This window comes from Lactuca sativa, chromosome 8, assembly GCF_002870075.4.
Source record: "Lactuca sativa cultivar Salinas chromosome 8, Lsat_Salinas_v11, whole genome shotgun sequence".
Classification (NCBI taxonomy): domain Eukaryota; kingdom Viridiplantae; phylum Streptophyta; class Magnoliopsida; order Asterales; family Asteraceae; genus Lactuca; species Lactuca sativa.
In genome coordinates, this window is record NC_056630.2 from 106,391,082 (window position 1) to 106,463,170 (window position 72,089).

A 72,089-nucleotide genomic window follows, 5' to 3' on the forward strand; every position below is an offset into this window, starting at 1 on the left:
ACATAGTAACAAATAAGAATTTTGCATGAAAAATCTTTGCTCTGCCGAAAGATGATGTACCCAAACCGCGATGTCGAAATTCCTGAAGTGATCGTCAATAAATAATATCCACTTGCTCAAGACGCATGGTTCATCAACTAAAGACAAAGAGTGACAAGTCATAAAAATCCCATAGAGCGAAGGTTGCGAAACAACTTTGTTGATCAGATGCAACTGTGGTGCAAGCCTTAAAAAGAAATAATATGATGTCCGACTATGGTATGGAGGATAATTGGTCCTAAGAAAATGATCCAAAGAATGTTGTTCGACGGGCCTTGATTAAAGGGCAATCCTCAAGGAAAAAATAATAAATTTCTTCCAATATAATCAGCAAGAAGTAATCCATCATGATGATCAAAGCTTGAATAAATCTTCAACAATAATCTCCTTCATGAAGGCAATAAATCGAGTCCTGTAAAAATTATTCTTCACAAAGTGCTTCTGATCATGGGTTGTTGTGGCAAAATTGGTGTTAATAAAAATAATTGGTTTTAAAATAAAATAATCGAGTAAATTGGTATTAAAAATAATAATAATAAAAGGCTAAGGTATTTGTTAGGTTCAGCAAAAAATGGCTAAATAAAAAATGGTGATAAATAAAATAGGATTAAATTGGTGTTAAATAAAAAAATAGGCTGAAGCGAGAATAAAAAAATGGCTGAAAAAATAGGCTTCAGTGTGAGAGGGGTGATAGAGAGGTTTAGAAGGTGAGGGGAGGATTTTCGAGGAAGGCTAAGAAAAGGAGGGAAGGGAGGCGACGAGTTGATGGCTACTGGGGACTAGGGGTCTTCGGTGGGAAGGTCTACAGTGAACGATAAAGTTGCGAAGAGGGAGTTGATCATTGAAGACGGCTTAGGTCGGGTCGATTGCGAAGAGTGGGTATGAGTTCTGCGATGACGGCTTAGGTTGGGTCGATTGCGAAGAGTGGGTAGTCTGTGGTATGCGAGGAGTGGAAGCGAAGAACAGGAGGGGGTCTCCGGTATGCTATAGATCTGCGATGTCAGGTCTCCTGTTTGCGAGGGACCGTAGAGGATGCACATAAGAGGACCTTCAGCGGAAATCCAATGTAGCCTTAGCTATTTGGTATGGACTTTAGCACCTCGGGTAAGGCAAGTGTTTGGTTTAGCTTTAGGTTTTCGGTGTTAGGCACCAAGGATGAGAGAGTTGATGACGAAAAATGTCGTTTTCATGAAATTTTGATACTGAAGAGGCTATACCTTCGTGATAATCAATGGAAATGTTTTCTAAAGCATATGGGGACAAAATGGAGTGTTGGGAAAGATAAAAAGTGGTAGAAAGTTTGAGTGAGAAAGGAAAAAAGTAAGGGATGAGGTATAGGTTTAAAGGTAAGAATGTTGCTTGTCACATGGATATTGTCAAGAAAGTATGGGAATGCATTAAATGGTGGAGTAAAGGACGCATGATTTTTTCAAACAACTTTATAACGTCCAAGACACTCTAATTATCATCATCAAATGAATAAAAAAAGAGTTTCATACCTTCTGTGATAAACTCAAAAATAATATGTTGATAAAGTCTTCAAAAAGAAATCTTCTCCAATCTTTTGCAAGATACAAATCTCCAAGCTACAAGAACTCGAAAATTTCTTTTGATATCTTCAAAAAGAACCATATTTTTCAACAAAACCTAAAATATTGTGTCTTCATTCCATAGCATAAAAGTGCTTGGAGTAAAATCTTCAAGTGTTTTAGACAACAAATATCAATCTTCCTTTTTCTTTTTGTTCAAAAGCAAGATAAAAACTTCTTAAACTCGGATTTTCAGCAGAAAATTGTAACAAACAACAACAACATTTATTCTTGAAAGCTTGAAAAAGCTTGAATCAACACTAAAAAAATCAGAAAACTCATCCTAGAAATTTCTAGTTGCAAACCCAAAAACTTCTTTATGAAAATCGAAAAATCAGAAGATAAAGTAGTCGATCGAGAGTCGTTCCCCTGAAATAGACGCTTAAACCTTCAAGGTACAACCCTGATACCAATTGTGGAAACACATTTTCACGATCGAATTGTGCAGAATAATATGATCTTCATATTTAATGATAAAAAAATATGAAGAGCACAAATAAGATGAGTAATCCGATATTTTACAATAAAGAGAGACAATATTACATTGAAGAACACATGGGTTGGGAAAGATAACTCTCCCATTCTCTCTAACCAGAACAAAAGAGACTATATTTTGGTGCACCCTATTAAAAATGACAATCCCTCTCTATTTATAGAGAGAGATACCTTACACACAATAAAAGGGAATAAAATAACCTAACTATCACTCATAATTTATGGAGCATTTCCATGCTGCAACAATTTCCTGTTTTTTAGGTTTTTGATAATTTTGGGATTTCTTAAATTTTAGTGTGATATCTTGAAATTGATGGGTTAATTAGCTAATATATGGACCGGTTATAGTATTTATAGAGTCGATTATTGTTAAGATCCATTAATTTTTCTAGAAATTTGGTGTTTTTCGAGTTTTTGGGAAAAACTTCGGGTTTTGGTTTAAATTTGTACTTCTATTGCGTTTTAAGGCAAATTTGTATTGTAATAAGCTTGTAGGAGTACCGATTATTGAACCCCCATGCTTCCTAGACCAAAATCTGGATGAAATCGGACCCAAATCAAATTTGTTCTTCGTCTTGTTCTTGAGGCATATGAAGATGCCTGAGGCGCATCTTCATATGCATTCCGAGCGTGAAGAAATGTGAGCGAGGGGAAATTTTTCTAGATTTTCCATTTTAAATCTTTTATTTTAATTCCCTTAACATTCTTAGTTGATTTTTCAAGTTTTATGATGAACAAACGACATTGGGCCAGACCTTTTCCTCACGATTGGCTGATACATCCATTCTTGTCTTTCCCTGTTACCCTTCCTGATTGAGAGTCTTCTATCAGGAGGAATTCAGAGTTGTTTACTAAGAAGATCACAATTACACAGTCTCTCAACTGGCGTGTTGTGGGCGAGTTGGGTTTGACAACGCTACTGGGGCCATTTCTTACATGATCTCTTCGTAACCAGACAGGTGTCGTGGCTTTCGTTAGTCATTCCTGGCATCACGTTTTGGATTTTGGGAGATTATATTCAAGGCGATCGTCCTAGAGTTCTTTTCCACTATCCGATTCAACCGAGATGTCAGGGTTTGGTCAGACGACTCAACCTTGTCTTTCAGAATGGGGTGGGGTTGCCCGATCTTGTAGTTTATTAGAGCTGGGGCAGCGATTGGAGATATAATCTATTGTGGATATTGATCATCCTTTCTTGGAGGCATACTTAGACAGTTGTATTCTGTTGGAGCCCAGAGAATACAATCATCTAAGTGTATGGTCCCTTTCCGTCGGAGAGTATGTGTCGAGGTCGGCGAAGGAGAGCAACTTCAAGTCTCCTTTACACCGATTCATGCACCGCCTTATTGTCTTCATTATTCATCATCACGAGGAACACGATAAGGTCCTTCAGGCGACCTTTTCCCGATGTGGTGCTTTCTTCATACTGATCTTCACCTCCACATCCCTTATATTATTGTTTCCTTCCTTTCCTCCAGTAATGCTCTGGGCTCTTAGCCACGTAGCAAGATATGTGGTATCCATTTTATTGGTTGCTTGGCTCGGTCCTATGGTGTTGATACTCATGGGATAACTCATTACCCCTTCGAGAGTTGGGCGGGGCGGATTTGACGCGGCTATGAACGATTATTTGTGGCCCAGATCGGGATTTAAGGATTCCTCCTAACGATGTTGTTGTACCCATCCGTCAGGTGGATCCGGAGCATGGAGGGGAGAGAGATTTTGAGCATTTTTATCGTTAGCAGCGAGTTTGACGTGCTCCCCACGGTGCTCAGCGAGTTCTGCAACCTCAGCTGGATATAACCCATCTCTTTAGGCATATAGACAAGCTAACAAGAGAGGTCCATGATGTCCTCCACTTCCAGAAGTGGATGTTGGCAGCCATGAGTGATTGGTTTGCTTTTCAAGGATTTTCCTATCCCCCTTATTAGCATCTGGGAAATGGGGCAGGTACGTCTAGGACGTGTCATGATAACAGTGATGATGGTGGTGATGATGATGATGACGATGGTGGCGACGAGGATGGCGATGGTGGCGACGAGGATGACAAGGAGTATATTGGCTAGTTATGTTTATTTGTTGTAGATTTCTTTTATTTTTTATGTTTTAGCGGTGATGTATAGGCGTATACATTCCATTTTTGGTAAACAACTCCACGATGTATCTATGTAGATTTTAGGTATTGTATGTATATTTTACATTATTATCGGTTCATTGTTGTATTTTTTTTACGCCTTTTTGCATTGATCAAGCTTTTACTTTGCTAATTACCATATTTAGGTTTACTAGTGCATTAGACCCATCCAAAATAAAACATAGCTGATTAGTTCTATGTTTAGTCTTGGCTTGGCCAACGTACTATTAAGCTTATTTAGGTCACTTAACCTAAAATCTTGATTTCCCATGTATTTAAGTTTTGGTATTGTACTTCAATACTATCAAGTAAGGATCAGTCAGATGAAAAGTACCAGAGAGCAGGATCATTTTAACATATAGTTGTTCTGAAATCCAACAACCCAAGCAATACTCCAAACTAGTTACTTCTCTCGTAAGTAGTCTATCGGAAGTGTATTTTAATAATACTTTTAGTTGTAGATCTAAGGACAGATCTTTATAGAGTATATGTCCCTAGGTCAAAGTCGTATTTCCTAATGAATTACTAATTCGCTATAACCCTAAGCTCTGATACCAATCTGTCACACCTTCGGCCTGGTGGCGAAAACACCGAGGGGTGTGACTTTCAGAATTGTTGGCTTTCAGGAAGAGGCCTTCGTGTCGAGTTTCCATTCCCTCCGATAGTCTAATAGTCATCTGTACTTTATGGTTAGTCTTTTATCTTTGTGGGTTGACCTAGGAATACATGTGATTTTGAGAGGATTAACATAATTTTGGTGATTTCACATGTTTAGTAAGTGTGAAAATACTTTGTTGATATTCTTAAGTTAGCACTTTTTGCGATCACCTCTTATGCAAGTGTGTTAGTGTTAGTACTAGTGTTTTGGTAATAGGATTCAGATAGTTTGGTGACTAAATCTAAATCCTGATTTGGATGGAAGATGTATATTTTAATTGTAATCTTACCTCAAGGTTAGCGTTTTGGTACTATTTCCCTAGTATATCTTTTATCGTGTTGTAGGCACTCCTTCTCAAGGCGTTCTTCAAGAATAGTGGATGTTGTATTTGAACTCATTTCCTCGAGTTTATGTGAACTATCACTATGTTTAGTTATGATAGTTTAGTTTTTGTTTGACCTAAACTCGCTTCCCAGAGTTTGTGTGTGCTATCAATACTTAATTATATTAGTAGTTTAAGATAGCTAGTTTTAGTTTGAAAAATTTATGATGAGTTCCTATAATCGAGCTACGATTGTTGATCCCGGAAATACTGCAACACTTCATCGGACGTCACTGTGTTTAGAAAGTTATGTCTTCTTCGACTTGTCGTCCGGTTATAGCTAGCAACCACAGGTCGGAGTGTCAAACCCATATAGATCTATACATATCTCTCTCCCTCACTTAAGAATTAATGATTATATGTCGGGTGCTAGCTGAAAATCTATCAGTGTGTTGATGAATTGTGTCTCATCTAACTCTTGTTGTGGGGGCATCCTCTGGTTTGTCGTGTTGTTATTCGCGTTGTATTTATAGGGTATACTTATTATATATTATTTATCTGATATATATATATATATATATATATATATATATATATATATATATACACATTGTGTGTGTGTGTTTTTCATAGCAAAGTAACACTAGGTACTAAGCCTATCCAAAGACTGGCTATAGTAACGAGTTTCAGCGTTTCCTAGCAACTGGCCAGCATGACAAATAGGTATGATCTAATCTATCATAGTGGTTTAGCATAACAACTAGGAATTATATTAGCTAAAGAGTTTGGGCAGAGTAACTACCGGGCCTAATATCATCATAATGCTATCTACATAATTATCTAACTATAATTAGTGATAACTACGTAAAGTTGTATTTTATACATGTATCCCCCCCCCCCCCCCCCGAAAAGAGTGACAATGGGGTCGTGAACTCACCTGAGAGTCATGAAAACGTTGTTGTATTGTAGGAATCCACAAGCTAGTACTTCGAGATGTTGGATTGGTGTCTAACCCATAACTATATTTGGTATGTACTTGACCCAGTTGTAGCATGGTCCTTTTGGGTTGCCTTCACCAGAGCAACTTGACTGGATGAATAATGGAGAAAGAGGTTATTATGGTTTATTAATATATTATTTGAATAATATATTAAAGGAGAAATCATATTAATTAATTAACATTGGTCAAGAATTAATTTAGAATTAAATTTGTGGTCAAAGTAGGTTAATTGAATTAAAGGGACTGAACTTGTAATTATTGGATAATTGCAAAGTGGACTGAGGAAACCCTAAGGATAGGGAGTGGACGAAATCCTTATAGATAGCCCATACTATTTCGTCCAAGGACGGATTCTAGAAGTTTCTTGTGGGCTGCTTAGAGCCTAAGCAACCGGATGAGGACTTTGACTGAAACCCTAATTCCTCACATATATAAAGGGTCCCTAGGCTTCATATTTCAACCACCACAACCATAAGAAAAGTTTCAAGAGCCAAAATTACCTTCCCCCCTCTCTCCAAGATTCTCCAACTTGCTTTGTTGTCTGTGATATATTAGAGTCACAACATTTGAGGTGTTAAGGTTCTCAAAAGCTCAAGATCTTCTAGCAACAATCAAAGGTAACACTCTTACTAGTTTATTTATGTTGATTTCAAGTTTTGTTGTATGTTAGATTAGGGTTTGCAAGCCTTGGATAATTATTGCATGTATAACTAGAAAACTAGATCCAAGCATTAAGGTTTGCGTGTACACCATAGGATTGATGTATTGCTCATAACCCAACAGTGGTATCAGAGCCTAGGATGTTCTTCTATTGTATTTGATGCCTTGTTAATTGTTCATAGCTAAAATAAGTGAATTTTTTTGGGTTTCTGGCTCGACTCACGACATGACACAATGCATGTCACGACGTGAGTTCAGTAATATGCTGAATCTCAAATTTTCTGTCCTAATTTGGTTTAGATAATTACCATAAATTGTTTTTCAAATTTAAAAAACCATATTTTCTGTTATGGTAATTTATATCTTAATCAAATTAATAGATAATTGTCAATTTAAGATAATTACTTTCTTTATAAGATAAAGATTAATTATTTGTATTTTGATTTGAATTATCTTGTCAATATAAAGAATTAGGTCAAATTATGTGATAATTATTAATTATATGATACTTAATTAGTTTTCAAATTTGATCTAAAATATATTTTGAAAATTTTTCAAAACTTGCCCTCAAGTTTTAAGATTTAAATTTTAATTAAAAGTTTTAATTTTGAAATATTTAAATTCCATACCCTAGAATTTTACTAGTTTAAAATTCAACCCTTATACTAGTATAATATTATAAGATTAATAATATATATATATATATATATATATATATATATATATATATATATATATATATATATATAAGGTTGCTGCCTATAAAATGATAGTTTAATGGGTGTCCATTCTCACCCACCGCATCCTTGATTGGTGGAGGGTCGTTAGCCGAATGGGTAGGATAGGGCATCTAATTCCTCATTAAAAGTATATTGATTAATGAAGTAACTAAATGTTTTTATAAAATTCCTAATCTTAGTTACTTTAGGAAAAATGTGAAATGATGCCTTTCCATGAAATTACACTTTGCACCCAGCCAAATCGTTAGTGGAGCATGCGTAGATAACTGGCACAATAATTTGGGACTAGAAATGGTGGCAAAGGGTGGCTCGATTTTATCGTAGATCAATGGAGCGTGTGTCGTTAACCGGCACATTGATTAGGTGATAAATGACATCGAGAGTACCAATTACATTTGCATGGTTATTCACACCTTGTTTGTGATCCTCGGTATCCCAGTCACAAACTTGAAGGGCATATCGAGATTTAAACATACCATTGAAAAGTTCAATGAATCTCAAAAGATCTAGGAATTTCAAACATTTAAAACCTAACTGTCTTTTTCGTTTTTCATTAGGGAAATTGGTAAATCGTCATTTACATACCTTCAAATTATTTGCAATTAGATTACGACATCCCTCTTCTGAATTGTAAATAATTGTGTTGGGTCCTAGCTCTAATTTCTTATTTGGGTGTTTAATTTGGGATTCTTATCTAATCTAAACTTTGTTCCTTTTCTATTTCAGATGTCTACTTCGAACAACAACAACACTTCTGGCTCAACCCCTTCCAACTCATTCTGACTCATGGACTTGTGTGGGAGGGTGATATTCAATGGGTCCAACTTCAACGATTAGATCTGCAACATTCGCATGGTCACCCGTTACGAGGACAAATAGTATGTTCTCTACAAGGAACTGAAAAAGGTAAATGTGAACACTGCCACTCCTGAAGAAATCGCTGCTTACGAAACTCATGAGCGAGATGCTACAAAGTTTCATTGCATCATGCTCACAACGATGATTGCGGAACTCCAAAAGTCCTATGAAGACTAGTATCCATACGAGATGCACCAAGATTTGATGGAAAGGCACCGTCAAAATGCCCGACATGAACAATATGAGATCATCATTGCGATGATCACTACCAAAATGAAGGATGGAGAGTCCATCACGGCCCACTTGCAGAAAATGCAGAGATATGTGGACCACTTGCTGAAGTTAAATGTTAACTTCGATTAGGAGCTGTCCATAGATATTATTCTACACTCCTTACCTCCTTGCTATGACCAATTTCGTATGACCTACCACATGAACAAGGAGGAGGTCACTCTAAGCAAGCTTCAAGGCCTGCTAAGGACTACTGAGAGTAGTCTGAAAGGAAAATCTAGTGCATCCACACCTACTATTGTTGCGCCTGTTTTGGCTATTGGGCAAGGAAAAGGAAAGAAGAGGAACGCTCCTTCTAAGAGCTAAAAGGGAAAGCCTCATGATGGTACCTCTTTTAGTGGAACCAAATCTGGTCCTGTTGCTCCCTCTTCCAACCCGAAGGATGCAGAGTGCTTGCAGGACATCAAGGATGGGAAAATAAAGCCCACCTTCACAGGTATTTATACTTTTCCATCTAATAACTCATCACATGATATGTCTTGGGTCCTTGATACAGGATATGGTTTTCACATTTGTTCTGATTTACAGGGTCTAAGAATAAGTAGGGATGTGGAGCATGTGAAGATAAACTTGATCATGGGGAATAGGAAAGCATCGCCTGACACCAAGATTGGAGTTTAATTTTTAGTGCTTAGTAGTGGGTTAGGTCTAGATTTGAATAATTGTTGCTATTTGTTAGAAATGACACGAAACATTATTTCTTTTCATGGTTTGTATAGACAAGGTTTTAGATTTTCGTTTAATAATGAAAATGGTTCTATTAATGCTTTCTTTAATGGTACTTTCTATTTTGAAGCATTGCATTGTAATGGAATATATGAAATTGTGATAGTTGTAGACAACTTAGGAAATGATGTGTTGCATATCGATTCTTCCAATGGTTTGGATAAAGCATGCTTGTGGAATTGTTGTCTTGGACATGTCAACAAGAAGCGCATATCCCAACTCCAAAAGGATGGAGTGTTGGAGTCATTCGACCTTAGGGACGATGACACGTGTGAGTCTTGTTTACTTGGAAAGATGACCAAGTCACCCTTCACTGGCACTTGTGAAAGGAGTGAGGGTTTATTGGATCTCATACATACCGATGTTTGTGGGCCCTTTAGATCCACCATAAGGGATGTGAATCGCTTCTATGTGACTTTTACCAATGATTATAGTAGATATGGGTATATCTACTTAATCAAGCACAATTCAGAAACCTTTGAAAAGTTCAAAGAGTTTAAGCAAGAAGTGGAGAATCAGCTGGGTAGGAAAATTCAGATGCTCTGATCCGATCGAGGAGGTGAGTACCTTAGTATGGAATTCCACGACTACCTCAAGGAATACGGATTTTTTTCGCAATTGACGCCACCTAGGACACCGCAATTGAATGGTGTAGCTGAGCGGCACAATCGAACCTTGTTGGACATGGTTCGTTCCATGATGAGTTGGGCTTCATTACCTATCTCATTTTGGGGGTATGCCCTAGAGACTACCGCCCATATCCTTAATCTAGTCCCAACTAAGAAGGTTGCCAAAACACCTCATGAGATGTGGATAGGGAAAGCTCCCTCGTTAACACATATAAAGGTTTTGGGTTGCGAGGATTTCGTAAGACAAAAGACTCACAAAAATCTCGAACCTCTTAGTGAGCATTGTTTTTTCGTCGGCTATCCATATAAGTCCTTTGGATATCTATTCTATAGACCGAGTGACAATGTTGTCTTCGTTGCGAGGAGAGGGGTTTTCTGAGAGTGAGAACTCATATGCCAAGAGGATAGTGGGAGGAAACTCCTGTTGAACCGATTGATGATTCCTTACCTCTTAGACGTTCTAGTAGAGTTAGTGTTCCATCCATATTATATGGATTCCATATAACTGATGAAGGTGATACATTTATTAGTGATAGTATGCTAATAAATTTGGACGAACCTAACACCTACAAGGAAGCCATGGCAGGCCCGGAGTCTGCAAAATGGAAAGAGGCTATGGATAGCGAGATTCAACCCATGTATGATAATCAAGTCTGGAACTTGGTTGACAATGTGCCCAGTCGTAAGACGGTCGGGTACAAGTGGATCTTCAATGTGAAGACAGACATGGATGGGAAAGTACACACGTATAAGGTGTGATTGGTTATGAAGGCCTTTACTCAAACTCCTGGAGTTGGCTATGATGAGACCTTCTCACCAGTTGTGAAGACTAAATCTATAAGGGTTATGCTAGCCATAGTGGTGTTTCATGATTATGAAATATGGTAGATGGATGTCAAAACCGCTTTCCTTAATGGGAAGTTGGCTGAGGATGTTCACAGGACTCAGCCAGAAGGTTTTGTCGATGCGAAACACCCTAATAGAGTGTGTAAGCTTGAGAAATCCATTTATGGATTCAAACAAGCATCTCGCAGATGGAATCTTTGTTTCGATGAGAAAGTCAAAGAGTTTGGTTTTTCGAGAACGATGATGAATCATGTGTATATGTCAAAGCCAGTGGGAGTATAGTTAGCTTTCTCGTTTTGTATGTGGATGACATATTACTCATCGGAAACAATGTTTCAACCCTATAGGAGGTTAAGTCCTGGCTTGGGAACTGCTTCACTATGAAGGAACTCAGAGAAGCAGCTTATATTCTATTGGATTAGTGTCTAAGCCCATAACTGTATTTGGTATGTAGTTGACCTGGTTGTAGCATGGTCCTTTTGGGTTGCCTTCACCAGAGCAACTTGACTAGATGAATAATGGAGAAAGAGGTTATTATGGTTTATTAATATATTGTTTAAATAATATATTAAAAGAGAAATCATATTAATTAATTAACATTGGTTAAGAATTAATTTAGAATTAATTTTGTGGTCAAAAGAGGTTAATTGAATTAAAGGGACTGAATTTGTAATTATTCGATAATTGCAAAGTGGGCTGAGGAAACCCTAAGGATAGGGAGTGGACGAAATCCTTATGGATAGCCCATAATATTTCGTCCATGGAGGGATTATGGAAGTTTCTTGTGGGCTATTTAGAGCCTAAGTAACCGGATGAGTAATTTGACTGAAAACCTAATTCCTCACCTATATAAAGGGTCCCTAGGCTTCATATTTCAACCACCACAAACCTAAGAAGAGTTCCAAGATCCGAAATTACCTTCCCCTCTCTCTCTCTCTCTAAGATTCTCCAAGTTGGTTTGGTGTTTGTGATCTATTAGAGGCACAACATTTGAGGTGCTAAGGTTCTCAAAAGCTCAAGATCTTCTAGCAACAATCAAAGGTAACATTCTTACTAGTTTATTTATGTTGATTTTAAGTTTTTTTGTATGCTAGATTAGGGTTTGAAAGCCTTGGATAATTATTGCATGTACAACTAGAAAAACTAGATCTAATCATTATGGTTTGCATGTACACCATAGGATTGATGTATTGCTCATAACCCAACACGAGATACATTTGGGATAGTGGCACATGAATCGATATATATATATATATATATATATATATATATATATATATATATATATATAGAGAGAGAGAGAGAGAGAGAATGAGTGAGAGGGGTGAGGAAAATGGTCTGCCGAAGCTTGCTATTTATAGCAAGTTTTAGGGTGCGTGTCGCACATTGCATGTCGTGCAATTCCGTGTGAATCGTACAATGATGCCATGTGTCGTCTCCTCAATGTGCGACGTCATCGTGTATCTCGATGAAATCGTGTGTCAGTGCACGCATCGTACTATGTGCGTGCACATGTAACGATACAATTAAACTTGAAAATTTTGTAACTCTCACATACGAACTCTATTTTTGACGTCTGTTATATATTCGTGTAGATCTCTTCATTCTCTACAACTTTCCTTTTGGTCGTTTTGACTAGATTTGACTTTCGTTTTTTGACATGTTTTTATTGTTGTTAAAAATCATGTCTTTCTCATATGACTTCCATTTTAAGCGTTTTTTGCTCCATAATTTCTACTTCAAGTAGTACTATGTTTGTCTAGTTGGCAAGTTTTCCCAAAAGTTGACCATTCTCCTTGTAGTTTTCGCCGTTGTAACTTTTTAAGTACGACATAAATTTATTTACTATAAATGTCATATCTCACTTATACTGTATCAGATTCTTGCAAAATTTACATTTCTGGAATTACGATAGCGTGTAAAATCTAAATATGTTAACCTGCTCAAAAAGTGATGCGTTTTTTGCGCACTTATTTTTGAGCCTATGGTTTGACGTTACTAAGAGTGATGTTTGTAAGTTTTGGTGTTTACAAGATTGTGTCATCATGTGTTGACTATCGATGGAGGTTGGGGCATATTTCATGGGTTTTCACACTTCAGGACAGTCAGATAATGGTGGTGAGTCTTTAAGACCATCAAAACGTTGTGTAACGCCCGCAGATCCGGGCTAGTCAATTTAGAGGCAATAGGGGTCGAAAACGACTTTTCGACAAAAAGATTATTTAGATTAAATAATCTTAACCAAGTTTTAGAATATGTCACAAGGTTTCCGTACATATAAAGAACGCCAAAATCCGAGTCATAACGAAAAAGTTATGACCCGTCGAAGTTTCGCGTCGGAACCGGCACGGCACCGGGAAGCGTAAATAGTAAATTTATGATAGAGCGAGATTTAGCCTTAGCGCTATAAACGAAAGTCATAGAATATGTTAAACTAAGAACATCGATAAAAAGAACGCCCAAATCTGACTTCGTATGAAGAAGTTATGATTTTTTGAAGTTTCAGATTAGCGGTGTACGGCCCGAAATTCGAATTTTAGATCGATTGATTTTTAGCCGACACAACCTAAACGAGAATCGAAGATCTCGTTATTAGTAGCGTAACGGTAAAAAGACAGACGAAAATGTAGTGTACGTCTCCACCTACGCGTTTAATGGACCAATCCTGTCCCGGCATGTTAAAAATATAACTTTAAAAATAAAGTCAAAATTAGCCGACGGAGTCTAAACGAAAGTTGTAGTGTACGTCTCCACCTACACGTGGATATAAAGAACGTCAAAAACGGAGTTCTTATGAACGAGTTACAAATTATAATAGCATATTTACGTATTAAAATAAAGTATAAATCATGTATACGTACACATATATATACATATGTATATATCATTAGAAAGGTATCGACGATGCGGTCATTATAAGACTAATGTTGAGTTCTTTCAACATTAGTTTAGTACAAATATCATTAAATCCATTTAAAATAGTATTATAGAGGGGTATTTAGTTGTTTATATAACTAAAAGGTCATTAAGTAATTATGGAGGGTAGTTTTTGAAAATTCAATTAGTATAAATAAGAGCCTTGGGCTCTCATATTTCTTGCACCATTCTCTTGATTCAAGAGTCTTTCTCTCCTTATCCCCCGAGCATTTCGGTCCCTCGTGATTCGACTTCTCTTTCTGTAGTTTAGTATAGTAAGGTGAGCGCTGAAGCGCTGCACGAATCTTTCTTAGAAAGATTCAGCGACGAAGTTCTGCCCCTGCAGAGCCCGACTCCTAGCTAAAACCCCCCCTTGTAAGTAAGTTATGCTTACCTTATTTTAATATAGCTTATATTTAAAATTAGTATTGTTATTATGAACTTATAATAAATATTTGAGCTATTATTATAACTTATATAAGTGTCGTTATAATATTTTTTTTAACTACTCGCGGCACGGGGAATCTGGTTTAAAGGGTCGCATAGGGTTGTTGGATTTCAGAAGTGCTATATGCCAAAATGGTCCTGCCCTCCGGTGTTTTATGTCTGGCCCCTGTCTGTACATAGTGGTTGGAAAATATTGTTTAACGCTTATATAATAATAATAATAACACTAAGACTAATAGTTGGTCACGGTAAATATTAGACTAAAATTTAGCGATAATAATACTAGGTTTCGTCGAAGAAAAATAGAATCGTTAGAAGCAAGCGCTGCCCGATTTTGGAATCATCACTTTAACAAGTGAGTGCATAGTTACTTTCAACTTACACATAGATATGAAGTATTTTATATAAATTACGTGCTATGTGTGCATATTATCTGAATACTTGCTATCTATGCTGGATGAACGTTTTATACATGTTTTCAATGATTTAAACTGTATATGTATTTTATATCTATAAAATGTGTTGGGTAAAACATCGGTAAATGTAATAGTTGTTGTGTGACAAAATAAAACGATGAGAGGCCTCGTTATAGATGTTATTGATGATCCAGTCATCTAGCAGAGTATAGATGACGACCACAGACTATTCTAGACAGTCTAGTGCAACACTAGCAGGCTCGCAACCTGTAGGTGTTTATTCAAACTGTGTGTTTATTTGAACTGTGTGCTCACCAGATGTACTCCATCCCCCACATGGTTGCCTTAAGGACATTTATTGCTGAGGAATCCCCTTAGAAGTAGTGTCCGTTCCGATGATAATCTTTAGGATAGGTCCCTTATGATAGATGCTTAAGGACGTAATGTGAGGATAACGGGAACGGGTAATCGGGTTTGTTTAATTTAATGAAGTTAATAAACTTATTTATTGTGGGTTGAAAACCCTATGTGCTCACCAGGCTCCCAAGCCTGACCCACTCAGTTTCATGTATTACAGGTAGTGGCGCTTGAGCATAGTTATGATGTTTGGACGAGGGATTACGGATATAGGCCTGTAGATATGAAATAATGTAGTAAGGCTTATATTGTACTGTTTATGCTTTTGATCTGTACGAACATGACATCCCAAGTCTTTTAATGAAATACATTTCTATGGAAATGCTTTTGATAAATCTTTATCATATTTTGTTTTGGGACAAATTCCGCAACACTTTTATTTAAAATGTTACTCTGATTTTTAAACAAAGCATAAACAAACCGGTCTTTTCTGGCCGTGATTTTGGGGATGTCACACATTGATCGTGAGTATTCAAGACCGAGGGGGGATAATGAAAAGAGCGATCTAGCATCGTAATCCTAGTAGTTAGATAGTGTCATGACATATCGTGAGCGGGCATAAGAACGAATTGCACAAACAATAGTTGTACCTTGATATAGGAAAAGTTGTTAGAGCCTTGCGAGAATGTTAATGGTGACTTGGTGTTCATTATAATTTAGTAGGTTGGAAGATAAGCAAGCTTTATAATGAGTCTGTCACCAATATTAGAGTATTGGTTCCAGAGTTTTGAAACAGTAAACCTACGATTATTGTACCTTTGGTTAAAATTCATGTTGTTGAAACACCTAAACTAGGTAGAAGGATAATTTGTAATCTAGGTTCATGTTCATCTTAAGGGTATACCATAGAAAGATGTCCTAAGACACCAAGATGGAACGGTATCCCATAATCCTTTTTAGAGGCATGATTCAAAAAGTAGATTCCGTTAGGATGTCGTAGATAAATTTCCCTAATTAAGCACCTTATATTGAGTCTGCGGTGTTCCTGGTCAACGGAACAAATCAACATTTCATGTATGAAGGTGATCGTTCGTCATAGAGTATAGTTCTGAAAGTCCAGACCGACGAGTTCCCAATTTTGGAAGACTTTGATGCGGCAACATCGACTAGACCATAAGTAGATCTCGATAACTCTAATAAGATAACGTCTAAGGGTGCTAGGAGTAGGATTTTGAGTACTTAATCACTGTAAGTAGAAGAGAGTTGTAACACCCCATTTTTGCCTTACACTATAAATAAACAGTTACGTAAATAGACCTTTTTTCATAGAAGACTATTTAGGATAAATAGTCGTGATGAAAGTCGTAGTAATCGTAAAAGCGAGAGCGTACATATAAAGAACACCTAAATCTGACTTTATATAAGGAAGTTAAGATTTTTAGAAATTTCAGCACAACAATGTGCGACACAGAAATCGAAATAGAAATTGGTTGATTGTTAGCCGAAACAATCTAAATGAGAGTTGAAGATCTCCTATATATAGTTCTATCGATATAAAGACAGTTAAGAACGGATGGCATACGAAAGAGTTATGATTTTTGTATGAGTTTTAACATAAAATTTGTAGGTGCTTAAGTGTAAATATGTCTATACTAGTAGAGTCTAAAGTGTAGTATCTATGTGTGTAATTGTTGTGATATTATATTTAGTTAGGGGATGATGGTGGAAAGACAAAGAGGTTGGGAGCTTATAGGCACACGTGTTGACAAAATGGCATGTAGGTCGTAAGTACACATAGACTCGTGTTGACGAAATGAGAAGTATGCCATAAAGACATGTAGACTTGTGTTGAAGACGGAATGGTTGGTTCGTAAGTTTGAAATACACATATTATTGGTAGATTGTGATCCATTGTTTAAATGCATGTATATGTATTGTGGTATATGATATTTTTGGGAACTCGCTAAGTTTCGTGCTTATCTAGTTGATTATAAATGTTTTTAGGTTCTTCATTGATTCGTGAGAAGGTCAAGGTCAACTGTATATAAGTGTATTCGCAACATGTTTCCGCATAATGTAATTATACTCTGATATATTTGAATAAATAAAAATTAAATTTTTGAGTTGAAAATCGGGATGTAACATAAAAGCCTAAGAATTTCAGTTTTACATTCATGATTTGTTAAAATGAAAATCTATTCGTTTGTTTAGCCAACACACATTAAAATCCAAATCTGTACATCGGGAAATAAAATAGAGTTAGATAGATCACACTTATCAAATTTTATATTTCAAAACCATTGAAAATTAATCAAATTAAATTCAAATTAAAAAATCATTAAAAATCCTGAATTTTAGTTATAATCTACCAAATTACATTATCATTATATAAATTCATATTCCTATGCAGGGGTTGGACGTATATAGTGAGGAGTCGAATTGGTCAGATTCTGTAAAGTGTCGAAATCAGCTGACTTCGACACTCTATCTATTTTACAAGGCATTGTTAATTGGATACGTGGATGCTAGTCCTTGTAATTTTTTTTGTAAGTCCGATGTATCATATAAATAGGGTAGGTGCATTGAGTAGAAAAATATTCGAACACTTGCAAAATTCACTTGTACTCTTTTCTCTAGTGTACTCATTCAGACTAATTCAGACTAATTGAGCTAAACATACATTATTTACATCTTTTGCTCATTTACTTCTTTGAATATCTTAATCGTTTGTGTTCATAATCATTTCTAACACACTGCAATTGGAATCAAAGCGAGATTCTCTCAATCGATTGCAGTTTTCTCGTGTTATTCATTTTTTAGTCGTTTGTTCCGATTCAAATTTTTTTTGCAATTTGAATCAAAAAACTTATGTTGATCGATTGTTTTTAATAGATTATGCACTCTGCGTGTTAGATCGATTGATTTTATATCAATATTTGTTTTATTTTCTTCTTGAATCTCATTTTAATACCAAAATCCTCTTTCTTCAAAAATACATACAACAATGGCAAACTTTAATCAGAACACAATGACAAACTTTTCTCACTTGCTCGGATTATCAACTAAGATTCTGATGCTGATTCCTGAGTAATATGAGCAATGGGCTGATAGGATGGGATACTATATGAATGGGATCGATGAGGATTTGATGTGATCCATCAACAAAGGTCCATTTCTTCCAAAGATACTTGTTACTCTTAGAACTGCTGCTACGAATAATGATATGATCACTCAAGGGAACAAGATGAATGTGAATGATAAGAAATATTTACGTGAATTACGTGGTGCTCTTCCACCAGTAGTTTACATTTATGTCTGTGAATGTTCTAAAGCCAAGCAAATTTAGGATACCCTGAAGGAGAAGTATCAAGGTAATGAGAAAACGAAGAAACGTTTTGTGAAACACTACTTGCTTGAGTTAGGAGAGTTCAAACATAAGGACAATGAGTCAATCGAATTGTATTATGATCGATTGAATGAACTAATTTTCAAGTTTTCTCGATATGTGTAATACCCTGTTCGGGATCATTCTATGATTCAGGGTCGTGAGTTGGAAGTCGATTGTGTAAAACCTTTGGAACTTAAGGAGGCAATATTTAAAACTTTTAGAAGGAGGTGGTGATGGTTATGAGATCTAAACCTTTGAATTGTGTTTTGGAGTCAAAGGGTAAAACGGGAAAAGTCATAGGTTGGGTTCTTGCATGAAATATGGATTTTTATTCGAGAAGTTTTAGTCCAAGATACTTAGATAATACTATACAGCTCTTCAATACCTTTCTGTAGATATAAAGATCGTCGAAAATGGAGTTGGAACGAAGAAGTTATGACCGTTTGAAGTTAGGGCGGTTTTGGGGTTGAGTTGCATACGTTGGGCGTACTAGGGCATCCCTAGTACGTTGGGCGTACTTTGAGTACATTGGGCATACATGATCAATGTCCAAACCCTATTTTCGTGGTTTGAGCTCTATTTAAGCTCCTTAACTTCCCCAAATCCATTCCATTCTCATCCCCCACCACTCCAACACCCTCTCTTGTAACCCTAACCCTAGATTGAGCCTTGTGAGAAAAAAGAAGGTGTTTTTAAGTGATTTGGAGTGTTCTTGGTGCACCTTGGAGAAGAAGGAACTCATTGAAGAAGTGTTGGTTGCATTGGAGCTTGTAGATCCAAACTTTGTTCACCTTGATCTTTCTTTTAGAGGTATAAAGTTTGAATCTTGATGATGAAATTATTAGATATAGCTAGTTTTGGGTGTTATGATCTTTTAGTCACTTTAAGTGCATAAAGTTTAGATCTTGAAAGTTTGTGACCTTGTTATGGATAACATTAAAAACTTTATCCATCTAAACATCATTTGGTTTCAGATATGAAGGTTGGAGACTTGTACTTAATGGATTAAGTTGAAAAAGATGCACTTTCATGTCCCTTTGAGACTTAAAGACTAGATCTTGTTTGGTGGGACCATTCTACTGGATAAATTTGGAAACTTTATCCATTATGGAACCATTATGAACCATAAAAGTGTTATCTTGGCCCTTCTATCCCTTCCATACAAGATTTATGATGTCTTATTGGGTTAAGAACTTAGGGCTTTGGACATTAAGCACTTTATAGCCATGCAAAGTCATAAAGTTGGAAACTTTATGACTTAGGACATCATTTTGGGCTTGGATCTGAGTTTTGGACGTAAGGGCTTAATGGAATAAGCTCTTAATGGAGTTATGGGACTTGGCTGTGTATGTTGGGTGTACCTGGTGGTACGCTGCATGTACACGGTCAGCGCCCCACTTTTGGTCAACATCAGAGTATGTTGGGCGTACTCTCTTGGTACGCATGACGTACTCTACTGGGAAGGAATATTGACTTTTGGACCTTGACCGTTGACTTTGATCAAGTTTGTCCTAAGGTCATTTTGGGTAATTTAATTTATAGTTTGAGATTTGGGTTCCTGTTAATTGTATAGGTGACCGGTAGAGATAGTTTTTAGAACAATGATCGACGTAACTACTCTTTTAGACTGTGAGGTGAGTTTTTCTCATTGTATCAATGGGTCGAAGGAACCAATGTAGGCTCATTACTTTGTTATGTAGAATGCTAGTTATCCTTGTGATACTTGCATGAAAGACCAGGGTCTGGCCCCTGGTAATTATATGAATGACCATGAGGGTAGTCCATGACACTTGTATGTAAGACCAAGATTTGGCCCTCGACATTGCAAGGAAATACCATGGGGGTTCGCCCATGGAACTTGTATGTAAGACCGAGATTTGGCCCTCGACATTGCAAGGAAAGACCTTGGGGGTAGCCTATGACACTTGTATGTTATGCTATGTGGTACTTTGGAGAACTCACTAAACTTTATGTTTACTGTTTTCAGTTTATGTTTCAGGTACATTCGGAGATTTAGAATCTTTAGACTTAAGAATAAGTTAGAATAAAAGAAGGGTGTAATAGAATCTTTAGACTTAAGAATCACATATTTGTTGATTAATATGGATTCTATTCGTATGGACACCATTATGCTTGTTAAACAATGCATCATTTATTATAATTCTGCTAGGAGATTGTACACTAAAATGAGTGAACTTCATCATTTTGCTAAGATTTGTAGTGAACAACATCGTAAACTACTTCATTTCTTGCTTTCAAAAGAGAACAAATAGACGAAACTACTTATGACTGTGAAAGTAAGATAACAAATTATGATAAAGTTCCAAATGATTCATATGCATATGGGATTGTAAATATTAATGAACATTTGAATGCCGATGATCTTGTGCATATTGTGAATGAGACCTTAACTAAAAACGAACAAGTTAAGATTTTGAACATGACTAGAAAGTCGACACTTGGTTCTCAACAAAATTTTGTTGATATCGAAGATGATTCTGACAATATTAGTGAAATTAAGGCTGAGGAGTGTGTCCATTACTCACGATTGTCTATTATTAATATTAACTCATTGGCTAAAGGCAAAGAAAAATGTAATGATTTAATGTCGAAAGTAAACATTGATCAACCTTCAACATCCAAAGTCTGTGATACTCATGATCATGTTGTGGTTAAGGACTTTGTGAGTGATGATAATGATGTTTCGAATAAGAAACTTATTCCTAGAGTTGTAGAAAAGGACTTTGAAGAGAATCAAATAAGTACATGAAAGTGTTGAAAGACAAAGGAAAACTTGAATCAAATAAAATGATTTATCCTAGGATCAAGGATACATATAATGTTGGAGTTCCAAATCAAGTCTTCCTTACCCAAGGAAATGCTGATAAAGTAAAACCTGAATTGCAAAAGTTGGTAGAAGAAGACAATAAGGATGTGACAAAAGAAGGATTTCATTCAAATCAAAACACAGTCGAAAATGGTTTGAACGAAAACTAGAAAACTTTTCAACAACAAAACCAAAACGTGTTTTGGCTGTGAAAACTGAAAAATCTGTTGTTAATGATAAAAAAAAGATGTTGACTCTTCAACCAATGATTCAAAACATCAAAATGTGAAAAATATTGTGTTCATAATCAATTCTAATTTAAAACAATTCAAAACATTATCATTAAACTAAAAACATTTAAAATCGGCCAGATTAAATTCAAATTTTAAAAAATCATTAAACGTCTTAGATTTTTAGTTATAATCAATCAAATTACGTTGTTATTATGTAAATTCATATTCCTAACTTAAATCATGTTGTAATTAGAATATAATTATCTAATTTTATATTATAAAATCATTAAAAATAAATCAATTAATTTAAAAAACGAAAATAAATATGAACAATGACACATACATGTTTTCATTAGAACTGAACGGAAAATAAAGATTTAAGGCTCTATAAGAATGATGTGACACAAATTTATTTTCATATATATATATATATATATATATATATATATATATATATATATATATATATATATATATATATATATATATAAAGAGAGAGAGAGATAGAGAGAGGTTTAGGTAGCCAAAGTAATTATTGTATTATTGTATGCATAAAAGTGGGCCAATCAAAATTTAAAATAAAAATAAATAATTAAACAAATAAATAAGGGTAAATAGGTAATTTGATAATTAGTTTCCACAAATAATATCCTATAATTATGGTAACCATTGACTTTAGCTACCTAGGTTTTCTCCATCCATCGTCGGCTTTTTAAAACCATCGTCGGACCTCACATTCCTCGATTCCACATTCTTACGTCATTTGCGCTCCACAAGTCGACACAGAAGAAGGAAAATCGTGCAATTATTTGAGAATAATGGTGTTATTCTCGGAAAAACCTTTAGCAGATCACAAAATGCGGTAACTCCGCTCATTTTACTATCCACCATCAGACCACCACCACTAGGGATGAAAGTGGGTCTAAACCCGGACCCGATGGACCCGGACCCGGAAAACCCGGAACCGGTTAACGGGATTTTATAGAACCGAAAACCGGACCGGTATATAGGAACCGGTTTCGGTTCGGTTCCGGGTAAAGTGGGTCTAGAACCGGAAAACCCGGAAACATCAAAGTGGGTAGGTTGGAACCGGATAAAGTGGGTTTAGACCCGGAAAACTCGAAAAAACCGGAATTTTTTGGTAATTACTTACAACTTAGTGGGTTGAACTTTGATAATTTTCATATTGATATTCCCATTTTGGGGGGCTGTAACTTATTGAATACGAAACCACAATTAACAAAATTAGAGTCTAAAATCACGTACAAACTCTAAAATACACTCTGAAAAACCCGCATGTCAATCCGAATTTAAACGAATGAGATATACTTGTGTTAAGATTTTCACATAATACAAAGTACAAAAACAAATAGCTGAAAAGTTGAAAATTTTCAGTTTTGATATCCCGACTTTGGAGGACGGTAAATCATTGAATGTTAAACCAAAAATGACAAAATTATAGTCTAAACTCATGTACAAACTGTAAACTAGAAGTTGGAAAAAACCACATGTCAATCCGACTTCAAACGAATTAGATATGCATGCTTTAAAACTTTCACCGAATACAAAAAAACTAAAAAACTAAAAACTTTGAGCTTTGGTATCTCAACTTTTGAGGACTGTAAGTCAATGAATATAAAACTAAAAATGAAAAATTTATAGTCTAGAATCATGTACAAACTCTAAACTACATGTTGGAAAAAACCGTATATCAATTGGAGTTGAAACGAATAAGATATGCATCTTGTAAACGTTTCACAAAAAGTGGTTCCGGCCCTAAAAGTGGTTCCGGTTCCAAAAACCGGTTCCGAATTTTAGACCCGGTTTACCCGGACCCAATGGACCCAAACCCGGATTACCCGGAACCCGGATAAAGCCAATTTTTAAACCCGGAACCGGATCCGATTCTATATATTCCGGTTCTAACGGGTCCGGTTCCGGTTCCGGTCCGGTTTTCCGGTTCTAAATCTCATCCCTACCACCACCACCGCCTCCACCCATCCAGAACGAAGAACAGATACCCACCCCACCTCCTCTCAAATTGACAAAGAGAAAAACACACAAACAAAGTTACAATCCCCATAATTGATAACGAAAGAAAACAGAAAACGAGAAAAAAAAAAGTCAGTCGTTTTGTGTATTTCCGCCAAGATCTCATCTGGGTTGTGCTTCGTCAGCGTTTTAGGGTTCGGGGTGTACCATTCCCGACTCAATTTGATCGATTTATAGAACAAAAAGAATAAAAACTCACGGATTTCAAGTTTTTTTTGAAGAGATAAGTTCACAGGAGATGATGAATATATTGCGGAAAGACCCAGGGCTTCCGACAGATTCATTCTATGAGGTTCGATCTGAATGCACAAATGTTCCTAAAACCAAGTTTAAAATCAAGGTAATGGTATATATATATATATATATATATATATATATATATATATATATATATATATATATATATATATATATATATATATATATATATATATATATATATATTCAATTTCACTGTTTGCTAAAAGTTCCTTTTGCTTTTAGATTATAATTTGTTATCGCGTTTTGATGCTCGTAGCTATAATAACGATCTTTAATGTTGCTCTTCTTGTTGGATCTACGATTAAGACGACAAACATGTTTAAAATTACAAATTGGAATTTTAGTTATTCTAATTTGGTTGGATTCAAGTAATTTTTTAACGCTTCTAATTCCTAAAATGTTTATCTAGTCGGGAAAAACTCTTAGCGTAAGGAAGTGGCAATCGTCATTCAGTTCAGAAGGTCATCTTGATATAGGCCAAACCCTTGGTTGAATTTATCGTGGTGTAAGTTTTTATTTTTCTAAAATGCTTCAACTGAATGCTATTTCTTCGTTTATAGTATTCTATTAGAAAATAATGTTTTTTATGATAATCATGAAAATATTCTGTTAGAATTCCTCGAATTAATATAATTATTGGTATATGAATAACAATTCTATCAGAATGGAATCACGAATTCCAATTATGTTGGAATTAAATATGGAGAAGAGAAAAGAGTGAAAAATCAATACTTCCTCCGTCCTAAGATTATTGTCCACAGACAAAAAACACACAGATTAAGAAAATATTAATTACCACTAACTTTATACAATAAAATGACAGTTTTGTCTTTATTTTGCATTTAATGTTCCATTAAATGTTTAGTTGGTTAAGTAATAATGAGGAAGTAGTTTGGTAAAAATGTAATTTATTTTTAGAAATGAATTATTATTTTGGGAAAAAAAAAAATGAACTATAATTTTGACACAGGAAGTATATAATAATGTAACAAATAGGTTGGAACGAGTGAAAATCAAGATACCCTTCGAGTTTATTGGTTGTTTTTAAGTTGTGCTTCATATTGGATTTTGAATCCTTTAACGCGGCCACGCGATTAATAATTGGATGAAAAGGACATCAATGTTACTTTTAATTTGCTACATATATTTCTCTTTGTGCTGTTGGACAAAGGAGGTCAGCAGAGAACATCGATGTCAAGATGAATCACAAGGAAAAGGGAAATGGGTCGTGTCTATTTACGTAATAAACTAATAATAGTAATAATAACCGAAATCTACAAAAAGTTTCAAACTTTTGTAAAAGTTTCAATAAAGTCCTAAAAGTCTTTTTTTTAAATAGAAAAATCAGATTACTTAACATTTTGCCCAAACTAATGAAAAAACCATTTTTTATATTTTATATGTGATTTTCTTAAATAATGAGACTTTTCTTTTTATATATTTTTTTTGAATTTTTTTTAAATTTTTCCCAAAAATTTGAGATTTTTCTATAGATTAATAGATTTCCCATAATAATAAATATAAAACTAAGATTATAATGGTCATTTCAGCAAGGATTAACGGCAACCTTCAAACAAATTCGGTGAGGAGGACAAAAATAGTAACAAAATAATCTTTTGAGAAATTAAATATTCTCATACCTTTTAATCCTACCAATCCTACTACCCATTTAAATGATGACATGTGTCATATTAATATCCTAAAATATCATTAAATCTCATTAAATGAGCATTAAATGTTACACATGTCACCATTTCATTGGTAGGAAGATATGTAGGAACAAAAAATAGGAGGATATTTAATTTCTCATATATATATATATATATATATATATATATATATATATATATATATATATATATATATATATATATATATATATATATAATACGGATTACCCCCAAATTAATGCATGGACGATTTGTTGTAATTTAATCTTGAGTTTATAAAGTTGATGTTGTTCTATACTTCTATTGAATTAGATTAAATTACATAAGCGTCCTTGTGGTTGTCTAAACGTTGCATTCTTAGTCCAACTTTCTTTTTTTAGCAATTTGTACTTAAATTTGGCATTTGTTGTTGCTTTGGTCCCTCCTTCAAACTCTGTTAGATTTTGCTGTTAAGCTCATTGTGACTCATTTTGCCCTTATATGTTATATATTTATAATTGATTATCATTTTGAACTTAGATCGAACACCCTTTTCTATCGCTATTTTTGTTTCACCATCATCCACTACCACAATAGTGACACTAACTTACAAACAGGAATAGATTCAGTTTCAAAAAATGAAAAATTGAAAAAAAAATCATAATTGATGCAAAAAGTACAAGTATTTGATTGGCCCACTTAAGCTTGATTTTTTTCTAATTTTCTAATTTCTATGCTTTTTCATATATAGGTTCCTAGTGAGCAAAACACATTAGTCTTCGTTTTAGATGAAACTAGAAGTAACGTCGATGAGAATGAGCCAGTGGATGTATAGTATAACATGAGAATAAATATGGACACATGTCATCATTTAAATAGATAGTAAGATTGGTACGATAAAAAGGTAGGAGGATATTTAATTTATATATATATATATAAAAAAGAGATGGTTGTGGCGCGAAGTATATATATATATATATATATATATATATTATATATATATATATATATATATATATATATATCTTTCACTTGGATGGTACCTAAAAGATTAGAGAAATTAAATATCCTCCTATTTTTTGTTCCTACATATCTTCCTACCCAATGAAATGGTGACATGTGTAACATTTAATACTCATTTAATGAGATTTAATAATATTTTAGGATATTAATATGACACATGTCATCATTTAAATGGATAGTAGGATTGGTAGGATTAAAAGGTAGGAGGATATTTAATTCTCATAGTAAGAAATTAAATATCCTTCTATTTTTTGTTCCTACATATCTTCCTATCCAATGAAATAGTGACATGTGTAACATTTAATGCTCATTTAATGAGATTTAATGATATTTTAAGATATTAATATGACACATGTCATCATTTAAATAGGTAGTAGGATTGGTAGGATTAAAAGTAGGAGGATATTTAATTTTTCATGACGAGAAATTAAATATCCTCCTACCTTTTAATCCTACCAATCCTACTACCCATTTAAATGATGACATGTGTCATATTAATATCCTAAAATATCATTAAATTTCATTAAATGAGCATTAAATGTTACACATGTCACCATTTCATTGGGTAGGAAGATATGTAGAAACAAAAAATAGGAGGATATTTAATTTCTCATATATATATATATATATATATATATATATATATATATATATATATATATATATATATATATATATATATATATATATATATATATATATATATATATATATATATATATATATATATATATATCACACATTGATTATAAAGTTAAGCAAAGGCGTCGATATCGACAAGAAAAGCTTTTCATATTAGCCTAGATTTTAAAATTATTAAAATCCGTGGACAATTTTAGAAATAATTGTCGACGGACACAGAACTTATTGGTAACAGTCGAACGTCACGAAATACTTGAACATTAAAGTTGTTTATTCTTTTGGAAATCTGACGGTATTATGTCGGTATTGTCTAATGTCGACAGATATTTTGGGGTTTTGTCACCAATATCATTTTACTCAAGTAGTGGGTGTAGTCCATAAACAATTAAATAATTGAACGATTAAATTGGATAAATGGTCTTGTCGTAGTCAAAAGGTTGCGTCCGACTTTTTTTTTTTTTTTTTTCATAATAACAATATGTTCGTATCTTTATATTTTGTTGCAGTTTTGACCCTTACCTAGAATTCTGTTAAATGTTGTCGTTAAGTACATAATAAACGGACTTTCTTGTCCTGCACTACACAATCTTTTCATCGTAATATCTACTCCTGTTCTCACTCCAAAACATAATACTATGAGCTTTACCATCTTATTCTTTCATTAGCGGTGGTTGTCCATCATTCAGAGATGAAAACAGTTTCAAGAACTTCTTACCCTCATTATCAGAAGGGAGATTACTGAAATGTAAACAAGCACCCTCATCGTTATTGACAATAACGCACCTTCACTCATTCTTTCTAGTCTTCTAGCTCCCTTCACCCTGCCCCACTTTTGAAACCGACGACATCCATCCCATATATATATATATATATATATATATATATATATATATATATATATATATATATATATATATATATATATATATATATATATATATATAGAGAGAGAGAGAGAGAGAGAGAGAGAGAGAGAGAGAGAGAATTATGGATTTTTATACCTTATTTCTTGGTTGAATGATTGTGATTTCTATTTCTGAATAATTTATACAATTGTTTATATATGTACTAGTATATAACCCGTGCCAACCACGGTTATAAAGTTAATTAAGTTTTTATAATAAAAAATTATAATTATTAATTAATTATTTTAAATAAATTATTAATTAAGAGATATCAAAACTTTAAAGTTATTATAACTTCAAATTTAATATATAATTAAAAAAATATAAATTTGAATTTTGAAATGAGTTGTCTAATATATCTACATAACACATGATGACATAAAAGAAATTAAATATCCTCCTATTTTTTGTTTCTACATATCTTCCTACCCAATGAAATGGTGACATGTGTAACATTTAATGCTCATTTAATGATATTTAATGATATTTTAGGATATTAATATAACACATGTCATCATTTAAATGGTAGTAGGATTGGTAGGATTAAAAGGTAGGAGGATATTTAATTTCTCATATATATATATATATATATATATATATATATATATATATATATATATATATATATATATATATATATATATAGAGAGAGAGAGAGAGAGAGAGAGAGAGATAGAGAGAGAGAGAGAGAGCTAGGTTCATATATAAACCTTAATTATTGTGTGAATGTGTGAACCAATAAGAATTTAGAAAAACAATAAATGATTAATTAAATAAGTAAAAGGTAATTTTGGAAGTTTAGATATAATTATTTACTAACCAAAATATGAAGTCGTATATTTTCCTTAAATCATGGTTTCGGTTACAAGCATGCAAGAATACTAATTACTTTTTTGTTATTTATTAACTATTGTTTTTGATTGTATAGACCATGTTAAATTATTCTTCAAACCATTTACAGTTAATTATTTTTTTCTAGAATGTTAATATTATTCATAAAGAATATTAGTTGTGGTCACTGTTAATGGATATTGATCCAAAAAAGTTGAAACATAAAGAATTTTAGGCCTTGTTTTCTTCAAGAATTATTGAATTCTCAAAGAATTATTCAATTATAACAAATTAATCATGTTACAGACTTTTTTATTCAAACTATTATTTTCGATAATATATGTTGTACTATACCATATTTTTAAAAAATACACAAACAATAATAAACAAAATTGAAATACAAGAACGAAGGTAGCACTCATTCTAAAAGAATATACTCCAATTGATGGTATTAAAAAAATTTTAATCATGCTAAATGATGAGGTTATTCTTAAAGAATTTAAATACGCAGAATATATTGTATCGTATTTTTAAAGAACGCACGGATAATATTAAACTTCTCTTTTTACAAAAATTAAATGTGGTTGCAATCGGTTACAGAAATTCATTCAATACATTCATTATTGAGCATTAATCAAAATATAAATTATGTCTTTATAATAATTATTTTTAATTTCTTATTAAAAAGAAATGTTTATGTGTGTTGTGTTCCATTGTAATTATGGTATACTATATAATCTTAGCTGTATACACATCTAAATCTAATGGTCCAAAACTTGTCATACACTCACACAATATATATCATTCACATTTAATCCTAACTCTATATATATATATATATATATATATATATATATATATATATATATATATATATATATATATATATATATATATATATATATATATATTAATTTAGACAAATTGGTTAATGTATCTAGTTGTAATTACTAATATCACTATTGTTATTTATAATAATAATTGTTATTATTTTAATACTAATAATTCATATATCTATTAATATTAATAATATGTAGAAATATTATTATTATTATTGATTATTAACATTGTAAGTGGAAGGAGTCTAACGGTTGCACGAGGCGAGTTGGGTTTTGGTGGCTCCAATGTGGTTGTTCGGTATCGACTTGAACGCCATCCCTATTAACCCGATACCGAAGAAAATGAGTTTTCTTCGGCTTGGGTTGGCTTGTCAATAAGACCGTTTCCTCCCCCTAGGGATCAATGGGTTTGGTGTGTCCGGTGGCAATGATTCCTTCCCTTGAGACTCCATTCAAAATTTTGCCATTTTAATACGAATTTTGAAATAATAATAACAAGTAGAAAAAATAAAAGAATAATAAATTAAACAAGTAAATGAAAACAAGTATAATAATCATTGTAGTTATCAGTTGCGAAGAAAAGTATATAATTAGATTATATTTGTTAGTGATTAAGGTTTAGGCTCAATCTTTTTAGGGTTTAGTTATTAGGTTTTATGTATTCTCTATATATTCTTATGTAATTATCTTGTGAGAATCAAACAATTTATTATTTTACATGGTATCAGAGCCACAACCTTCCACCTCCAACGACCTTCTCTAATAGTCGTCGGAGGTGCCTTCATTATGTGTCATATTTTTCATTTTCTTCTCTTTTCTGACTAAATAATAAAACAGTCACCGACATCAAACTAGAGCTCTTTCATCGGTTTCTTCCACTGCCTCGTCTCCTTCTGCCTCCTTCTCGGCTGGCCACTTCTTCAGACATCTTTTCCGATTCAGCCCCTTCTGATGTTGTTGTTGCCTCCCTCCGATGACACCTTCTCCGTCGGGCAGCCTCTGATCTGTCGTCATTTCTTTCTCTATCAACATTATAGTTGCCCATCTCGTCGGAATTGGCTCCGTCCGCCAGAGCTCGAGCCCTATTTATTTCTCACTGCCTTTCTCCGGACTACTTTGCAGTTGGTTGCATGATCATCGCCATTGTCACCGCCACCAGTCTTCTCTTTTTCTACAACTGAATCACCTATGGCCGTCTATTCTTCTCTCTTCTTCTCCGACAAGCAGTTGATGTTAGCCACCATTTTTAGAGCTCTACCACCGCCAATGCCGCTGTCTTCATCTAGTTTTTATTTTTTCTTCTTTTGTTTATTTTTCCAGTTTAATCGTCTTCATCCGATCAAACTGCTGAGGGTATTAGTGATTAGGGTTTAGGCTCAAGCCCTCTAGAGTTTAGCCATTAGACTTTAGGTATTCTCTATATATTATTATGTAATTGTCTTTGGAGAATCAAACAATCTATTATCTCACAACATTAAATAATTAGTTAGTCAAAAATATGATATTTTAGGTTAAGTCGTTAATTTAGATAAAACCTAGTGTTAGGCTAGACTAAGAATTAATCAATTAACTAGACTAAAAATTAATTAATTAACCTCATTGATGATCATATTTGTTATAAAGGAGACTAGTTAGTTATGTTAATTTATGGAGTTGATAATTGTATAAGATTGGAAGCCAGTAAAAATAAATAAATAAATAAATAAATAAATAAATAATTACTCTCTTCGATAATACTCCCATTTAAAATGAAATAGAGAGAATGAGAGAATCGATGGTGATTTACCTCCATGAATTATGAAGGTCGAAATGTCTTACAAAAAGGAGAGCTAGAATAATCACCCTAAGACCATTAAAATGTAATTTCTAATGTATTTTTCGTTAGAGTTGGAATATTTCCTTAAAATCCATATTTGTTGCATGTCTAGGTGTTTTTACGGTGTTACTAATTTCGATTGTAGCATGGCCAAGCTTGAGCTTAATATTAGGTTTTTTATTAAACGAGTCTAGCTCAAGTTAGGGTTACTAAACTAGACTAGTTTTGCGAGCCTAAACATGCCTTTCTATATATATATATATATATATATATATATATATATATATATATATATATATATATATATATATAGAGAGAGAGAGAGAGAGAGAGAGAGAGAGAGAGAGAACTAGGTTCAAATATGGATTGACATATATAATGCAAACGAGTGGACAGTGCTATTATGTGAGAATCACAAAGAAAATATATTGTTTAATAGTATAAATATGTTCAATCTTACAAGACTATTGTCATTCTCACACATTCTCACTAATTAAATCGTCTATAAGGTTATTATAGATTTTTTATTATTATTCTCATTTTGTCAAAATGCTTATTGAGTCGTATTCTGTAAAAATGAAAATGAGGAAAAAACGATGTATAGGAACAAAAATGAATAACAATTAATGAGAATACATGAAAATGACGATAGTTATATATAAGATTGAACGTAGTCAAATTACTAAACAACTTATTTTCTTAGTTTTCATAGAATAACACTGTCCACACGTCCGCACAATAATTGCTCATATATATATATATATATATATATATATATATATATATATATATATATATATAATTTTGTTTTTTAATTTTTTATATATTAAAATAAATAAATATTTAATAAACAGCTTTAAAGAATTAAGTATACCATATACAAGTTGAGCCCAATTCGAACTCGAGGCCATAGGCCATATAATTCTTCTCAAGTAGATGTCAAATTCGAGCCCCAAAAGTATTAAAACGGATCCAGTTTAAGCTTGATCAAATTCAGGACTCGATTGGTTTCCACTCCTATTTATAGCCATTAGAGCATAAATCTCACTACTTCACTTATTTCAACTCTAACGGTGAGATTTTAGCTTCTGGGGGATCCAAATGTAACTTCTTTTCATAAAATTGATATTTATTCTAAACTCATTTTGATGTTTTTAAACTACATTCATGTTATAGAGTCTACCATTTATATATATATATATATATATATATATATAGGGAAAAGTGAATATACCTTTAAGGATATATAAACTTAGGTACCCAAACTCATAATAATACGTTGTTTTGTTGTTTTGTTTGATATATTCATTATAATATTGTTAAACTTCAATCCTTAACTTGATTTATATTCAATATTTTTAAATTTTCACTATTATCTTCCTCTTACATCACATCTTTTTATCGAACACTTAATAGGCTATATATATTATTATTGAAAATGATAATTATGTAAGAGGAAGATAAATATGAAATTTATAAAAAACTTTGAAGTAATTCAAGTTAGAAGTTGAATTATAAGAACATTGGACAATTACAATGTCTATATATGATACAAACGATGTAGTATTATGAGTTTGGGTACCTAAGCTCATATACCCTTAAGGGTATATTCACTTTTCCCATATATATATATATATATATATATATATATATATATATATATATATATATATATATATATATATATATATATGGTTAGGTTCATGTGAGACGGCCTAATTTTGTGAGGCCGTGAGACGCAGTCCTAGCCATTCATTTGGTAGATAAAACAAAAAAAAATGCAAAATATTTGAAAATTTTTGAAAAAAAATTTCAAATATTATTTTCGAAATTTATATTTTCCAAAAAAAATAAAAATAATACCAAAAAAATAAAATAAAAATAAAAAAATAAATTTTTTTTACATATTCTAGTAGAATACTAGAATATTCTACATATCTGAGAAAATCTAGTATAATATTCTAACATTCTAAAAATCATATTAGAATATTTACAGTGCAATATTCTATTAGTATATTTCACGTATTTAAAAAAAACGGTAATTTTTTTTTTATTTTTTTATGTAATTAAAGTTCCGAAAATAATAATTAATTTTTTTTTGGTTTTTTCCTTTTATTTTGCATTTTAAAATTATTTTTAGATTTGGTCTCACGGTCTAACAAAATTAGCATGGTTTCAAATAAACCTGAAACTATATATATATATATATATATATATATATATATATATATATATATATATATATATATATATATATATATATATATATGAGATGGTTCGAATGAGAACATTAAATAAAGTGAGAACGTGATAACGATTCTCAGCCAATCCTTCTAGATAATTAACGTAAGTAACATATTTTTGGTAATTCATTGAATAAATATTATTAAAAATTAGATTAATAAAATATAAGGGTAAAATGGTAATTGTAATATTTAATAATCATGGAAATAAGAGAAAATTTAGGGATTTTTTAATTTCAAAATTTAAAAATACATAAATTAAAATTTTCGAAATTTAAAAAATATAAAACTTTTATATTTAGAGTTATAGCCTTACTTCAAGTTATCATTCATTATAGAATATGTATTATATGCTAACTAAATCTAATTAACAATAGAGATTCATAATAAAATATCTACCAATATAAAAATTGATAGGAATTAACAACATGGAAGATTCTTTAATGAATAATGATATAAAAAGAAATTTATATATACAAAGATGATAACAATAAAATTACATGGTAAGATTAATGTATAAAAAAGTATACATATAACTTCAAGACAAAAAATTTCACAAGTTCTATCTATTCATCCAAATTTCTTTTGTTCTTCACTTTTTGGCCTTGACTACTTCTGTTTATTTGAGCTCTTTTAAGTTGTAAGTATACAAAAAAAAACATGAAGAGTAAGTTGTATGTACAAATTCATAACAAAATATATATACATGTTTAACATGTATGTAGAAATTCATAATAGAAAGACTACATAGAAATATATAAAAGTTCAAACAATTACTGCATGATGGTTTATAGAAATCAAATACAAATCAAACATAAAAAAACGTCATGGTTAAAAAAACCATGATTATAGGTTAAAGTTTTGGAATGAACATAATGGAAACAAATATCATGAACTTATAAGAGAACAATTGGTACTTTTAATTTAAGGTCTATAATTCCATATGAACTTATAAGCAAACAATTAGTAATTTTAAATTGTTCAACCATATGGTTGAGATGATATAAGAGATAATATTAATTCCAAAAACTTGTGTAATGAATCAAATAAAATTAACGAAGCGCGCATTGAACTAATGATCTTAAATACAAATCTAGAATGGCTACAATATTGTATTCAGCAACTCAATTACCAATAAAATTGTATAGTACTAATGAACATCATTACATACAATTCAAATGAATTAATATACAATGACAATGATATGAACAAAAACCAAAAATAGGATCATACAAATGAAATAATAAACTATAAGGTAGTAGAAATGCAAAAATAAGGATTGAAACACAAACTGAAGAATCGAGTTGTATATTTAAATGAAGAATTTTTTTGTGATGGGCATCGAGTAGACAGTTCGTCAAAGATGAGAGCGCAAAATAGAGGAAGAAGAATTAAGACATCGTCGTTTTTTGAGGAAGAAGAATCAGACAAAAATCTTTCTTGCTCCTCCTAGAACCCTAGCCGATACCTATCGTGGTCTCTTTTTCAATTAGTACCGACGGAAATTAAGAAAGAGAGGAAGCAGTTAACAAAATAATATACCGGATTTTCCTAAAAATTGGGGAATTTAATTTAGGTAGTTACTAATTGTTGAAGCAAAGACCCTAAAATACCCATAATTCATTTGTTAGATGTCCAATAATGCCCTTATTAATGATTGGCTCACAAGCATTCTCATAATAATCATTGTTTTTATTTGAACTTACTTATATATATATATATATATATATATATATATATATATATATATATATATATATATATATATATATATATATATATATATATATATATATATATGTAGGATAGTTCAAATAAAAGCAACAAATAGTGTGAGAACGTAAAAACACTATTTTTATGTTATTATTTTGCAATAAATTTTGTATCCACAACTTTATGTTATTATTCAACAATGAATAAACGAATAGTCATAGGTTAAACTATAATTAGAATTTACTACAAAAATGCACATACATATATTTATAATAGAATAATAACATTCTAATGAATATATGAATAATCAAACGTTACTATTCAATCGAGAATTAGTTCAACAATACACATATACAACATTCATTACAGAATAACAACATAAACATAGTGTTTTTACGTTCTCACACTATTTATTGTATTTATTTGAACTTAATTCTCTCTCTCTCTCTCTCTCTATATATATATATATATATATATATATATATAACATTCAACTTTGACATAGAGTTTAAATGGTGATTCAAACTCTACTTATGACTCGACTTGATTTTTTATATATTAAATCTTGTGGAAATGTCATAAGTTTGATGAAATGGTTCAAGATGAAGCTTAGTTGTTGATGATCTAGGTTTATAGAAAGTTGACGAGAATTTTGAGCTTATATGAAATCCAAAGAAACTAAACCAAGCTTTTGAATGTTAAAATTATTGGATCATTACTCTAAAGCCATACATTTATGTATAATTTAGTTTAATAAGGACTAATGACATGTTTTAAATTTTATTGGTGTATATTAAGAATAAAATTGGGTGAAACGATAAGGTCAATAGAAGCTTGTATCTTGAATTGAGAATTGATGTTTAAATAATTGCTTAGCTAAGTTTGTAAAACATTAAGAACCGAAATCATTAATCCATTAATGAAATAAAAATTAATAAAGTAATAGTATACCTTTTTAGGACTTATGTCATTTATGGAAGTTATTAGGAACATCTATGGAAGAGTTGGTAGCAAATACACAAAGGTGTAATTAGCAAGACCAATGTTACCTGGTAAGCTAATTTTTTGTATGCGATCATTGTACATTACACAACTATGTAATTGGAAAGGACAATATTACATAGATTTTGTAATCACCGAATACTCCTAAAACTACTTTTTGTCTAGTTTTCAATGGATATGACATCTATTTGCCTCTAAAACTTTTACATATAGTTGAATCAAGGGTTTTAATCAATAAATGAGGTTAAGGATATTAAAACATTCATAGGGGTATATTGGTCATTTTGTAACCACTTAGTTGTTGTGTTTAGTAGGTGGTGATTAGGAAGCTTGATAGCCCTGGAAGAAGTGGAAAAACATACCAATCAATTGAGGTGAGTACATTTCTTTATGTGTACATGTATTCTATATGACATTGTACTTGGTGTTTCCCTCTATGTGAAATACTATATGTATAATTTTTTGTTATTAATATTTGAATATTGTGTTATTCTTTTGTCATGTTTATCTTGTTTAATTGAGTTTTATATGGGAACATCTTTTAAATGTTCCTTTATTGTTTCTAAGATATTTGAGAAAGAGTTTTAAAATGAAGAAGCCTTTTAAATATGTTAAGATGATTTTAAGACTATTTGAGATTTTGATCATGATCTTATACATCCATATATTTTTGGATTGGGTGTGAGACTTATGTGGTATGGGCATTATCATGACTAGGATATCAAATAAGGTAAAAGGTGTATGATGAAATGTATTATGAATGAAATTCTAGAAATTCTTCACATGCACTTTGGGTTTTAGAAATACTTCTCATGGTACTTTTATGATGGTTCACAAGTATCCAGATGGTGTTAAGGTGCTAGAACCTCTATTTAGGTTATGAGCTTTCTGGAAGTTTCTTATAACATGTTCCATTTAGCCAATATCTTTTATGAAATAATCAATTGTTCTAAGGAGACTAAGGGGTGTTGAGGTGACTATGGTGACCTGCGACTTATGGGATTGACTTCTACATTTTATATTGCATTTATTACATTGCTTATTCTTATGGTATTTTGTTGAAATTAATGAGTTTTCCAGGTTACATTAAACTTAATTACACAACAAAAACATCATAAAATCTAATTATAGGCACATGCAACCGAGAGATTTATGTCTTTTCTAATTATAGCAACATACTATTAAAACAATCACAAACCCTAGCCTACGGAATAAAGAGATTAAATTTCATACCTTTAGTGTTACTATTATATGTAGCACTATTGAATCCTTAGGTTTGCTTTAGAAAGCTAGCGTCAAAATTATGGCTGCCTCTAATGGCCTATACCCAAACCCTAGAAACTAAGAAATAATTTATAAAGAGATGAGAGGGATGAATTTTTCTTCTATGGTTTTCTCAAGGAATTAGTGGCCGAAAATCATAAGTACAGGGCTCTATTTATAGCCACTAGGATATTAGGATAAACCATAATTTGAATATTAATCATATATCCCTATCAGCTAAATGAGGCTTCCACAACCCTTCTGGAGGAGCCACAAAACTGTCAGTTGGGGAAGGTTATGGAATCTATCATTTGCTCTATTATTGAACAATTATAATCCATCCCTTATACCTCAAATTAATTCTAATTAACCTAAAATTAATTTCCAATTAATTTTGATTAACTCTAAAATAATTTAAATCAATTTCTAATTAATTTATTAATCATATAATAAATTAATAAATCATTTTATTTTTCTTCTAATATCATTCCAAGCTATTTCTATTTATGAGGGAAATCCAAAAAGGACTTTGTTTTTATTCACAATATTATACAAATTTAGTGATAACGTTATACACCTTAATGCAACAGTCTCGCACTTAGATAATTCATCAGCTATAATTTCTAGTATAGTCCCCAAATAACAAGAAAAGTGTGCTTTCCAAAGCCACTGCCGAAATCTGATTCAAATTAGACATTGGCCCTAAGATAAGTGACCAACTATTCATTTGTTCTACAAGATATCGTATGGACACAAGACATGGATATAAATCAATATCACAACCCAAGATTTTGTTTCATGATTTCCGATTTATGATGACCTTATTAGACTACGAATTAAACACTTTAATTTAGTCCAGAATAGAATAATACAATAGTGTCAACATCAAATCAACGAGGGGCCCAAAGATATTGTTTTTCTTTTGATATGAAAAAGGAATGAATAAAATTTGACTACATAATTATAACCTTTACTCATCATGTCATACACTACATTTTATAACATCAAGTTACAGATGCATTTATGTAATACCAATGCATAACAAACTTGCAAACTATAACTTACGTATCTTCATTTGAAAAATATAATAAATTATCATCTTATAATTACTCGTGATTGAATCCATGACGTAATCTCTAAGCATGGGTTTAACCAATACTTAAAATCCTCATTTAAGCACTCATGAGTATAGAAGCAATCTCTATTCCATGTCCAATCACCATGGATAATCAACTAAAACTCTATGACAATCTTATATTATCACTTACTCCCTAAAAGTGTGACTGATTGTGGTAATTTGAATAAATTAATACTCAATAAGTAAACATGTAAAATGAAACACATGAATAAATAATCGAAGAAGGTAGTATACGTACCCATAAATAAATCTCTATTACTTAATCACCGAAAACAATTATAATTTATTTTGTTATATTATTTCAAACTATCAAACAATCAGTTGTGATCCTTTTTCACTTATATCAAGAATTGTTCAGTCAATTATTCTCTTACATTCCTCTTATTCTTAAATCACTTTACATTGTTCATACTCATTATTATCATTTCTTATTGAGCACTTTGTTGATTATATTAATTCCGAGACAACACTAGTTTACCAGAATTGACTGGATCTTTATTACTAGAAGACATTAATCTTAAGTTAATTCAAGGTTTGAGTTCTCAAAACTTTGTTTGTGCAGATCCTGAAGATATACTTCACTATCAAGTTCACCATTGAGAAAAAAAACTATTGACGTCTATTTGGTAAACTTTAAAGCCTTTGTGAGCAGCATAAGCAAGAAAGATTCAGATAGATTCAAGAAGGCATAATGAGAAAAGGTGTCGTCGTAGTCAAGTCCTTCAACCTGAGTAAATCCTTTGGCTAAAAATCTCGCTTTGTTTCGGATTATGACTCCAGCGTCATCGAATTTGTTTCGAAAGACCCATCATGTACCAACAATAGGATGATCCTGAGGAGGAGGGAAACAAGTCCACTCCTTATTTCTGTCAAATTCTACTAACTCTTCTTGCATGGTTGTAATCCAATAAAAATGTTCTAAGGCTTCTTTGATGGATTTAGGTTCACCCATTGATACGAATGCCAAGAAGTGACACTCATTTTGAATCTTAGTAGCAGAGCAAGTTTTGACTCTAGCGTTGAGATTTCCAATTACTTGATTCGGAGGATGACCCTTTGTCTATATATGCAATCTCGGAAGCTCTTGTACAGCGGATGATCAGATATCAAGAATGGGGTTATGTTGCTCCCCCAGAACAATATGATGTTCCCCCTAAATTGAAAAACCGGATGGAACCAACAATTGGTATCCCTTGTATGAAAGCATATTCCCTCCACTAGTATATAAAGTGGAGGTGAGTGGTCATTTTGTTTAAGAGTGCACTTATGTAAGCTTTAGACTAGAGAGAGTTTGGATGGGGTCTCTCCCCATCCATGAGTGTTCTTCATGTAATATGTTATTTCTCTTTATCTATTCATCATAGTTTACTTACATATTTTGTTCATCATTGTTCATACGATTATCTTTTGGATATTATCTTTCTGCACTAATCCAATCGAGAAAATGGGAACCAACACTTTCTTGGTAAGATATGATTTTCCCAGAAAGCCACAACACGATATCTTTCTGGTTAAATGTGCCGGAAAGACAATTGTGCCCCAAATCTCGCCTCTTTCTTTCTTGGATTATTAATTTTTTTGAATAATTAGTTAACTTCTTTTTTATTGGATTATTACTTTTTTGCTGGATTAGTATATATTAATAAGTATTATTTATAATATATAATATTAATATATTAATAAATATTACTTTATTGGATTACTAATTTATTGTAGTTAATTTTTTTATCTCATTTTTATCGGATTAATTCTTTTCTTTTTTTGGACAACACTACCACCATCCTATTTTATTTTAAAAAAAATCTCATCCATCACACCACTATTAGACATAAAACGGGTCAAAAATCACACTTTGGGTTATAAAAAAACTAAAATGACTAGAAAGAATAACGGTGTAACATCAAATGGAAAACAATAAATTAAAAACAACCTAATCGACATTCTATTTGGATTTTAATTGATTTGTGTTTAATTACTTTGTATGACAAATTGTATTTGGATTTGTAAATGATTATTGTGTAATTTGGATTTTTTATGACAATTTATAACATCCCGATTGTCAGGTATGAGAATTTTTATGAAAAAGACAAATTTTCCTTGGAACTCGTCGAGTTGATGGCCTCAACTCGACGTGTTGAAAGTCTTTGGGTTGTGGATCTTTTTGGACCAACTTGTCGAGTTGGTGGCTGAATATGAAAACCCTAATTTTTTGGGTGTTACACCCTATTTAAAGGCCTTAAGTCCTATTGATGGTCTCCCTAATCGCCTCCTCTGTCCAGAAACCCTAGAATTCGTGCATTTTACCCCAAGTTGAGTGTGTGAGCTTAAAAGTTGATTCTTTGGTCTCATTTTTTTGAAAGAGATTGAAGATGGTGGTGCCTAGATTGAAGGGAAAGATATAGATCCAGAATCTCCTTGAGTTTAGCTACTCTTTTGAGGTATAAAGTTGAAAACTTGCTCATATATTGCTTAGATCTCTTCCTTTGAAGTTTATTGTCATATTTGACTCATTTTGAGATGATTCATGGGGTTGAGCATTTCATTGAGTTATCACTTCAGATTTGGACGTTTAATGGCCTCTTTTGGTTTAAAGATGCAAACTTTATTGAGTTCTAGGTCTCTTTCATGCTTAAGATCCCTTATTAAGCTTTCCTTGAGAGTTAGAGCCTTTTTGGGGCATGCATGAACATAAAGTTGGCAACTTTACGTGACTTTCCAGCTCTTGTGTGCTAGATCTACATCTTGAAACGTTGGACTTGATGAAAAATGACAAAATGTGTAAGAGGTTTAAACTCGGCGAGTTTTCCAGCCAACTCGGCGAGTTGGTTGGGGTTTTTCCCGACTTTATGATTACTAAAGGAACTCGACGAATTAATAAGTGCACTCGGCGAGTTGGGTCAACATGGGCTATTGACCTTGACTGTTGACTTTAACTTTGACCATGGTTGACCAAGTTTGACTTCTAAGGGCATTTTGGGTATTTTGGAGTTTTGATGGAAATGGTCACATGGTGGTTGTAGGCATTTGAGTCGGGAGCTGAGATTTGAGGGTTAGATCTTATCAGTCAGTGTTGCTTGTGAGGTGAGTTTTCCTCATTGTACTTGTGGGTCAAAGGCACCAATGCCGACTCGGTTAATTGATTTTCTGTTAGTATGTTGCTATGTTGTTTTGATCTGTTAGATCGGTATCCTAGTAGATAGGATGTTGCTATGCTTAGTGATCGGTTAGATCTGTTCGACTGGTTGTAGACTGTCATATGATTATCTGTTATACATGCATATGGTGGCCAAGGCTTTTCTGCTTTGTGAGTAAGCCAACAGACTGAGGGTATTCCAACCCAATGGTTGATTGGATCCATATTATGTTGGCATTCCAACCTGATGGTTGATTGGACCCATAGTATGTTGGCTGATGTGTGTAAAACTCACTTAGTTTTAATCCTACTTTAATTATCAAATAACACACAAAAGGCAGTGAACCTATCAATTGTGGTATAGCTAAATAAGCAGGGTATCGAACACAGGGAACGGCAAATTAAATTAAAAACTAATTCTATCTAAATTACTTTAGCAAATAAGGGTTTTTCTCTAGTTTTACAAGACTAGAAACTTATTAAACAAAACTAATGCAAGGCTAGAAAAGAACAAATTAACTAGATTCAATAATGGGAAAGAAACTTCTGTTTAATTCAACTCGGTTAACTTTATGGTTGCTTTTAAGGTAATAGTGCAATGGATTAATTCTTTCGTTGGTTACCGATTCAAGTGATTAAGTTGTGTTCACTACCCTAATCCTTAGCAAATAAACTAATTCAAACAGTGGCCAATTGCTTAACTTAATTATATTTACTAGATTAATTATTCGGGTTAAGTTAGACTTGCAATAGCTAATTAAATTGTTATTTTTAATTAACCTCTTGTTCAATAGTCATCTTACAAGCTTGCACATGAATTTACTCAATTTACTTATTAATCCTAGTTTCATATTCATTAATCCTAGACATATGATTTAGTGGTCACTTATCATATGAGGTTGATAATTAATAGATGTTCATGCTAATTAACTATCTTCCTATTAACAGAAAATAAATTATCATTCACACACAAGGTTCTTTAGCAAGCTAATATAACAATTAATCACCAACTTAGAATTAATCCTACCAATCAATCAAACCATATTGTCAACTTTGTATCCCCAAACAGAAGTATAAAGAAATTAGTTCATAACTAAGGTGAATAACAACAAACAAATAAGTTCAAGTTGCTTAATCATATTGACAAAACAAAAGAATTAAGTAGAATGATGAAATTACGCCTTAATTACTCCCGGAATTGGATTCTAGCTTCTTTTGTCGACTTCTAGGGTTCTTCTGGCTTCTTATTCGCAGCTTAATACCTCTGAAACTTCCCAGCATTCTCCCTTTTTCGCATTAAAGAGTTATCTTTATATATGCATACCGACTCGTCGAGTCATATGGCGACTCGTCGAGTCCCTCTCACATTAGTCGTAACCTGATAACTGTCTTGACTTCCGAATGCTTATCTCTCTGAATCTGCGACCGGACTCGTCGAGTCAAGAGATAACTCGACGAGTAGAAGCCTTATTTTGGCTGTTTTCTTTCTTCTTTCCACTCTTGAGCTCTCAACCGCTTCTCTTGCTTCCTTTCGCTTCCGAGCTTCATCTTTGGACTGAAAAACACAATTTAACACTTTTAAGTACCTTTTGTCCATAATATGCAACAATTTAGCTAATATATGAATAATAAACTACACTTAATACACACTAAATATGCACATATCAAAATACCCCACACTTGTCTTTTGCTTGCCCTCAAGCAAAACTGAATTTTAATCATATTAGAATCACATATAATAACTCCAATCCAACCCAGCCATTACGCCAAGACCGCAACGCATGCATTTGTGTCTAAAATTTTTCCTAAAGAACCCCCCATATTCCAAATACTCACAATCCTCATAAACATTCACCCACTCACCCCGAACTATGCTCATTTTATGCAACCCTCCGAATCCATCCTCAGAAAACCTCTTAACCTCAAGGTATTTTTAATCGAGCAACCCAAGCATACATATTCTAGAAAATTACAATTTATCCGATACCACTATGGAATTCTTTGAATTCTTCACTTCTTTGAACATTTAATCTTTGATATCTTTGAATTCACCAACTTGTACTAGCTTTTGGTATCTTCAACTTTTTTGGATTTTTGGAATTTTGATCTTTGAACTTCATACTTAACTTTGATGCTCCAAAATTCTTATAACTTTTCTTGTAATTTTTTCTCTCTTTTTTTTCATGTATTTCTCACTTTTTTTTTTTTCACTCAAATCCTACATGCTTAAGCAGGGGCGCTCAACTTCAACCTTTATTGGCTAATGATAAAAATTTTCCTGGATACATTTCAGGTTTAGGCTGCTAAACATATTGCATCCCTCAGGCTGAGCGAGGTCGTGTTTTTGTCTCATGATTTCACTGAAATGAGGAAGCCACAAATGCACTAGAACGTATATAGGCTCAACTAAACATTTGGGTCTTCATGTAATTATTAACACAATCTAACATGGAATCCTAGTTTTTACCAAAATTTTCTAATTAAATCCTAAATAATAATTTTTTTAAAATTGACTAGTATGTAACCAACCCCCTACCCCACACTTATGTAATGCAATGCCCTCATTGCATATTATGCATGATAAAGAACAATAAAAATAAGAAGAGAATTGGAACAAACTCCCCTGGGGTAGCAGTTGATAGGCTGATCACTTCCATGTTAAGCTCCAACTTCAATCAACTTTAGACATGGTAACATCTCATCCATGCCTTGGGTGTCAAAACTCATGTGGGTCGCTCCAAATTAGTGTAAGATCTTCAAGAAAGGAAATGGAAGAATAAGCGAGCAAGTGGGACCAGTAGCAGCATCAAATCAGCAGTCCATCGGTGTAAAAGATGATCGACTCGTCGAGTCTTATGATGGACTCGTCGAGTACCAGCGCGCCTTCTCAGAATATGTAGAAATACAAGGCGACTCGGCGAGTCTGCTTAGTGCACTCGTCGAGTAGGCCACTGAACGAAAAATCTTGGTATTTTGCAACTGTTTTAGCTTCTAAAAACTTCTTTAACCCTTCCTCACATTTAGACTCAATTGCTCATACCCCCTAGGACCGGACTTGACACTTTGACGTTAAAAACTCGCTTCCTTGACTCGCTCTCACACGAAAAACAACCATGCTTTACCTCATCCTAAGCAATCAAAATGCAATCCTGAAAATACTTAAAGCAAACAACTATTAAACAAAATAATACCTTAAAGCATACACACCAAAAATAAAACAAAATAAAAATGCAAATTGTTTAAACACAAAAACACAAAAATTAATCCTCATCCTCCTCATCATCGTTATTGGCTCCACTTCCTCCCACTCCGCTATGGCGTGCACTAATCCTCTCGTCCCACGATGGAATATATGGATAATTCCCACCATCAATATGTGGAATATTGAAGTGGTCAAAAAGTCGTATGTGGGATTGATTGCTAAAATTTAGCCCCCGCGCCATTTGGTCTTGCATCCGCCTCATCTCTATGTTGTACCAATCCATTGGTACATCTTCATTCTCTACCGGAATCACCGGCGGCTCATCCTCCATATCCCTTTCCCTTCGCGATCGCACCCTCCTTCCCGGTGCTTCAGGACCTACAACCGGGTCATCATTTGGGATGGCATAATGGCCACCACCATAGTCTTCAATAATTCGGGCCCTGCGGAAAAGAATAGGATTAAATGGGGGTGTCGGGATCAAAGTCATGAGGTTCCAGGCACCACGGTTCATCAACCCGAATGAATTCGCCAATCGAGTGACAAACATTCCTCCATTGATACGGGATGTTTTGCGATCTTTGACCGCACCCTCCGAAAGGTATGAAGCAATACACCATGGAATGTTGCAAAAGACGTCGGGTGTTATTATGCTCCATAAGTAAAAAACATCAAGGTTGGAAACCTTGTCATCGTCCTTCCTCTGGTTGATGGTGGAGGAAATAAGGCGGTGAATGAGGCGGTGGGTCGGGGATCGGATGCTCCCTTCCTGCGCGGACTTCGGGATATAGACTTTATTCCCAATAGTGTGCCACCAACCCGTGCTAGTAACCCCATCGGGAAACACCATGTGAGTGGTTGCCAAAAAGGCCCGAAAGAGGTTCGTAGAAACCAACGGTTGATCATAGATCCCTAGCCGGCAAGCAAGATCCACCACCGAGCATTGATGATACTCGCCCCCAAGACAAAATGTAAAACTTGCCGGATGATACAAATCCACTCCACCGGTAAAAGATACCGTGGAAAAGAACTCCAAGCAAAGCTCCAAATACACCGGCTCTTGCATGCGGAAGACCCGGCTCCATCCATCACATATCATTGACTCGCCGCCATGTTGAAACTCCCTTAAAAGGTATGGAGCTAATTCTTCTTCATATCGCACCGTTTGCAACCATTCCCAATCTATTCTGTTCGGGACATAAACCTCCTTCTTTTTAATATCGGCAAGCTTCTTTTTCCACTTCCGCATTGTTGAAACGGACTCGATTTGCGGGAATTTTAACCATGGAAATTCCTCTTGGCTACCCCTTGACGATTGTCCTCTTGTAAACATGATTCCTGTAAAACATATAAACCATACCCAGAAAACACCGAATGTTAACAAGCCGAACTGTTTCTGCATCTCGACTAGACTCGTCGAGTCCATGCCCGACTCGGCGAGTCGCGGGACCTGTACGAGTCAGTCGACGGGTTTCACCAAATTGAACCATGTAATCTCTAAATTCTTGCAAGGGTTTTGTTCAGGGACTTCCTACCAAGTACTAAGACCATAGTAAACATTCAAAACAACAAGATCCATGATAAAATCAAAAACCTAGAATTTAGTCACTATTTCAAAAACAGGTTTTTTTCATGAAAATGCAAGTGTAGATGGCCTTATTATCACTTTCTATCTAGAAAACAAGAAGAAAGTTGTCACCTTTCTAGTTTAATTCTTGAAGATTTGGAAGAGAGGTTGAAGAAGTCTTGAATGCTTGAGAGAGAAGTGTACCCGGCGAGTGTAATGTGAAAATTGAACTTTTAGGGTTAAAACCCTATTACATGTAAAAGTAATTTCGAAAATGTTTATTTTTTTTCTGTAAATAAGCTCGACTCGTCGAGTCAGGGTCAGACTCGGCGAGTCCCAGCGAGCAGTTAAAATTTTTTCTGAGATCAGTATGTACTCGTCGAGTCAGGGTCAGACTCGGCGAGTCGTTTATAAAACATTTCTAATTTTTGAAATTTTGTTATTTATTGAAAATATTCTCACCCCACTCTTAAGCTAGGTGCTCCCTTAATCAGACAAGTTCGATGATTTGGAAAATTAACATTAAAACACAAAACAAAAACAATAAATGAAAAAAAACTAAAGAGTAAAAGAAAGCAAACTCTAACGACGGGTTGCCTCCCGCCAAGCGCTTCTTTTTGAGGAGTCATTAGCTAGACTCCTTCCCATTTACGTTTTGTCGCCTTCAAGCATCGGGAATGTGCGCCGTACTTTTTGCGGTTTATACTTAGTCTTGTAGGCGTGAATCTTTTTCTTGTAAGCCCTTTTCAATTCGTCTCTTCTCTTTTTCGCTGTATCATCCTCAGCTGGTTGGGCCTCTCTTTTCCTCTTCTTCTTTTTCAACCCATGCTTTTTCACCAATTTTTGAACCTCCTTCTCTTTAAATTTGATAACTTCATACTTCATATTGGTCCGTGCTCTAGGTTTAGTGGTGAATTGGGGATCAGCTTCCGCTCCGTTTCCATTTATGGCTTCATTCTCTTTTGTGCTCGACTCTTTTCCAAATGGCATCATATCAATGCATGCCACGTTGGCGTGTTGGACCTCCATTCCTTTTACTTTTTCTGCAGATTGTTCTTCCAAAGAACCACTCACAGTAACTGAATCCAGGGTATGTGAAGAACTGTCAACAAATAAATCAGCTTGAGTTAAGTTTTTCTCCAAATCAACTGGACTCGTCGAGTCCATTATGTCGACTCGGCGAGTCGGGTCGGGTTTCATCAATTCTGGATCGTTGTCTGAGTCGGCTCCTTCCAGTAGCTTTTCTAGCTCCTCCAAGTCTTTGTCAGCATCTGAAACTTCTTCTGAGTGTAGCGTGAACTTACTTGGGTCTTCTTTTAATAAAATATCAAGCTCTTTTTGCAATACCTCATCATCTAATTGGATAAATGAGATTTCTTCTCGCTTTTCTTCTTCTTGCTTGATCTCTGGATTAGCTTTAAACATCACCGACTCATCACCCACTCTTAATGTCAAAGTAGTCTCGGATATGTCAATTAGGGCACATGCGGTGTTTAAGAATGTTCTGCCCAAAATAATTGGTATTTCGGGGTCTTCTTTCATCTCCACCACCACAAAGTCTACTGGGAAGATAAACTTGTCTACTTTAATAAGGAGATTTTCACATATGCCTTGTGGATGAATAATTGTTTTATTTGCCAAATGGATTCTCATATTTACCGGCTTTGGCGCTGGTAAATTTAGCTTCTTAAAGAATGAATAGGGCATCAAATTAATGCTTGCCCCTGAATCAGCCAAAGCTCGTGTGGAAACATCATTGCCAAATTGGCACGGGATTACTATATTACCCGGATCACCCTTCTTCTCAGGTAGCTCATTCATCAATATCTCCGCGACTTCAGCAAGATCTTTCCTGGCAGCAAACAAACCCTTAAGCAAGTTAAAGTATTTGGGAGTTTGGAGCATTGTGTCCACGAATGGCATATTGACTTGTAAGGCTTTAACATGCTCCATGAAGGTTCTATAGGCTTGAACTTTTTCTGAAGGAATGGCTCTGGATGGGTATGGCAAAGGAGGGTTGTATGTCTTCAGAAAACTTGCTTTTTTATCCTTCCCGACTGGACTCGTCGAGTCCATTTTGGTGACTCGGCGAGTCGGATCGAGTTCTTCTCGTTCTGGTTCTTCTTCCTTTTCTGCCTTCCCTTTGGAAACCCTTAGTGTTTCTGCCAATTCTTCTTCACTGCTGGAGGTTATTACGCTCACGTTCTCCTTTCTTGGATTGGGCTCGGTGTTGCTCGAAAGTTGACCCGGTCTTCTTTCGTTTACTTGATGTGCAAGTTGGCCCAGTTGTTTCTCTATGTTGAGAATAGAAGCTTGCTGATTCTTCAACATGTTTCTGGTTTCCTGCATTGCCACATCATGATCATTATGCCTTTTCTCGGACGCGCTTATGAATTTTGTAAGTATGTCTTCTAAGTTCGTCTTCTTGTCCGTCACCGGTTCCTCCTTTTGATAATAACCCCTCTCCCTCTGCTTATATTTTTCTTCCTTAGCCTTTCTGTACTCTTCGTATGGGAGCCACTCCTTCTTCGGTTTCCTCCAGTCTTCATCATATCTGTCGCCACTGGAATAAAATACTTGAGCCTTTTTATTTCCATTCTCGTCTCGATCACAATCCTTTGTAAGATGGGGGCCGCCACAATTTTCGCATCCTACCCTAATAGCATGGATCGTTTGATCCATTTTCGTCATTCTTCGGTCTAGGCTATCGAGTTTAGCTATTACCGCCGCCATGCCATCGTTCACTGAGTTTACTGCTCCACGACTCACTTCATTCCTCGGATTGTGGTATTCTCTAGAATGCTTAGAGAATTCTTCAATCAATTCCTTTATTTCCGGAGGTGGCTTTCGGGTGAGCGGGCCTTGTGAATCGAGTAGTTGCCTTGTGGTGACATTTACTCCATCATAAAAGATGGAGACCTCCTGTTGGCTATTTAGATCATGGTGTGGGCAATTTCTAAGTAGGCTCTTGTACCTTTCCCAAGCTTCATAAAGAGATTCTCCGGGTTGTTGCTCGAAGTTGGCAATGGCTTTCTTTAACTTGGCTATCTTGGAAGGTGGGCAGAAATGGTCAATGAACTCTTCTTTCATTTTGGCCCATGTGGTGACCGATCCGGGAGGGAGTGACTTCAACCAATCCTTTGCAGCTCCTTTGAACGTGACCGGAAGCATGCGTAGTAGCTGGACCTCGCGGGGCACATTAGGTACATTGAAGTAATCCGCCACGTCATTTACTTCATCTAAGTGCTTATAGGCGTCTTCATGATCTCTCCCGTGAAATGGTATCTCCTTGAGTTGAGCGAGAATATGGCCCTTTAGTTCGAACGTAGCGGTAGCGGGGATTGCGGGTTGCACAAGTCCCGGGCCGGTGTCATCACGCATCCTTTTCTTCCACTCCCCCATGGGGATCTCGTCAATATTAGCCATTGCGGTGGCTAAGTCTTCTTCAATATCGGATGTGTGCTCGCTTTCTTCTTCGGTCTCGTATTCGGTGTCTTTCGGGATCGGATTTTCGGTTGACAACGACGCACTGGATGCTCCTGCTTTGCTGCTCCTCTTCTTGCCAAACACGGATTTGAAGTTTTTGAGTGGTGAGTTCTTTGAAGAGGTGGTTTCTCCCACGGTTTTGCCCTTGTTTCTTCTTAATGCGGTTTCCGGATCTTCAAGAGGAGGAATTAGAGGTGTAGAAGATCCTCGGGTCATGAACTAACTGCAACTTAAAACAAAACAGAACGCGTAAAAAGAACAAAAATTTAATCTGATTCAGCGTCAGACTCGTCGAGTCGGGGCGAATGCACTCGGCGAGTTCACGTGAAAATCAGTTTTTTTTTATTTTTATTTTTATTTTTATTTATTTATTTATTTATTTATTTATTTATTTATTTATTTTTTTACTTAAACAAAAATTGAACAGAAATTAACTTTGCGTAAGATGAATCTTACCCAAAGGGTCGATTGAATTAGAATTTAATGCTAATTTTAGAACCGTTCCCCGGCAACGGCGCCAAAAACTTGATGTGTGTAAAACTCACTTAGTTTTAATCCTACTTTAATTATCAAATAACACACAAAAGGCAGTGAACCTATCAATTGTGGTATAGCTAAATAAGCAGGGTATCGAACACAGGGAACGGCAAATTAAATTAAAAACTAATTCTATCTAAATTACTTTAGCAAATAAGGGTTTTTCTCTAGTTTTACAAGACTAGAAACTTATTAAACAAAACTAATGCAAGGCTAGAAAAGAACAAATTAACTAGATTCAATAATGGGAAAGAAACTTCTGTTTAATTCAACTCGGTTAACTTTATGGTTGCTTTTAAGGTAATAGTGCAATGGATTAATTCTTTCGTTGGTTACCGATTCAAGTGATTAAGTTGTGTTCACTACCCTAATCCTTAGCAAATAAACTAATTCAAACAGTGGCCAATTGCTTAACTTAATTATATTTACTAGATTAATTATTCGGGTTAAGTTAGACTTGCAATAGCTAATTAAATTGTTATTTTTAATTAACCTCTTGTTCAATAGTCATCTTACAAGCTTGCACATGAATTTACTCAATTTACTTATTAATCCTAGTTTCATATTCATTAATCCTAGACATATGATTTAGTGGTCACTTATCATATGAGGTTGATAATTAATAGATGTTCATGCTAATTAACTATCTTCCTATTAACAGAAAATAAATTATCATTCACACACAAGGTTCTTTAGCAAGCTAATATAACAATTAATCACCAACTTAGAATTAATCCTACCAATCAATCAAACCATATTGTCAACTTTGTATCCCCAAACAGAAGTATAAAGAAATTAGTTCATAACTAAGGTGAATAACAACAAACAAATAAGTTCAAGTTGCTTAATCATATTGACAAAACAAAAGAATTAAGTAGAATGATGAAATTACGCCTTAATTACTCCCGGAATTGGATTCTAGCTTCTTTTGTCGACTTCTAGGGTTCTTCTGGCTTCTTATTCGCAGCTTAATACCTCTGAAACTTCCCAGCATTCTCCCTTTTTCGCATTAAAGAGTTATCTTTATATATGCATACCGACTCGTCGAGTCATATGGCGACTCGTCGAGTCCCTCTCACATTAGTCATAACCTAATAACTGTCTTGACTTCCGAATGCTTATCTCTCTGAATCTGCGACCGGACTCGTCGAGTCAAGAGATAACTCGACGAGTAGAAGCCTTATTTTGGCTGTTTTCTTTCTTCTTTCCACTCTTGAGCTCTCAACCGCTTCTCTTGCTTCCTTTCGCTTCCGAGCTTCATCTTTGGACTGAAAAACACAATTTAACACTTTTAAGTACCTTTTGTCCATAATATGCAACAATTTAGCTAATATATGAATAATAAACTACACTTAATACACACTAAATATGCACATATCAAAATACCCCACACTTGTCTTTTGCTTGCCCTCAAGCAAAACTGAATTTTAATCATATTAGAATCACATATAATAACTCCAATCCAACCCAGCCATTACGCCAAGACCGCAACGCATGCATTTGTGTCTAAAATTTTTCCTAAAGAACCCCCATATTCCAAATACTCACAATCCTCATAAACATTCACCCACTCACCCCGAACTATGCTCATTTTATGCAACCCTCCGAATCCATCCTCAGAAAACCTCTTAACCTCAAGGTATTTTTAATCGAGCAACCCAAGCATACATATTCTAGAAAAATACTCACAATCCTCATAAAAATCGAATTTTGTGATTCTGACTGGTGAACTCGGCGAGTTCCATTGTGGACTCGGCGAGTTCTAGCGCCAGAAAGAGTTGATTTCGGGATTTCTTGTTGTTTTGCTTGAGGATACTTGCCTTAATTGTTTTGGGTCATTAAAATCCGAATTTTATCATATATTTGAGTATATTCTTGACCAAACAAAAGATAATTACCATTTAATTGAATAATAATTTCCTTATATGATAATAATTTATTATTTGAATTAAATTGGTGAATTGTCTTGCAAATAATATTGACTAGATCAAATTTAAATAATCTAATTAGTTGATTTATATTATTTACTATTTGATCCTTATGTTTTGAAAAGTTTAAAACTTGTCCTCAAGTTTTGAAATTTAAGTTTTGTGATTAAAAGTTTAATTTGAATAATTTAAATTTCAACCCTAGAATTTTACAAGTTTAAAATTCAACACTATACTATTATATTATTACAAGCTTAATATATATATATATATATATATATATATATATATATATATATATATATATATGATTTAAAAGTGCTAGTCTTACCGTTAGTAGGCGTCATTCTCGATGCCAGTCTATAAGGTGGGTATAAGGTTGCTGCCTATAAAATTATGCTTAATGGGTGTACACTCACACCCACCGCTTGCTTGACTGGTGGAGGGTCGTTAGCCGAATGGGTAGGATAGGGAAATCCTCTCATCGTTAATAAGTATAATGAATCTATATAAAGTAACTAAACGTGTTTCATAAAATTCCCAATCTTAGTTACTTTAGGAAAAGTGAATTGATGCAATCCCATGAAATTACACTTTGTACCCTTGCTGAAAAGTTAGTGGAGCGCGTGTGGTTAACCGACACACTATTTGGTTCTAAGCAATTGTAGCAAAGGGTGACTCATTGTTTGTCATAGTTCGATGGAGCGTGTGTGGTTTACCGGCACATCGAATAGATGACTGTAACAATGAGGGAATCACGTATATTTGCATGGTTATTCACACCCGCTTTGTGATCTTCGGCATCCCAACCACAAACTAGAGGGGCATATCGAGATTTAAACATGCCATTGAAAAGTTCAATGAATCTCAAAGAAATCTAGGAATTCTCAATACATTTAAAACTTAAGCTTATGTTTTTCATGGTGAACAATTAGTGAATCGTCATTCACTTACCTCCAAATTATTTGCATGTTGGATTACGACATCCCTTTTCTAGTGTGTAAATAATGTTGTTGGGTCCTAGCCCTAATTTTTCATTTTGGGTGTTAATTAGGAACTTAACTCTAATCAAACTTTGTTCCTTCCTATTTGTAGATGTCTAACGCGAACAACGCTGCTGCTAGCTCATTCATGCTAATGAGCCTTTGTAAAAAAGTGACTTTTGACAGATCGAACTTTAGCGAATGGATAAGATACATTCGCACGATTGCGCGCTACGAGGACAAAGAGTATGTCCTCGACGAGAAGCTCGAAAAGATCAATCCAGAAATAGCTACTCCCGAAGAAATGGCTGTCTTTGAGACCCATGAGCATGATGCAACGAAAGTCCATTGCATCATGCTTGCCACGATGAACCCCGAATTCCAAAAGTCCTATGAGGACATGTATCCGTACGAGATGCATCAAGACTTAATGGAGAGATACCACCAAAGCACGAGGCAAGAGCACTATGAGATCATAGCGAATATGATCACTACTAAGATGGGAAGTGGAGAGTCTCTAACCGTGCACTTGCAAAAGATGCAAAGATATGTTGATCGTCTTCGGAAGTTGAATGTCAACTTTGGGGAAGATTTGGCTATCGACATTGTTCTTCACTCCTTGCCCTCGTGCTACAACCAATTTAGGATGACCTACCACATGAACAAGGAAGAGGTCACCCTAAGCAAACTCCAAGGGCTCCTAAGGACTACTAAGAGCAATCTCAAGGACAAGTCTGTTGCATTAACTCCAATCCACCCGCTGCTCCTGTTTTGGCTATTAGGCAGGGAAGGGGCAAGAAGAGGAAGGCTTCTTCAAAGAACTACCACAAGGGAAAGTCCCAAGATGGTTCCTCTTCTAGTGGGACCAAGGTTGGACCTGCTAAGCCCAACCCAAACCCAAAGGAGGCAGAGTGCCACCATTGCCACAAAATAGGGCATTGGAAGAGAAGCTGCCCGGAATATCTGCAAGCCATCAAGGATAGGAAGATCAAGCCATCTTTCGTAGGTATTTACACAATTAAATCTAATGATTCATCTCATGGTATTTCTTGGATTCTTGATACAGGATGTGGTTATCACATATGTTCTGATTTGCAGGGACTAGGAAGAAATAGGGATGTGGAGCGTGGAAGAATAAATCTAATCATGGGGAACAGAAGATCGTCGCTTGTGACCAAGATTGGAGTGTATTCTCTAGTGCTTAGTAATGGATTGAGTTTAGATTTAAATAATTGTTGCTACTCGCCAGATATGGCAAGAAACATCATTTCTTTTCATGGCTTATCTAAATGGTGTTTTATATTTTGAAGCAATGCCTTGTAATGGAATTTATGAAACTGTTATGGTTGTAGATAACCTAGGAAATGATGTGTTGTGTATGGATTCTTCCAATAGTATGGATAAAGCATGCTTGTGGCATTGTCATCTTGTACATGTCAACAAGAAGCGCATAGCCCAACTCCAAAGGACGGAGTGTTGGAGTCATTCGACCTTAGGGAAGATGACACATGCGAATCTTGTTTACTTGGAAAGATGACCAAGTCACCCTTCACTGGCACTTGTGAGAGGGGTTATGGTTTATTGGATCTCATACACACCGACGTGTGTGGGCCCTTTAGATCCACCACAAAGGATGGGAACCGCTTCTACGTGACTTTCACCGATGATTATATTAGATATGGGTATATTTACTTAATCAAGCACAAGTCAGAAACGTTTGAAAAGTTCAAAGAGTTCAAACATGAAGTGGAGAATCAATTGGGCAGGAAAATCAAGATGCTTCGATCCGATCGACGAGGAGAGTACCTAAGTCTTGAATTCCACGACTATCTCAAGGAATGTGTAAATAATGTTGTCGGGTGCGACCAAAAACCCCGTTTAACGGCAGTATTGGGTAGATTTCCACTGAGCTTCAACTCCAACCCCTATATAAGGGAGAGTAAACTCCATTTCCACCTTTTTACTCTCTCTCTAAACTCTCTCTCTACAACTTTTTCCCGAGCCTAAAATCGTCCGTTTCGAGCCCCAAACGAGTAGGTAAACTATCCTAACTTGTTATATAGCTTATCTAGCCTACAAATTCGAGTTTAAAACATAAAATAGGGGCAAAAGGATGTGTTTACGGCCCAAGAACACTCTTGGACCGTAAACACCATTTAATGGGGTTTTTAAGCCCCAAACCCCCTCCAAATTGTCCCTAAGGCTTAAATACGACTTGTAGGCTTATGGATTCGGACTTAGAACACCTTGAACTATAATTTTAGGAAGTAAACTTGAGTTTAATGCCCAAGAACTTGCTTGGGCCGTAAACTCCTCTTCATGGGGAGTAAACTCACGATTGTGTGCTAGAAATGCCCCAAACACCCCCTATGGCCTTGGAAAAATACCTTGAAGCAATTCCATCATTGTAAGGGCCTTAAACTTTAATAAAACTAAGGGAGTAGGAGTTCACGGCCGTGAACTCCCATGGAGGTGGTTCATGGGCCATAAACTCCCATTAGGTGTCCAAAAGGTGCCCAAACTCCTTCATTTGACTTGGAAAAATACATAGGATTTATTCTCTACCACTTAAGCCCTTAAAACACCCAAGGAATGTGTCAATAGGAGCTTATGGACATAAACTCCCATGGTTGGGGCCGTAAACTCCCATTTGGTCCATTTAAGTGCCTTAAACCCATTCATACCTTTTATATTTGGACCTAGCAAAATTCCACAATTGAGATAAGGCCTTTAAGCATCCTAGAACACCCTCACCATGAGTTTACGGCCGTAAACTCATGGGGATTTGTCCCAGGGCCGTGAAATCTATGTATAGAGTTTACTCTTGAAGAGTAAACTCCATTCCTAAGCCATTCAAGCCCTTAAAAATTACCCGGGACACCCCTAACGCTTAATTAAAAGTGTTTTCGCACTTAGGAAGCGTATACTTGTTTAATTAGTATTAAATGTACTAATTGTATGTGAACATATGTTAAATAGGTCACTAAGTGTGTCCAAGTCTTTACTTGACACCGAGCACCCAACCGGCACCTTCGTCAGATCCACTTACGTCAGGTGAGTTCATACCCCTGAATGAATCTTTTAAATGTTTTTACATGTTTTATAGGGGGGGGGGGGAATACAAGTTAAACATGCCAGTTATCATATCAATCACATGTGATTGATAACCCGCATGCACAAGGATTTACCACACTGTAAACTGTTTTACCGAGTAGGATACTATAAATGGTTTTCTAAAATGTTTTCACTTGCTCAAAACTCTTACTTATACTGTTTGATCAAAGTTCATTTTAAACTGGTTTATGAAAGGTTTCCAAAGAATTTCTAAAGGTTTCCAAACTTATTTTACCAAAGAACACCAAGTTGTGATTTTCTTAAGTATAAAGGTTTTTCCAAGGTTTTCATCAAAGTTCTCTTTCATGTCGTATACTCTTATTTGTTAGATACCGCTGCTTCGCTTTACTTAGTTTAAACTCCTACTTGATAACGTTTCCACTTCGTGATACACTTATATTTGGTAACGCTTATACTTCACGATTCGATTATTCACACTGTTCGCTTATACTTCACGATTCGGTTATTCCAGACTGTTCGTTTACACTTCACGATACGGTAATTCCACACGACTCGGTTATACATCACGATTTGGTTATTCCACACGACTCGGTTATACATCACGATTTGGTTATACTTCACGATACGTTTTCACTTGTTACACACTCAAGCGTAGTTGGATGTATGCCTATGCTTGTATAGATGCATATAAATAATGGGTGAAGGACTTAGGAAGGCTTGTTCGCCATATTTCCTTTTCTTCGTTGAGATGTGGTCTGGTGGGATCGGATGTCCGTCCGAAGGTCGTTTGAATTCATTAGTTATATATTATGTATATAAGCATAAACATATAGGTTTGCATTAGTCAGTTCAGTTATGAGTCTCTACCTCTAGTTCAGCACTTATATTGGAAACCCAATACCCACTATTTGGGATGCATCTTCGGGACACGGCCTTCTCCGTCTTCTAGTTGGTAACCCGAGTCTCCTGTGGGGAGAGCGGACATTGTGTGTATAGATCTATATGGGATTGACACCCCCACACCTTGACTGCTAGCTACAGTCCACGACAACTACCGTTCACTGTCGGGCTGGGTCTTTACCCTTAATGGAGGAGCAGTGACTTGGAAAAGTTCGAAACAAGAGAAGATAGCTGATTCAACGTGCGAATCAGAGTACATTGCAGCGAGCGAAGCGTCAAAGGAGGCGATGTGGTTGAAGAACTTCATTGGTGACCCTGGAGTTATGCCTGCCATAAAGGAGCCTATGGAAATTTTCTGTGATAATGAAGGAGCGGTTGCCTTGACCAAGGAACCGAGGGATCATGGTAGATCACGACATATCTACAGAAAATATCACTTTATTAGACATCGAGTAGAAGAAGGACACCTCGTAGTAAAGAGGGTATCGTCAGAGGATAACCCAGTAGATCCGCTTACGAAGGGACTGAGTAGGGTTAAGCATTTGCAGCATGCTAGGAGCATTGGGCTGAAAGACAATATTAGTTTAGATTAGATAGTTTTAGAAACATGTAATAGATACTTGTAATTAACATTTGATGATAAAATAAAGGAGTATTATTTATAAGTATAGCTACTATCTTATGTTAATTGTTTAACTATTGTTTCACTTTGCATGTTTTGACTTCTTGAATAATTGAGTTATTAAGAATAATCGAATTATTCGAATGGTCCACAATCGTTCATATGTTGGAAGTAGGCATGAATGAAGATTGTCATGAATTGGTGTGTAGATTGTATAAAAGGTATTAGACAATGCAAGGTTTTGCTGCAACGTTCATGAATGCTTATGAACAAGTTTTGAGCATTGGAATAAAACCGTGCTTGCTGGAATCACTTTATGGAATGTACCGCAAGTGATCGCAAGACGATAATATCATATGTTCTTAAAACCAAGATATATGGTTTATTGTTTATTAATTGGTTGTGCATTGACAATGCGAAACCGCATCAGTAAATTGATGTCATAAACACATTATTGTGTATAGTTGATTAGTAAATAGTAAATGCATATAAGTCGAAGTTTATTTGTTACTTTTATCCTAAGAGGGTAAAAGCGATATCAGGGCCCCTCGATGATTTGATTTGACTTATGTGCCGGCCCCGGTCAGGACTGAATTGATGTGTTCAATTAATTTCTATGTCAAATGAATCTGAGATCGAGAAACCAACTGCTGGACAATAAGTATGACTATGTTCCATGAGATTGTCCGCACAATATCTAAACAGAGGACTGTACGATCCCTCATCTAAAGGACAGGATACTGATAAGATCAGAGTTTGACAACGTCTTTGAGAGCTACGATTGCTAATCGGATTGTGTTTGCATATATAGTTACTAGACTTATCAAAGTGGGAGACTGTTGGATTAGTGTCTAAGGCTGTAACTATATTTTGTAAGTACTTGACCCAGTTGTGCATGGTCCTTTTGGGTTGCCTTCACCATAGCAACTTGACAGGGTGATTTGTAAAGAGAGAAGAGATATTATTGTTAATATATTATGAGAGTAATATATTAAAGGAATAATAATATTATTTGATTGATATAAGTAATAAATTAACTGAGAATTAATTTGGTGACTTAAAGAGGTTAATTGAATAAAGGGGCATAAACTGTCAAGGAAGAAACCCTTGAGCCGATTTCCTCACCTCTTCTCTCTCTCAAGATCATCCTCTTGCTAGTTGGTGTTTGTAAGCCATTAGAGGAGTGACAATTGTGACTCTAAGCTCCAAGAGCAAGAAGTTTCAAGCAAGCAACCTAAGGTATTCTTCTAGATCTGATTTCATATGATATGATTCAATTGTTTACACTAGATCTAGAATTGTAAGCCTTAGATACATTGCATGTTCATTAGAGAAACCTAGATCCAAGCATTAGGGTTTGCATGTGCACATAGGAAAGTTCTTATGGCTCAAACCCATCACTTACTTGGTCTATGGAACAAGTATCCAAATGAATTTTGTGCGTAACTAATGAATATACACCTCTCATCTATGGGTTTCATTTTATCTTAGGTCTTATGCCTAACGACAACCTCACAACGCCGAACCTTGACATGTATGAGTGAAGGAGGAATTCCACTCCACATCTCACCAGGTATTCTGGAAACTTTCTTGGTAGAAAAAAGATGGAGGATATGGGCGGCTGTCTCTAAGGCATACTCCCAAAACAATATAGTAAGTGAAGCTCGACTCATCATGGAACAAACCATGTCCAACAAAGTTTGATTTTTCCTCTTAGCTACATAATTTAGTTGTGGTATCCTAGGAGGGGTCAATTGTTAAACTATTTCACATTCTTTAAGATAGTCACTGAACTCTTAGCTACATCATTTGTTCTCATACCAAATAGTCATCTTCAAGTTGCGCATCTATTCCATGTAGTTTGCACCAATGACCTTTTCCTTAGAACAAAATTGACAATATAGTGAAGTTTGAACTTGGAGGATTAGGAGGAGGAGGAGGAAGATCACTCTAACCTTTTCCCTTAGTTGGGCTAAGACCCAGACCCAAATCTTGATCCAAAAGGTCCAACCACTAAATAACCATCCAAGACTCATAATTGGCTCGGATTTCCAAATTGGGCCCAACTCCTATTTGGGCTTTACTCCAAGGTCCAACACTTCACTTAGCACAAAGCACTAACAAATCAGATGGACCAATAAGTTCCCAAGCATCCAAGCCTAAAAGGTGGCCCAAAGCTTGAAGCCCAAACTCGAAAACCCAACGGGCTGAGTACGCGGGGCATACCCAGTTGTATGCTCAACGTACTCCACCTTGACCAAAACACGATGTTGACCACCTACGCCCAGCGTACGGCCTGGTACACCCAACGTACGTGGTGGCCATGCACAACTTCGAAAAAGACTTATTCCATTCATACCAAATGTCTACAAACCAGATCCATGTCCAAGAAGGTTCTCTTAACCATAAAGTTTCCAACTTTATGGTTATGCATGCATCAATAAGACTCAAAACCATTCTCCTAGTTGGTCTTAACCACTAAAGACCTCTACACTTTGCATGCAATCACTAAATGAGTCAAGAAAGCATTTTTATGACTTAACACAACTCAAATCTTATTAAAAGGTAGCTCCTTTGGTCTTGGAGTAACATTTACTCATCAAGTCCAAGAAAAGGTGACAAACTCATAAAACTCCATATTGCTAGATCTATAAGATATACAAGTAAATTTCAAGACTTTATACCTTCTGGAGCTCCCCAAAAAGATGAAGTTCTCAGATCTACAAGCTTGAATCCTGTCACACCCCAAAAACAAGAACGGAGGAAACGTTCTGGGGCGGAGGACGTCATGTATAGTATCATAACAATGAAAAGTAGTAAACAAGCAACAACATCATCCATTGCATTAATAATATAATTATTATACAAGTGTATTCTGTCAAATTTTGATAAACACTAAAGCATAAATCAAAATGAAAGATGCGTCTTGATCGAGCACCATCTTCCCTAAACCTTGCATCGGTACCTGTCTATGGTTGACCTGAGGATACAAGTTATTTTGAAAGAGAGTATCAGCTTTAAAGCTGGTGAGATCATAACTATTTTAGTGTCTTAATTTGTATGTAAGAATTTGTATGAGTATGGATTGTAAGTATTAAAACGTATATGATTTGTAAGTATGAAAATGTTTGTAAAACAACTGTAAATGTTTGAAAAACCCTAGAAATCCCTATGATTCCTACTATTATAACAGGGAGTCTTCTACCAAGACTTAACTGATCTCTATGTAGCCTTCTACCAAGGCATCTAGTGTCTGTGTGTGTCTCTAGTAAGAGTGTGTGTTTTCCCAAGTCTGACTATCATTAACCAAAAATATAGTTTTCTACATTATCGTGCGTCGTGTGAATATTCACGAAGTGAATGTAATGGGAAAATGAAATAGTACTATGGTGTAGTGCCGAACTACAACCGTACCAATTACCTTAAGTCTAGGGTAATTCTTCTAAGTACTGTAGCATTTGTTATAAATAACTACATCGGTACTCAATTGCCTTATTTGAGGGATAAGGTATAATGTGATGTCTAGATCCCAGGCTATACGCTCCCCTGTCAAAGGGATTTTGGGACCTACCCACGACCCCTGCATGTATGCAATCCGTGAGCATCCACATTACTATGATCATGTATACTCGATATAACTATCACAATTGCGTTGTGATTCATCGGTATAGTTAGATCCTGAACTGGTTCCATGCTATAGCACCTAGTGACGTCTGTTCTATGTATATGTAAGCGTACTCATGTAAGTGTGGTCATGTAAACAAATCTATGTAATAGTATAGTAATGTACTGTAATGTTCTAGCGGTAATGTATGCTCTCTCTATCTAGCAAGTATTGTAATGTACTGTAATGTTCTAGAAAGTATTGACTCATGAATGAACTGAGTCATTGTATGATATCGCGTTCTAGTAATAGTTCTAGCATCTTCCTAAACTACCCATATGGTTGTTTACTAGTAATCTAACTGGTACGTATGGACATGGACGTATACCCTCGCTACCCAAGGGCATCGGATGAACTGGAAGGACCTTTATGACTATATATGTACACATGATATATAACTAATATTTAAACGACCTTCGGACGGGTACCCGATATCCCACCAGACCACATCCAAATCGAGGAAAAGGAAACAGGGTGGATAGCCTTCTTAAGTCCTTTCAACATTTCTTATATAACTATACATATATAGGCATGCAATTTATAATATAAAAGCATAAAATAATATTTGTAAAACCTTTGAACATAATTATTATCTAAGAAAAGATCGACTTGATGTCAATCTATAAAACGGTTTGAAGGCATGGACTTGATAAAACAGTTTAAGTATAAATAAACATTTATTGGAAACACAATTGTAAATGAGTTTGAAATGGAACATTCAGAGTAAAATGTACAGTTTAATGAGGAGTTTTAAACATACGAAGTGTTTATAAAAATCATTTGAAGGAAACTGTTTGGTAAAACGGCTAATGAGTAGCCAATCATTTAAATGCTGTTTATTAATCACAAGTGATTGATATAATAACTAGCATGATTCTACTTGTATCCCCCCCCATAAAACATTTAAAAACAGTTAAAACATTGATTAAGGGGTATGAACTCACCTGTTGTGGGTGATACGGATGAACTGAAGAGGTAGGACTGCTAGGTGTCAAGTGAAGTCTTGAACACACTCTATGGTCCTAGTTAACATATAATTTCACATATATGTAACAAATTTGTCTATAAACAACTAATAAACAAGTAAATACACCCTAGGACATGCTAAACACCTTTATCAAGTGTTATTAGCCTCTAGGATTGCATCTAAGTGTTTGTAGGGGAAGCTATTGTGTGTAGGGCTCAAGGAAAACTCCATAAGGGAGTTCACGACCCTAATGACACTACCAAATGAGTTTAAGGTAGTAAACTCATGAATTTATGGCCGTAAGCTCATACTTAGGTTACCATTTGATGTTTGATGCTCTATAAGGCCCGAATAAGCATTTCTACTTAATGGCTTGGTCTATGGAAGAGTTTAGGGCATAATATAACTCCTTTTAGGAGTTTACGGCCCTGGGACCATATCCCCTGGAGATTACGGCCGTAATCTCCCTTGGGAGGATGTTTATGGTGTTTTCAAGTCCCTAAATTAACTAGGAACTAAACTAGGCTATTGTACAAGGCTTTTGAAGAGTTTATAGCACCATTTGGCACTATTTTATGGAGTTCACGGCCCTAGAACTTCTTGGGCCGTGAAACCTTACTCTTGGTGTTCTAAGGGTGTTTGCTAGTCCTAAACTCATTAGGGTACATGTCTAAATAAGTCTCTTGGCTTAAGGAAGGTTTTTAGGGTGTTTTGGCACCTAAAAATGGATTTCACGGCCCAAGAACATCCTTGGCTGTGAACTCACTTCTAGCCTTTGTTTCTAAGTGATTTGTGTTCTAAACATGTAATGGTTGCTTCTAGTTTCATTTCCAAGGCTTTGAGGGACATTGGGCACACTTTGGCCCTTAAAAAGGAGTTTACTCCCCAAGGTGTTCTTGAGCGGTAAACTCACGGATCTTAGTGTTTTGACATGATTTTGATGTTATTAAACACAATCTAAGCTATATAATACAACTAGATAGAAGTACTCACGATTTGGGATAAAAACCCGAAGATCCGTGAGAGAGAATTTAACTTTCTCTAGTTGGAAATGTAACTAATGAATGAATATGGTTCAGATTTCTATATATAGTCCTGGGATTTTTGGCAGAAAATATTTTATTCCTGGAATGAAATCTAATATCATAGAGTATTGGAATAACAGTGTTGCACAAAACCCTAGTGCACCTACTCTCCTGATATCTCCTTAAGTGTAAATCCTGAAATACTCAAACTTATACCTAAAAGTCTGGAAATTCTCTGTAACTGTTCTACTTCTATTGGCAGGATATGGTTTGTTCAGAATGGAAATTTCGGGTTGTCACATCATCCCCCTATTAAAGGGAATTTCGTCCCGAAATTAGAATTTAGGTAAGGAAGTAGGTATGAATGATCGATTCATGAGGATGAAACTTCCTAATCGATTGGTTCTAGCGCTCCTTAGTGAAATCGGGTTCTCGGTTGGTATCCCAACGAACCTTCACTAATGGGCGACGACGTTTCTTCATCCGCTTCACCTCTCGGTTAAGGGTCACCACGGTTCTAATACGAAGGCGAGGATCTCGTTAATCTCAATCTCGTCGGGTCGAACTTACGAGGGTCCTAACGGAAAGGTACGGTTTCAAGATCAAGATGTGAAAGGTAAAATGTACGTTATTGAGTTCGCGGAGTAGGTCTAGTTTGCGAGGTTCAGGACCGATTATGGTAAGAATCTCGGAAGTCCTATCTATCTTGGATTTAACTTTCCACGCTTTACGAAGCATATTAAGCCATTCCCAGAGTGAGTTTTCCTAAAGAACTTGGTCTCTCACTTGGAATTTCCAAGGTTTCTTTTTCTTGCTTATCTTCCCCATCAAGGGCCACCCCTTGCTGGGTAAAAGTCGTACGGGTTTCTGTGATTTGCGAGGAGTTATGGACGAACTATGACAGTAGGTCTGTAGGACCTAGAATTTGGAGAATGTCTGTCGGCGTCTCTGGTGTCGACAAATTCTCAACAGTTTTGACAAATTGAAAGAGTACTAAAAAATTCCCACATCACTAACAGTGTGTCATAGGAACCTGACTCTTCAATTTCAAAACTTGTGCTTAGAGAACTTCGCGAAAGTTCCTCTGAGAGTAATGTTTCCACGATTTCGTTTTTACTATGAGGATAGATAAGTATGTCATCACATGGAGAAAAGACGAACTGATCCAAGTAAAAAAGATGGACCCTATTCATTAAACTCATGAATACTATGGGTGTATTGGTCCTATCCGAGGGGTATCACTACGGACTCGAAGTGTCCGCATCGAGTTCGGAAGAGAGTCTTCCGGACATCCTTCCCTAACACTCGAACTGGTGATATTTGGATCTCAGGTCAATTTCTGAAAGTAATTCTTTCCTTGAGTTTGCTCAACCAATTCATATATGCGAGGCAGAGACAACGATTTCTAATGGAAAAATCTGGATGGAGCCCTCGATAGCCGAGGCACATATGATGCAATCCGTCGATCTCTGGAAGAATAAGACCGGAGCTCTCCAGGGTGAGAAGCCTAGTCTTCTAATTATATTTCTGTGTAGTTCGCTAAGTTGTTCGGGCTGTTCTTGTATCTCCGTAGGTGTTTAGACTGTAGGGCGATCTGTTTACAGGTGTCATACTGGATTCTAAGTTTGTTCACATGACGATGCGATACTCGTAGTCTTGGGCAGTCTCCGTACTGAAGTTCATATTAGAATTCATACTGGGTTCAATGATCACAATATCGTGTATACGAGTCGTATATAATTAAGATTGAAAAGGTAGTCGAATAAATGATTCTTCTTTAAGCTCATATCCCATCGAGGAAAAAGAAGTTAAAGTGGAATCATCAATTCTAAACCTGTAGAACCTTGATTATATATCACCCCTATGTATACATTCCTCAGTGATAGATCAACCGTATGAATCCTTGGATTGAACTTGACGTACTGCACGAGTGGTACTTCAGGGATTTCTTCGGAAAAGAGAAGAACTAAGAGGTACTCCACACATGAGTACTTCGGTATTCTGAAATGATGGTTTCGCTAAAAAGACATTTACTGATAAGGAGACGTACGTATGAAGCTGTTTTTGCGAGGATCAAATTGAATCGAGTCGTATGATAATGTCGGAATCATACTGAAACTTAAAGACATTAGATTTGAACATAAGGCGCTTACAAACAAAAAACAACCGTGCAACCATGAACTGAGTTACAGTACTTTAGACTTACTACAAGACTATTGCTGCGAATAAGGTATGCTACAAAAGACAAGTATACGCAGCACGGGCATCCTTATACTGATAGGATCCCGCAAAAGATAAGACTCTAGTTGCACTAGTTCTGGATAGTTTATAAGTCTGTTACAACGAAACACCTAAATTACATTAACGAGGGTTCCGGAGTAGGCTCTCCTGCAGCTATGATCCTGAGGATCTTCCCATCAGCACCCGAGTTCTTCGCTATCGGGAAATCCTTCTTGAGGTGTCCAATTTCACCGCATTGGTGACATATCTGGACAACACCAACATTGGTGGTGGAAGTGAAGTGTCGAGTGGGATTCATGGGGACACGGTTGCTTTCGTTGATCTTCTCTTTTGGACAATTTCTATAATTGTGCCCTGCCTCACCACAACTATAGCAAACTAGGCTTGCTCCAGTGGTGGAGGTAGTTCTACATAAACGAGCAATGTGCCCTATCTTGTTGCAATTATTGCATTGCCAGGCTCGGCAAATTCCCTTATGGTGGTAGTTGCACCGGTCGCACTTCAGGAGTGTTCCTTTATATGGTCTGCTCGGTACTGGGATGGCAGAGGTTTCCACTTGTGGTTGTCGCACGACAATTCTCTGAAATTGCTTGCGCTCTACTTGAGCTTGACGTTTTCGTTTCTTGAACTCTGAGTTGTTGTTTTGAGCGGTGGCAAATGTTACTATTTGTTGATTTCTCGGATCGTTAACACGATCAGGATTTTCAACTCCTTTTTCAGTCTTGGTTGCGTTGACAGTGCTGCGATTTGCTAGGACAGCTATCACGGCAGCCATCACGACAGCTGTAACGGCGGCTTGAAAAGTAGCGGTGTCCATAGGAAAAGTAGATGTTTCGTTGCTTGGCTGATTGTCTCCGGATGACGACATGATTCTGTAACACGAAAGATAAGGATTTTGTGAGCGATTCTGGTTGACCCTTGATGTACTTAGATTGTTCAAGAAAAGAGAAAGACTATGTTTTCGACACTTTGACCTACATCCCTATGATGCAGTCCTAGTACGGATTGGAAGTATGTTCACGGAGGTTTGACCTACATCCCTATGATGCAGTCCTAGTACGGAATGGAAGTATGTTCACGGAGGTTTGACCTACATCACTATGATGCAGTCCTAGTACGGAATGGAAGTGAGTTCGTAGAATGGTCTCAAGACGTTTGTCGTTCAAGCCGAGGTATCGTTGGTTGGTGAATAACATGATCCAACCACTAAAAGAGACTTGGAAATGTCTCCGGAGTTAAATTACTATAGTCAAATGACTTGACTAAAGCATGTTTCAGATAGACTCTAATGAAAGAATGATAAGAGTACTTGAATAAAGAAGGACACGGAAGTTAGCCGACTGTCAAAATCTTTAATATTCATGACGTAAAAGTTCGGGAAAATGACCTTGCAAAAGGTCTTACATCATATCTAGAGAAGATAGTTCTTGACAGCATAAAGACCTAACCAAAAGTACTTACAGTACAAGATAATTTCATAGAAAATGCCACATCGGGCATAGACAGAAAAATGATTCCTTTTTAATAAGGAAAATAAAGTAAAGCGTCTACTACTGGCGACGGTCATCCCTCTGGTGAACTCTCAGTTCAGCCAGTTGACGTTCCACATCAAGTAGGTGTCTTTCGTACACCCTCTGGCGTACTCGGAGCTCTATGACTTCGGCTCTTGATTCAGCCAGTGCTTGCAGCACGGTTTCATGGTTTCTCTCTGATCTCTCGCGAGCATCTTCTAGACGAATGGTGCGGAGGGTATGCATTCTCGCATCGGCGACAACTTTGGTGATCTGATGTAGGGCTGCCTTGCCTTGAATCTCATTTCGGGCCACTCCGCAGACCAGGATTGGCAAAATTCTATCTGCTGAGCCCCCATTACTCAGGTCATAGAAGCTTCAGTTACCATTAAATGGCATGGGCTGGTTTTGTCCTTGGCTCCATGTTTCCAAGCATTCCACCCACTCAGGCGTCGGGCCATGAAAAGCCGGACGAGGGTTAGGAATTGGAACGGGAGCTGCATGTGGTAGGTTCTCAACCTCGGGTTCGGAGTTAGCACCATCTGAAAGGTCTTCATCATGGTGATCATTCAAAGGGATAGGATGATCATTCTCTGGTTCTTCTCCAAACCAACCAGCAATGACTTCGTTCGAAAGATATGGGTTGTCGTGGGGATGGAGTCCAACCATGTTATCTATGCGGGAATTGGGGTGAGAAAATAATTATTAGACGAACTATCTAGATAATTATTTAGAAAATCTTCATTAGTTACATCGCTATTTGTGAAGTGCATACCAGTTATATGTAATCAAAACAGGATAGGCCTTCGAATATGTGACCTTAACTCCAAATTCACACAGAATAGGGGTAAAGTAAAATTTTCACAGATTCTAAGTCTATAACATCCTAATTACATATAGCCTTAGTGTATCCACTTAGCAACTATCAACTTAGTAATGAAGATCCTGTTTTAGTTCTCAAGTATAACGTACTTATAGTAACACCCAATACTCCTATAGTATTTTAAGTTTAATGTTATGTTCTACTGTTCTCATTGTGGTAGGGTTGGTAAGATTTTAGACTTGTTGCAACCACATAACTACACTTAGGCACATGCTAGTCAACCCTCGGATAATATAGTTGATCAAGCTATATCTTCCCAGTTTTGACTATATGTCTCTAAGTCCACCTGTGTTGCTCAAAAATCGTAATTCTTTTGTACTGTCCTAGTGACACTGATTTTAGTATGAATGCAGGCATGCATACTTTATTAGATATTTTATTATTTAAAGTATAAACTCTTGGTCAGAGTATTTTTAATCCCTTATGTATTTATAGTTAGTATATCTTTTATGGGTTGATATACTTAATTCACTATAAACAATGCTCTGATACCAATCTGTCACACTGTTGGGTAGCGTAGCGTAGTAGTTTTGATGTATTGCGTCCATTGGGCTCGGTTTATAGTCCAAGTTTTGTTACTCCGGTTTGGGCCTGTCCAACTGTGAGCTGATAGGGTTTAGTATAAATTAATGTGCTTGCATGCATATTAGGTTAACGATTGATAGCGATCACAATAGATCACATATTATTTCTTTATCGTTCTTGTAAACCCTTAATCCTCTACAGTAGAAGTTCTTTATCGAGCTCTGCTGAGGATTGTTGATTAATCATTCGACACTCTTTGATCCATTATTGTGTTCTTGCTGCTTGCTCATTTATTATTTTACCTGTTTTAAAGATCTAATCGATCTTCAAGTTAGTGTTTAACTCATCAATTGGTATCAGAGTAGGAGGCTGTGTAAATCATACACTTCTTTTCTGTGAAAAAGGTTTCGATTAGGGTTATTCCGCATTTACTGATATTTATTGAGCCGTCATCCCATAATTGATGTAACTCGATATTTATTGTTTTGCCCTAATTTATTACATTACAAGTCTGATCTTTTAACAGGTTATTCGATCAAGCATGGACGAGTCGCAATCCAATCCCATTAATATTTCGAACAACATTGGATCAACAACGAAGATTCCCATCCTATACACCCACGATTATGAAGTCTGGGCACATCACTTTGAAGATTATGTTATAGGATCTGAGGTTAATGGATACCTCATCTGGGAAGCAATCATCTCTGGACCCTTTTCTCATTCAGCAACTTCAAGGATTATTAAAACTCAAAAGGAGTATAATGATCTTCTGAAAGACGTTAAAGATATTGCTCAAGACGAAAAAGATAAATTTCAGTGCAATATCAAAGCATTGAGATTAATCAGATTCGCTCTTCAATCCGATACTTTCAGACTGGTGAGTTCGTGTACGACTGCAAAAGAAATATGGGACAGGCTACGAGAATTATACTCTACAGACGAAGATCTTGAACACTCCATTCAAACCTTACTCTTGTCTGAATTTGGTGAATTCAAGCAGGGAGCCGAAGAGACTGTGACGCAAACGTTCGATCGCTTCAATCATCTTCTTAGCAAGATGATTAAACATGACATTGAAAGGAAGCTAATTGAGCAGAAGGTTACGTTTTTGAACGGTCTCAGATCTGAGTGGAGAGCTGTAGTGTCCACAGTTAAAGCCCATGAGCAATTTAAATCCTATTCTTTGGCGAAACTGGTGAGAATCCTGAAATCCCAAGAAAAGATCGTGTTACAAGAGAAAAATGTGGTTTCAAGCCTGGGTTCGTTGGCCCTCCTGTCCAAAAGCAAAGCAGTGATGGAAGAAGAAGATCTCAACTTGGAGGACTATGACCTCACTTCTGAAGACTATGCTATGATGGTGTCCAACCCCAAGAGGTTCATCAAGAAGAGATTCCCCACAAACAAGAACCGAAATTGGCAGGGGAGTTATAGTTCTGAAAAGGTCAAAGATGAACCGAAGGCAGAAGAATCAAGGAAGGAACCGAAAGCTGAAGGAGATTCGAGAGTAAGCTGCTATTACTGTAGAGGAAAGAATCACTATGCAAAGGATTGCGTCCTCAAGAAAATGGCAGAAAAGGATGAGGAAAAGGATGAAGAAGCTTTGTTGCAGAGAAAGCTGGATGAGATCAGAAAGAAGAGATCTACTGCTAACCCTTCTATGAATGCTTTAATTGTGCAGGGTTCGGTAGCAGAAGATGAGTTCGGTGGCGTGGAGGTCTGGTCAACCGACTCTGAAGATGATGAAGTAAGGAAGCCTTCTCATGGAAAGGCTTATGTGGCGAAAGAAGAGAGCAGTGGTGGAAAATGCTTGATGGTGTCCGACGTTTCTCAGATGAGGGGATACAACACGGACCGGGGAATTGAAGATGCAAAGGAGCGAGAGGACTTGTGCTTCACTGCAAAACCGCTCAGCGTACAGTTCAACGAGCTTGATGAACTGATCAAGAAGGTACAATCTGTTTTTGTTTCATTCAAAGTCCCACAATGCTCATATGAAAAAGAATTAAAAAGTGTTAATTCAAGAATCTCTCATCTAGACAGTAGTTTAACTCAAACTCGAGTCACCAATTCTAACCTAACTGACAAAATAAGCAGGGTGTCTTCGAAGAGTGAGGAACGCAGGATGTGGATCGAATTGAAGGAGTCGGAGTTAATTAAAACAAAAGATGAAAACATTTACTTGCAAAGAGACAATTTAAAGCTTTTAAAATAGCGAAATGTTTTTTGTTTGATTGCTAAACGTCTTTACACTAATATCACTCAGCTTCATCTGGATTGTGAAATAGGACAAAAGATTCATCGCATGATTTTACCCTTCCTTGAGTTTAAGGAGGATGAAATTGATGCTGAAGCGTATAATTGTGAAAGTGTTATTTCATCTGAAGAAGTTAATCCGACATATATGTATGGACTGGACAAAATTGAATCTTTTATTAAGTCCAAGGACCATAAGGACATGCTTAAAAACCTTTTGGATGAAAATGATAAACTGAAACTGAGAACCGAAACCATACAAAAAATTGACTCTTTAAACGCCAACTTGAGCTCAGAAAACAAAATTGAAGTTGAAAATGCATCTGAGCTTAATGAGGACGATAATATGAGTGAAATTTCTGTAGAGGACACAGTTGACTGTTCAGAATTTGTCAAGAGTGAACCCGAAAACCACAAGAATCTCATTTCGGAAAATTCAGTAGAATTCGCTCGTATGTCCCAACAAGAGTCCCCGATTTTTGCAGAGAAGGCAGTAGTATATCAAAAGGTCAGAACTACTCCAAATCAGGTGTATAAGGTCACTGGTGTAACCGAACATCAGACTGCTGAACTCACAGCAATTGTAAACGAAGACAATGCTGATGGCTGTGACGAGTTCTTCTGGTCAGCTCCCAT